The sequence below is a fragment of the Papaver somniferum genome, chromosome 5 (assembly GCF_003573695.1).
Source record: "Papaver somniferum cultivar HN1 chromosome 5, ASM357369v1, whole genome shotgun sequence".
NCBI classification, from domain to species: domain Eukaryota; kingdom Viridiplantae; phylum Streptophyta; class Magnoliopsida; order Ranunculales; family Papaveraceae; genus Papaver; species Papaver somniferum.
The window spans coordinates 66,536,388-66,608,476 of NC_039362.1; the positions used below are offsets into that span (position 1 = coordinate 66,536,388).

The 72,089-nt window shown below is 38.5% G+C and overlaps 5 protein-coding genes across 11 annotated transcripts in view; 1 reads left to right on the forward strand and 4 right to left on the reverse strand.

Annotated features, from left to right (window-relative positions):
• Nucleotides 1-47,689: 47,689 nt before the first annotated feature.
• Nucleotides 47,690-51,155, reverse strand: LOC113281780. The gene is made up of 4 exons (XM_026530624.1): nucleotides 50,743-51,155; nucleotides 49,855-50,010; nucleotides 48,878-49,697; nucleotides 47,690-48,763 (listed from the first exon to the last, which is right to left on the reverse strand). The coding sequence occupies exons 2-3, from the start codon at nucleotides 49,976-49,978 to the stop codon at nucleotides 49,222-49,224; spliced, it is 600 nt and encodes a 199-aa protein (XP_026386409.1). The 5' UTR covers nucleotides 49,979-50,010; nucleotides 50,743-51,155; the 3' UTR covers nucleotides 47,690-48,763; nucleotides 48,878-49,221.
• A 609-nt stretch (nucleotides 51,156-51,764) lies between these two features.
• On the reverse strand, nucleotides 51,765-55,275 carry LOC113277481 (plant intracellular Ras-group-related LRR protein 7-like). Its single transcript, XM_026526565.1, has 10 exons — nucleotides 54,915-55,275; nucleotides 54,162-54,231; nucleotides 54,018-54,064; nucleotides 53,598-53,706; nucleotides 53,352-53,437; nucleotides 53,091-53,181; nucleotides 52,885-52,970; nucleotides 52,651-52,737; nucleotides 52,415-52,553; nucleotides 51,765-52,051 (listed from the first exon to the last, which is right to left on the reverse strand). Exons 1-9 carry the CDS (start codon nucleotides 55,011-55,013, stop codon nucleotides 52,443-52,445), a joined length of 786 nt encoding a protein of 261 aa, XP_026382350.1. The 5' UTR covers nucleotides 55,014-55,275; the 3' UTR covers nucleotides 51,765-52,051; nucleotides 52,415-52,442.
• Nucleotides 55,276-57,340: 2,065 nt separating this feature from the next.
• LOC113281781 (UDP-glucose 6-dehydrogenase 4) lies at nucleotides 57,341-60,307 on the reverse strand. Its single transcript, XM_026530625.1, has 2 exons — nucleotides 60,154-60,307; nucleotides 57,341-59,064 (listed from the first exon to the last, which is right to left on the reverse strand). Exon 2 carries the CDS (start codon nucleotides 59,042-59,044, stop codon nucleotides 57,602-57,604), a length of 1,443 nt encoding a protein of 480 aa, XP_026386410.1. The 5' UTR covers nucleotides 59,045-59,064; nucleotides 60,154-60,307; the 3' UTR covers nucleotides 57,341-57,601.
• A 961-nt stretch (nucleotides 60,308-61,268) lies between these two features.
• On the reverse strand, nucleotides 61,269-67,159 carry LOC113281782 (protein FAR1-RELATED SEQUENCE 6-like). 7 transcript variants are annotated; one of them, XM_026530632.1, is made up of 9 exons: nucleotides 66,966-67,159; nucleotides 64,898-66,587; nucleotides 64,382-64,759; nucleotides 63,723-64,288; nucleotides 63,352-63,630; nucleotides 62,960-63,139; nucleotides 62,630-62,814; nucleotides 62,286-62,331; nucleotides 61,269-62,195 (listed from the first exon to the last, which is right to left on the reverse strand). In XM_026530632.1, exons 2-4 carry the CDS (start codon nucleotides 66,569-66,571, stop codon nucleotides 64,196-64,198), a joined length of 2,145 nt encoding a protein of 714 aa, XP_026386417.1. In that variant the 5' UTR covers nucleotides 66,572-66,587; nucleotides 66,966-67,159; the 3' UTR covers nucleotides 61,269-62,195; nucleotides 62,286-62,331; nucleotides 62,630-62,814; nucleotides 62,960-63,139; nucleotides 63,352-63,630; nucleotides 63,723-64,195. The 7 variants fall into 7 exon arrangements, with proteins under 7 accessions (XP_026386417.1, XP_026386412.1, XP_026386413.1 ...); XM_026530627.1 differs by having other exon boundaries at nucleotides 63,352-63,409; nucleotides 63,495-63,630; nucleotides 64,382-66,587; XM_026530628.1 differs by having other exon boundaries at nucleotides 61,269-61,920; nucleotides 62,019-62,195; nucleotides 64,382-66,587.
• A 2,875-nt stretch (nucleotides 67,160-70,034) lies between these two features.
• Nucleotides 70,035-72,089, forward strand: part of LOC113281784 (protein WVD2-like 4) — a 3,786-nt gene continuing 1,731 nt past the window's right edge. Inside the window, exons 1-3 of the mRNA XM_026530633.1 lie at nucleotides 70,035-71,165; nucleotides 71,406-71,501; nucleotides 71,618-71,737. Coding sequence (XP_026386418.1) covers nucleotides 70,194-71,165; nucleotides 71,406-71,501; nucleotides 71,618-71,737 — 1,188 coding nt within the window. The 5' untranslated portion in view covers nucleotides 70,035-70,193. The remainder of the gene's footprint in view (nucleotides 71,166-71,405; nucleotides 71,502-71,617; nucleotides 71,738-72,089) is intronic.

Sequence of the window (72,089 nt, forward strand, 5' to 3'; positions counted from 1 at the left end):
AAATCCTTTTTGTCATATAGGAGTGTATTAGGGGTGTAAGTTAGCTTTAGGATAGAATTGTCTATAAGGGTTTTTCCTCTTATCATTTCAGTAGGGTCTGTTTAGTAACTGACAACTAGAGAGTTAAGAGATAAAATGAGATAAAAACATATAAACCTAGTTTCAAGATTAAACCTTTAGGGAGAAGAAATTTGAGAAGAGGAACATACGTGCAAATTCGTGGAAGGAGCCAGGATTAACTTGGTTTTGATTTTATTTCTCGTTGGTTCAATTGATCTCCTCTCTGTTGAAAAGTCAAGTTTATTCTTGCTTTATCGGGTTAATTGTGTTTATCCAAGCCTTTTGATTATCATGATGTTTTCATAATTTTTTCTTAAGGTAGTCAATGAAACGTCAAATATTAGAAATGGTAATCTGTTGTGGTTAGTAATTACTGTTCTGCCTGTGTATAATTTTCCAACCGTTGGTCTCCTATGAATTTTGGTTATGTTTAAAATGAATATGGAAGGGACATTTATTTAGATTTTTAGTTTCATCGGACTTTGGTAAGCCCCTGAATCAGTCAATGGAATTAACGATTTTTCTGCATAACCCTAATCTGAGAAGGATAATTGTATCTCCTGGTATGATAAATGTAACCATTAGATTTTTCTCAATTTTTGTCAGGAAGTTATTTCTAACCTTAGAAGTATGTTATAGAAATTTCATTATGATCGGACATTGGTAGGTACCCCATTCTCCCTCGAAATGTCGACTGCCTCCACATATTTTTACCTTAAGACAGAATCATAGAACGCATGGTATCTCAGGATTCCACCGTTAGAATGACCTGAAATTTTGATATGTTTCTGTATGGAAAAATTATACGACGATCAGGTGGGTGGAACATCAGTTGGTGCTAGGTACAGTTAGGCAGTACAGGTTACTTCGCTTATGTTGCTTTGCTTGACTATTTTCATTTTTGATATGTGTTGGGTGCTTGGTTGGTTCGCTATGTGTTGGTTGCCGAGATCAAGGTTACATTCATAATGTAATTGAATGTGAGTCACGGTAGGCAGAGGGTTGAGATTGTTATTCGCCGAGATCAGGGCCACATTGGTAATGCTATCGAATGTGAGTCGCGGTGGGCAATGGTGGTATGTATGTCTATTGTTATTTGCCGAGATCAGGGTCATAACCATGTAATAAAGTGGGTTGTGTGCCATGGTGGTATGTAATGATAATATGTGTTACTTCATATTTATGGCTTAAGGAGAGTTATATGGTAGCGTAAGAATTATGAGTACTGAACTTCTTTTTGGAAAGTTGGGAACTAGTTATTTGAAATGTTAAGAGTTACTGAACCTCATTATTGTCTTATTTGACGTTGTTTCATAGAAAATTTAATTACTCGTATATGATATTCTTGATGCTTTCATACTCAACAGTTAGGCTGATGGAAAAAGAGTGAACTTGCTATTTTTCAAGGCTCTGACCTTGTGTTGATTTTCCACTTTCAGGTGACAGGAATAAGTAATTTAGTCGTGGATTTCTCGAGTTAGGTGCTGCAGCTAATTGAGGAAGTATGACTCTTCCATCGCAGCCGTTTATTAGTATTTTTTTTACCTTATTTATGAAATAAGGGGTGCACAGAGAAACACCGGTACTTTGTACCGACTTGAGTTTAATTTTCAGTTGTTTTGAGACGCTACTTTGTTTTCAAACTTTCTTTTGATATTTGATGAGATGTACCAGACTTCAATATACCTGTTCCGGTAAAATTAATGTTCGTTTGTTTTATTCCTATAATTTGGTATGTGCTAGTTGTGAATGCTATGCGGGCATAATTCAAAATAGTGAAACCTTGAATTGGCAATGTAAGGCCGACCAGACTATTATTGTAAATTTGGGGGATATCATAGTTGGTATCAGAGCCCTTGTTCCATTTGGACTTGTGGCGTTGTGAGGCACACTTAATTTAGGCACTTAGGATTTTGTTTACTCTTACGTATGACGTAAGTTTTTGCTTCCTTTCTCATAGTAGAATGAATGTTTATTGTGTCATTCTTTTTCCTAACATCCATGTCAGGAAGAGGAAAAGGAAAAAGAGGGGCGAGAAACGCGTCCAATGCTCGAGGTAATGGGAACGGGGAAGTTCCAAATTTTGCGGATATGATGAGGATGATGACTGAGACTATAACGACAGCGTTGACAAATCAGACCGCTGCCATTGCGGCTCTCATTCTAAAACAGAATGGGAATCACAATGCACCACCACCGCCAGGTGGAAATATGAATGATAATAACCATCAAGGTGGTGAGGACCAGGCAGAGTGGCTGAACTTATTAGAAAAGTTTATCAGGTTAAAACCACCTGTTTTTGGAGGTTCACCTGACCCCCTTTTTGTTGACAAGTGGAAGGAAGATCTTGATAAGATTTTTGTAGCTATGAGGTGTACCCTGGTACAAAGGAAACAACTGGCTCTTTTTCAATTATCTGGGGAAGCAAGAAAGTGGTGGAAAAATGCATCAGTGAGACTAGATTTAGATACTTTGACATACAGTCAATTTTGTGAACGTTTTGATATGAGGTACTTCCAAGCGTCTGTTAGAAATAAGAAGATTAAGGAGTTTGTTGAAGTAGCGCAACTTAAGGGCGAGTTGGTGGATGATTACCTTGATAATTACATTAGCTTATCCCGTTTCGCGTTATTCATGATACCGGATGAAGAAAAATCAGCTAGGAAGTTTGAGAAGGGTCTTGGAGAGCATATTCATAACAAGGTGATTAGTCATTGTTTTCCCACTTTCCAGCAAGTTGTTGAGAGTGCTAGAGCCACAGAAGCCGATTGGTTGATGCATTAGAAAACCAAAGAGGAGAGGCACAAGGCAACAAATAATGGTAAGCAAGGAAGTAACTACCAGCACCATGGATATAGAAATAACTCAAGCAGTTGGAAGAAACAAAGTACTGACAACTACAGGGATCTGGACAAGAAAATAACGGATGTAAAACCGTTTCCTTTTCACTGCTATAATTGTAAGGAAACTGGACACAAAATGGCTGATTTTCCTAAACCGATTCAACCGCAATTTAAGATGCAAAGTGACCACCAGGGACAAGTTCGGGATACCCGTTATCAGCACCAGAGATATCAAAACCAAGATAATGGGCAGAACAAGAACAATACTACTCAAGGAAGATTCCACGCATTAGTGCCTCGTCAGGAGCAAGTAGCCGATGGAGTTTTGGAAGGTATGTTTCTTATCCAAGGCAAGCATGGAAAGGTTTTGTTTGATTCGGGTGCAACTCATTCTTTCATTGCTGCTACGCTTGTGTCTGAATTGTTTGTTGAACTTGTGCTTTGCGAAACTTCCTTGTCTGTAATGTCACCTTTAGGTAAAACAACTTTGATAGATCGAGTAATTAAGGGATGTATTGTCCAGTTCGGAGGTCTAGATTTCCTACTGATCTTTTTATACTTGATATGGTTGGCTACGATGTCATTTTTGGGTTAGATTGGTTGTCAGCGTATCATGCATTTTTAGATTGCCAAAATAAATATATAGTGTTCTCGATATCTGGTGAACAAAATTTCTTTGTTCTCACGACTACCAAAGAGGCCCCTCCTAAAGCCTATTTTTGTGGTTTACAAGAACAAGATCCTATAGATGAGCATGACAGTCTAGAATCGATACCAGTAGTGGCAGAATTTGGGAACATTTTTGAAGAAGTTTCGGGGTTACCCCCATACAGAGAAATTGAGTTTTATATTGAATTGCTGCCGGGTTCCGCACCGATTGCCAGAGCGCCGTAACGTATGGCTCCTGTTGAAATGCAAGAACTTAAGGAGAAAATTCGACAAAGGCTAAATTCGTAAACTCATAATTATACGAAACTCTGATTCAGCAATCGGACGTGAGTATCGAGACACGAGTCTCTCATCGAATTCTCAACGGAGAGTACTTTCTCTCAGAGTACATGTAGATATGTAGTCTCACGAATGGACAACGGCATATCTCATGAATATTGAATACTTTCAGTGATTATTTCTATATAGCATCACGAGATGGACAACTCCTAGACAGCTTGCTCTACTAGTATAGAGCGATAACATCTTCAGGAACAAACAACGAGTTTACCCTAACTATATAAAGGATATGACTTACCGACAAGCTCATATCGGGATAATTAATGCTCCTAGACAGCTTGCTCTGCTAGTATAGAGACACAAAGTTAATTATTCCTAATTAAGATTGATTCTGCCGTGACATTCACTACTGAATTCCCAGAATAATCTATTATTGCTCCTATTCCATGGTCGAATCCACGACTGGTCCCATGGAATGGCAATAACAATTTCTCATATTCCATGGTCGAATCCACGACTGGTCCCCTGGAATGGCAATAAAAAAATTTCTCATTACTCCGATTTCATGATAGAATCCACAACTGGTCTCATAAATGGTAATAGATAAATCTTAATTACTCCGGTTCTATGGTCGAATCTACGATCCCATGGAATGGTAATGCTCACTTTATTATTCTGAATTCATAACCGAATCCTCAGCTGATCCTATGAATTAATAATAAATATTTTATTACTCAGTTTTGTGAATTATTCTCCACTGGATTCCGCAATTAGTAATAAATAATCAACAACCGGGCGTCTGAGCTACTTCTAAGTAAGCCCTGATTCAAATGGTGAAGGTGTATCCAACGACGATACACTAACAGTCACCGCACGAACGAGTATTTCAAAAATACAACGAAAGGATGAAACTATGCAAAATAGAGAAGAAAATAATAAATAATTAAAAATATTGACCAGGGTGCTAGGAGCACGGACACATGACCAACCGACCGTGCCGTGGTCAATCCCACGCCAGTCTTATATTTTTAATGCATTTTATTATTTTTCATGATTTGATGAAAATTCTCTCATTTTATCAAATTTCCTTCGTCTCGAGGAAACTCCTCGGTTTCATGGTACTTCCATAAATCCATAAAAAATAACATAAAATTAAGGAAAGGAGTGTGGGGCGTGACCATTGGCCAACCGGCCATGCCTTGGTCCTGACCGGCCCCCACACCCCACGGTTCCTTATTATTTTATTATTATTATTATTTCTCTAATTTCATGAAAAAACTCCTTGATTTCATGGTATTTTGCACAAATCATCAAATAATAATAAAATAAAATAAATTATGAAAACTTGTGGGACCGGGCCTTGGCCGGCCGGCCATGCCCTAGCCGGTCCCACATACCCCTTTGTTTTATTATTTTATTATTATTAGTTTTCCTTGATTTCGTGGTATTTCTCTCAAATTAGGAAAAATTCCCTCAAATCATCAAAATACTTAAAAATATTAAAAAAAATAGGGAAACTCGTGGGACCGGGCCCTAGCCGGCCGACCATGCCTTCCACGGTCCCACACGCCCTTGTTTTTATTATTTTAATATTTTTTGCTTCCTTGAACTCATGAAAACTCCTTCAATTCATGGAAACTCCCAAAATTCATCAAATTTCTCAAAATTCATGAATTTTTCATAAAATCATCAAAATATTATAAAATTAAGGAAAAGGCACCACGGGACCGCGGTCACGACCGGCCGACCATGACTTGACCACGGCGGTCCCACGCATCCTCATTCCTTATTTTATAATTATTTTTCATCATCTCATGGTGTTTTCCTCAGTTTCGTCGAAACCCTAATTTTGGCATATTTTCTCGAATGGATGCTCAATTGCACGCCAGAAAATATCAAAATTCTCAAGACTGAGACGCGGACGCCTTGGGGACACGAGCACGCTATCTTGACCGAACAATATTGTCTCTTTGGCTCACGGAAGCCGGTCCCATCAATTTTCACAGTTTTGACCTAATTTGCACAATTGCTCGTATTAGGTCCAAAACTCTCCCAAACACTTTGGATTTTCATGAAGTGATCGTCACGCGGTCACGGGACAACCCAGAGCCGGTTTCATGACTCCATGGTCGGTCCCTCGCCTCGTCATAATTAATTAGGTTTTCTCACCTCAGATGAGCATTTTCGAATAAATGATTAAACCAGCATTTAATCATTCTTTCACCAACAAATCGTCAACTCGTCAGGAGTTCTTCGTATTTGCTCACGTGAGCATATGGACACCACATGGTTGATCCACGGTCCATGTAGTCGCTCCCTCATTCGTCCCATGGTTAAACTTCTAACGAACCATGAATTGATCATTAATTGATCAAATTAGGGTTTCTGAATCCAAGGATCATCATTCCAGATTCCAACCTTAATAATTTTACGACGACCTCATGGTAATTAATTTTATTAATTATGCTCGGTTCAACGACCGGTATTCTAATTAATATTTTTGTTACGCTGCCTATAATCCATCATATGAGCAACACATGCTCAGACGATCAAATATTCAACAATTCATCACATGAGCAACACTTGCTCAGATGATAAATATTTTCTCGAACCAAGGAATATTGTTCGACAATCAATATTCAACGATCATCGAATGAGCAATACTTTCTCAATTCATCGTAAGAGTTATACCTCTGTCTCATGATATGTTCAATTCATGAGTTTCAGAACATCATGTTCGACACTCAGCAACTACATGGAATCATCGTCCCATTAAACCACAAAGTCATCAATTGACTAACAAACCACGAGACATCAATCGTGTCACTTGGTGGGATATCACTTAGGGTTTTGGTATGGCGGTCTACGGCACGTTTATTCAAACACACGATGGAATGTGGGCAAGTCATGCAATCAGTTGAAGGAATTCACGAGGTAGTGGGTGGAAAATCGACCAAGTCTCCATATGTTGAGAAACTGGTTTCAAACACGATCTCCACTTTCCCACTCCTTGATTCCATCAACTGTCACACTTCATGGGATCAAGGTGTCTAAAATTCCAACAATATAAATAAGTCTTTGAATCATGATTGAAGCATCAACAGTATCATCAATCTCACGTCTCATCGACAACACGAGATCATCAACTCATCAATTGAGCAATTTCAATCATTCAGAGCTTATCATATTCGGAATTCACACACCCACAATCTTTGATTACCATTGATTCCACACATTTCTCAGCTTCCCTCCTACAGATCAACCCATCCTCTCTTGTGACCGAATTTACTCTGGAACGGTCGTTGTCTTGATTTAGGACGGAGTACTACAGATTGATCTCTCGAATCTAAAGCATCTCCTTTGCAGCGGTGCATCTGTGTGAGGTTTAACATTTCGCTCGGTTCGAGGAGTCTCCTCCGTACGGTCGTCTCCTCAATTCCTTAAAAACCAGCAAATCGTTTTTCCCCATCTACACCCCGATACAGAGAAATTGAGTTATGTATTGAATTGCTTCCAGGTACCACACCGATTGCCAGAGCGCCGTATCGTATGGCTCCTGTTGAAATGCAAGAACTTAAGGAGCAAATTCAACAACTAATGAACCAAGGTTTTATTCGTCGAAGTACATCTCCGTAGGGATCACCAGTACTGTTTGTTAAGAAGAAGGATGGATCACTTCGGTTATGCATAGATTACCAGGAGTTGAATAAAGCCACCATTAGAAATAAGTATCCTTTAGCAAGAATCGATGATTTGTTCGATCAGTTACATGGATCTCGGTGGTTTAGCAAAATTGATTTGAGGTCAGGTTACTATCAGTTGAGGGTTAGGGAGGGTGATATCTCCAAGACTGCCTTTCTCTCCAGATATGGGTCGTATGAGTTTCTAGTAATGCCTTTCGATCTCACTAATGCACCGGTGGTATTTATGGATCTGATGAATCGGATTTTTAAAGACTTTTTAGATAAGTTTGTTATCTTATTTATTGATGACATACTAATATACTCTCAGACACAAGAAGACCATGCTAGACATCTGAGGTTGGTATTACAGACTCTCAGTGATCATCAGTTGTATGCTAAATTTAAGAAGTGTGAATTTTGGAAGCAAAAGGTTCAATTTCTTGGACACGTTGTATCAGGGGAAGGTGTAGCGGTGGACCCCCATAAGGTTACTGCAGTATTATATTGGAAGCAACCGACGTCAGTCACGGAAGTGTGTAGTTTTCTGGGTTTGGCGAGTTATTATCGTCATTTCATTAAGGGGTTTTCAAGCCTTGCAGGACCGCTGACTCGTCTGACCATGAAAGGAGTACCTTTTGATTGGAATGAAGAATGCGAACAAGCTTTCCATATTCTAAAGGTGAAATTAACTTCAGCACCGGTTTTGACACTTCCCCAAGCTGACGGTGGGGGTTAACTATTTATACAGACGCCTCACATCGCGGTTTAGGGCTGTCCTTATGAAAAATGGGAAGGTTGTGGCTTACGCATCTCGACCGTTGCAGAGGCATGAGAAAAATTATCCAACTTATGATTTGGAGCTGACATCAATCGTTTTCGCATTAAAGATTTAGAGGCACTATCTTTTGGAAGAACAGTTTGAAATATTTTCTGATCATAAGAGCCTTAAATATCTTTTTACCCAGAAAGAAATCAATATGAGGCAAAGAAGGTGGATGGAGTTGATGAAGGACTACCAATTTGCATTACAATACCACCCAGGCATGTCAAATGTGGTAGCTGATGCATTGAGTAGAAAACCACGTGGAGTGGTGTCTCTCTTGATGTCCCACGAATGGAAGTTACTACAAGATGTTGCACATACTAACTTTGTTTTGTGTTCAGACAGTAGTAAACTATCATTTGTAGGACGTATGTTAGTTCAACCGAATTTGATTGAGAGAATCATTGTTGCACAATCGAAAGATGCATGGTGCCAAGAAAAACTCAAAGAGATGGATGCTGACGTAACTACCAATATGGAAGTAGGTTCTGATGGTGGCTTATGGTTCATGGGAAGATTATGTGTACTGGAGGATAAGGAGTTACGACGATATATCTTAGGCGAGGCTCACCGTAGTAGATATATTGTGCATCCAGGTAGTTCCAAAATGTATCGTGACTTGAAACGTCATTTTTGGTGGTCAGGAATGAAGCTCGACATCGCTACTTATGTTTCGAAATGCTTAACTTGTCAGCAGGTGAAGATCGAACACCAAAGACCAGGTGGGATGTTGCAACCCCTACCAATTCCAACTTGGAAATGCGATGAAATATCTATGGATTTCATAGTTGGGTTACCAAGATCGAAGGCAGGCCATGATTCAATATGGGTGATAGTAGATCGCCTGACGAAGTCCGCTCATTTTATTCCTGTGAAGACTACGTACACTACAGACAAGTTAGCACACCTGTACATTGAAAACATTGTTGCACTGCATCGGTTACCGTCGTCCATTGTGTCAGATAGAGCTTCACACTTCACTTCGAAGTTTTGGAATAGTTTTCAAAAGGCTTTAGGTTCTGAGCTTAGACTAAGTACTGCTTTTCACCCGCAAACGTATGGTCAGATCGAAAGAGTGAACCAGTTCCTAGAGGATATGTTGAGGGCATGTTTGTTGGATTTGAAAGGAAGTTGGGAGGATAATCTCAAACTCATCGAGTTTTCCTATAACAACAGTTTCCACTCTAGTGTAGGCATGGCACCTTTCGAAGCATTATATGGTAGACCTTGTCGTTCACCGGTATGTTGGGCAGAAGTTGGATATAATAGTTTGTATAGACCTGAGATTTTTCAAGAAACCACAGATAAGGTTACCATAATTCGTGAACGACTTCGGACTTCCCAAAGTCGCCAAAAGAGTTACGCATACCAAAAGAGAAGGCACGTGGAGTTCAATATTTGGGATCATGTTTTGCTGAAAGTTTCACCGATGAAAGGAGTAATGCGCTTCGGTAAAAAGGGGAAGTTGGCTCCAAGGTATGTTAGACCATTTCCAGTTGTTGAACGTATTGTCAAAGTGGCTTATCGTTTAGCACTTCCAGAGCATTTGTCATCGGTTCATAATGTCTTCCATATATCGATATTGCGGAAGCATTTGAGAGATGAAGAGCGCACTCATGTAATAGACTTCAAGGAAATTGAAGTTCAACATGATGGTACTTTTGCTGAAAAGCTGCATCGAATCATTGATAGAAAGGTACATGAACTGAGAACAAAGGCTATACCCTTGGTGAAAGTGCAATGGAATCACCAAAATGAGAATGAGGTGACTTGGGAGCGAGAAATTGATGTGCGAGCTAAATACCCATTCTTATTCGACTCTGAGGTACGTTAAATTTCGAGGACGAAATCATTTTATTTACAAGGGGAGAATGTAATACCCCTTACTGAATATTTAGGAAGTACTAGTTAAATCCTTTTTGTCATATATGAGTGTATTAGGGGTGTAAGTTAGCTTTAGGATAGAATTGTCTAGAAGGGTTTTTCCCCTTACCATTTCAGTAGGGTCTGTTTAATAAATGACAACTAGAGATTTAAGAGATAAAATAAGATAAAAACGTATAAACCTAGTTTCAAGCTTAAACCTTTAGGGAGCAGAAATTTGAGAAGAGGAACATACGTGCAAATTCGTGGAAGGAGCCAGGATTAACTTGGTTTTGATTTTATTTCTCGTTGGTTCAATTGATCTCCTCTCTGTTGAAAAGGCAAGTTTATTCTTGCTTTATCGGGTTAATTGTGTTTATCTAAGCCTTTTTATTATCATGATGTTTTCATAATTATTTCTTAAGGTAATCAATGAAACGTCAAATATTAGAAATGGTAATCTATTGTGGTTAGTGATTACTGTTTTGCCTGTGTATAATTTTCCAACCGTTGGTTTCCTATGAATTTTGGTTATGTTTAAAATGAATATGGAAGGGACCTTTTTTTAGATTTTTAGGTTCATCGGACTTTGGTAAGCCCCTGAATCAGTCAATGGAATTAACGGTTTTTCTGCGGAACCCTAATCTGAGAAGGATAGTTGTAGCTCCTGGTATGATGAATGTAACCATTATATTTTGCTCAATTTTTGTCAGGCATTGATTTCTAACCTTATAAGTATGCTATAGAAATTTAATTAGGATCGTACATTGGTGGGTACCCCATTATGCCTCGAAATGTCGACTGCCTCCACAGATTTTTACCTTAGGACAGAATCATAGAACGCCTGGTATCTCAGGATTCCACCGTTAGAATGACCTGAAATTTTGATATGTTTCTGTATAGAAAAATTATACGACGATCAGGTGGGTGGAACATCAGTTGGTGCTAGGTACAGTTAGGCAGTACAGGTTATTTCACTTATGTTGCTTTGCTTGACTATTTTCATTTTTGATATGTGTTGGGTGCTTGGTTGATTCCGCTATGTGTTGGTTGTCGAGATCAGGGCTACATTCATAATGTAATTTAATGTGAGTCACGGTGGGCATAGGGTTGAGATTGTTATTCGCCGAGATCAGGGCCACATTCATAATGCTATCGAATGTGAGTCGCGGTGGGAATGGTGGTATGTATGTCTATTGTTATTTTCCGAGATTAGGGTCATAACCATGTAATAAAGTGGGTTGTGTGAGGAGAGTTATATGGTAGCGCAAGAATTATGAGTACTGAACTTCTTTTTGAAAAGTTGGGAATTACTTATTTGAAATGTTAATAGTTATTGAACCTCATTACTGTCTTATTTGACGTTGTTTCATAGCAAATTTAATTACTCGTATATGATATTCTTGATGCTTTGATACTCAACCGTTAGGCTGATGGAAAAAGAGTGAACTTGCTATTTTTCAAGGCTCTGACCTTGTGTTGATTTTCCACTTTCAGGTAACAGGAATAAGTAATTTAGTCATGGATTTCTCGAGTTAGGTGCTGCAGCTAATTGAGGAAGTATGACTCTTCCATTGCAGCAGTTTGTTAGTATTTATTTTTACCTTATTTATGAAATAAGGGGTGCACAGAGAAACACCGGTACTTTATACCGACTTGAGTTTAATTTTCAGTTGTTTTGAGACACTACTTTGTTTTCAAACTTTGTTCTGATATTTGATGGTATGTACCAGACTTCAATATACCTGTTCCAGTAAAAGTAATGTTCGTTTGTTTTATTCCTATAATTTGGTATGTGCTAGTTGTGAACGCTATGTGGGTATAATTCCAAATAGTGAAACCTTGAATCGACAATGTAGGGCCGGCCGGACTATTATTGTTAATTTGGGGGATATCACAAGTTCTTTGTTGGAAAATTCATAATTACTATGGTGAACCATCCATCAAACTTCTGTATAATGTTTGATATCATTAGTAATGAATGAAATCTTAGTTCGCTCTTGTTGATCCTAATCGGACCCCGGGAAACATTGATGCAATACACAGACAGGTGGCAAAAGACGTGCCAAGCAATCGGGAAAGTCAATCCTGAAATTAGCATTTATTGCTATACGTACGGACTTGAAAGAATCGTACGAAGGAGCAAATGATTCCGACGAAGATCAACCCACGTCAGATGAAGATAGCGGAAACGAAGCAAAATATGATTGGAGAATTCAAATCCACCAGTACCTTGACAGAGGTACACTACCAGCCGACACTAAAGAAGCTCAAAAAATTGAGTCGAAAGAAGCAATGTACAGCCTTCGTGACGGAATATTGTATACGAGGTCATTTCTTGGACCTCTAACGCGATGTCTCTCACGAATCGAGGACTTTCACATGAAAGTCAATCAGGAGAAGCGTACGTTCGGAGTAACCTCAGGAAAATTCCTAGGGTACTTGGTAACTAACCTAGGAATAGAAGTAGACCCCGAAAGGGTCAGAGCAAGAATGGAGATGCAATCTCCAAAAACACTGAAAGGCGTATAAAAATTAAATGGAATATTAGCTTTCATGGGAAGATTCATAGCAAATCTTTGGACAAATGCAAAACATTTTTCGACACACTAAGAAAAAGGAAGCAGGTTCATGTGGACCACAAAATGCGAACAAGCCTTCCAGAAGATCAAGGAGTACTTAGCCTCCGTACCAGTCTTGCAGAAGCCGGAGCCAGGAGAGGTGCTTACCGTCTACTTAGAAGCAACAAGCTACGTTGTAAGTGCAGTGTTGGTACGAGACCAAGGGCGAGGAGAAAAACCCATCCATTACATCAGCAAAACACTCAGTTCGACGGACCGCAACTACACCAAGGTGGAACAACTCATATATTCCTTAGTAGTGGCAACACAAAAACTAAGGATATATTTTGATGCACATATCATTCGAGTCTTGACAAAGTGCAGATAGGTCAAATTCTCGGCAGCACAGAGAGAATTTGAAGGGTGGCAAAATTGAATGCCATGATCAAACAATTCCAAATAATTTTCAAAACAAGGAAGGCTGAGAAATCACAAATCCTGACAGATTTTATGGCGGACTTACCTCTCAGCGACGAAGCAGAAATATATGACATCCCAGGAATGGAGGAAGATAAGCAGGACTCGGAGGATTTGCTGGAACCTCAGAACTCACGAAGGTGGGAAATTTTCGTAGATGACTCCTCTAACGGAGAAGGCGCGGGCATTGGGATCATAATAACGACCCTTGCAGGAGACCGACTCATCTATGCATTCGGGTTAGAATTCGAAAAATATACCAACAACATCACAGAATACGAGGCGGTCATACATGGTCTACGCTTGGCACGGGAGCTGGGCTTGTCAGATGTTCGATTGACTAGTGGCTCCCAGTTGGTCATTAGACAAATCGAGCTCAAGTACCAAACTTTGGATCCGATGCTATCTTCGTACTTGAGGTTATCCCAGGAGCACGCATCCAAAATCAACAACATAACATTCAGACATGTTTTTCGAAAGTACAATATACATACAGACGCCTTAGCATTCATATCCTCGATGTTAAGGGATAGAAACACCACCGTCGTGCAAATTGGAAGGATATACGAGCCTACGATAGAAGGACCAATCTCAGGCACTGAGGAGACCTTCGTTGTTCAAACTCGGTCCATGAGAGAGGCAGACAAAGAAAAAAAAATGAAGAGATGAAAGAATCGTACGAAGGAGCAAATGAGTCTGACGAAGATCAACCCATGTCATATGAAGATAGCGGAAACGAAGCAAAAGCTGATCGGAGAATTCAAATCCACCAGTACCTTGACAAAGGTACACTACCAGCCGACACTAAAGAAACTCAAAAAATCGAGTCGAAAGAAGCAATGTACAACCTTTGTGACGGAATATTGTATACGAGGTCATTTCTTGGACCTCTAATGCGATGTCTCTCATGATATACACAGCGGGGATGCTGGTAACCATAGAGAAAAACGGTCCCTGGCAGTCAAAGCCAAAATGCAAGGATACTATTGGCTAAGCATGGACGAAGATTCAAAGAACATGGCTAAGCGATGTGAAAGATGCCAACGCTTTGCCAGAAAAATCAAAGCACCAGCAACGGAGCTTAACTCGGTTATCATCCCATGGACATTCGTCAAATGGGGGGTTGATATAGTCGGACCTCTGATGGAGGGAACATTGAAAATAAGATATCTTATCGTATCCACATACTACTTCACTAAGTGGGTGGAAGCAAAACCTTTGGAAATAATTAGAGACACCGATGTCTTCGAATTCTTGTTCGAGCAAATCATATGCAGGTTTGGAATACCATCCGCCATAGTCTCGGACAATGGAAAACAACTACAAGGAAAAAACATCGATATGTTGTTTGATACATTCAACATTCAGAAGAACAAGTCAACTCCGATATATCCTAAGAGCAATGGGAAAGTGGAGGCAACCAACAAAACCATAGCAATGAACTTAAAGATTAAATTGTGTGTACACAAAAGGAGGTGGTGTGAACAGTTACACAACGTCCTATGGGCTTATCGAACTACAAGGAGGTCAGCTACGGGGGAAACTCCATTTATGTTGACCTACAGAGCTCAAGCAGTCATCCCAACGGAGGTCATACTTCCAACAACAAAAACAGAAGCTAGGGAGAAAAATCTAACAAAGGACTTGATGTTAGGAAAGCTCGGTGACCTTGAAGAAATAAGGGAAGTAGCGTTACAAAAGATGGTGAATTACCAACGAAGGTTAGCTCGAGAATACAACAAAAAGGTTATCCCTCGCAACTTTGTGGCTGAGGAATACTACTACGTCAGATGCCACCCTATCAAAAGAAGAAGGAGTGGGGCAAGATATCTTCGACGTGGGACGGGCCCTACATCATACATGATATCGCCGGAAAAGGGTCTTACTACCTAAGAACCAGAAAAGAAGAAGTGCTACAACACCCTTGGAATGCGATGTACCTAAAAAAGTACTACCCGTAAGAGAATGGTGATCACCCGGGATAAGAAAGGTATAGGCAGTAGCCCACCATGTTCTATCCCTGAAAAAGAAAAGGTATTATAAACCTTACTAATCATTGAAAGAAGCTTTTTGTTAAAAGAAATAGCTTCAATTGATATAATTGGGTTAGAATAGACATCCTCCGTCAGAAGTGACGATGAGGCAAGGCAAGGCATAATTGTGCATATGTCAATCTCGGATCCTCGGGGCGACGGCTCCTTCCATGAGGCATAAGAAAAAAAATAAGATATCCCCTATAGAGATACTTTGTCGAAGTAAAGCAGCCATAGCGCTGAACGCGTAGGGTTACAAGAAAATTATTTCCCACGTAGAGACCTTCGCCACCATGATACCTTCTGGCCAAAGGATATCCTGGTAGGACGTTGAATATTCCACCAAAGGTTAAACATGCCTTAGCACCTTGTGATGACTCGATTGCGCGACCAATTAGACACATTACATCTAAACAAAATATTCATGCAGTGATATAGGTGAAAATTTTACCAAAATATGTCTAGCATTCTTAAAAAGTTGCATGGCAGATAACAAAAGTTCAAACCACCATAAAAGCATTGTTTTAAAGAAGGGAGACATCTCAGCTAAAGAAGATACCTCATCTGAGGATATAAAACAACAAAGAAGGGTATACTTAAACAAGGTCTGAAACGATGGAATCAAGGATAAGGAAGACAAGAAAACACAACTCTGTCAGCTTGGAGCTCGGCTTCTGCAAAAACATTATTGATGTAATCAATAGCCGAATGCTCGAATTGCACCTTCATTTGGGCATATTGAACCTCCATGTCAGAAGCTGATTTTAGACGAAGCTCTATCATCTGAGCACTAAGCTGGTCATTGTCTTGCTGAAGCGACTCAGCTTTAAACTTTGCAGCTGTGAATACCAATATTCTTTGAAGCACGTGTCACTATCTTAGTGGCCTCACACATATTCAACCGTGTAGCCTTCGCTGAACAGAGAAGCCTAAGTAGCAAAGGATACCTCCGCAGATCTACTTCATCTCATCCCAAGAAAGAAGGCCTAAACGATCAAGATAATAATGGTAAAAGCCTAGTCTATAAAGAGGCAGTTGGCGAGGGGACAGAGGTAGATGACGCATCTAATCAACATTAAATGCTCAAATCTCTTATCTACACGCATGAATCAAGGCACGTGGAGAGAGAAGGCGTGGCAGAACCCGATTGACGGAAGATGGCGGTGAACTAAGGTACAACCTGTACTAATGTTGGGTAGTTCCCGAAGGAACATGGGCCAACTGAGGTGGCGAAATACAACTGGAGAAGATACACGGTGGACGAAGGTACCATTGGTACGAAAGGTATATCAGCATACGATGGACCCAGAGGCATCAAAGATATACCTGGAGAAAGAGAGGCTATAAATTTCAATCCTCGCCAACAAAATAAAGGCATTCAATATCTAGGAGAGAAGATCTAGTCTTAAGCTTATACCTCTTTAATGTTTAGAACTTAAGTATTTACTTCTACTTGAGTTCTCTATATTACTTTGGGAAGCATTTAAGATCTTTGTAACCACCTCAAACTTAATATAAAATAATCACTCATTATCCCGTGGACGTAGACAAATGTCGAACCACGTAATCTCTTATGTCTCATGATAACTTAGAAGCTTTTACATTATATTTGTGTTCTTCGTTATTATTGCGATCTTAGATATCATTTATCACTTAGGATTATCAGTTCAACAGAGGTATCAATACTGCTTAGTATTAGATCCTCAGAGCTGTATACATTACGTAGATTACGGGAAAACGAGTAGTCACAGTTTGGCGCCCACCGTGTTTTGCTCACGAACCTGAGTTTAGACACAATTTACATTTTACTTATACATCTTCTGAAATGAAAGGATCTATGTTCCAGCGATGAATCTCACTTTCTAGTGATTCGTTCATCCATTATTTGTGTATGTTTTTTGAGTTCATAGCCTCTAAAAACGTGCCTTGTTACAGATCCACAAAAATTTTCAAAAAAAAAAACAAACTCACAAAACACCAAAATGTTTGTTTTATACTAAAACAACCCTTCTTAAACAGAGCATATTTTAGATCTGAGAACCTTTGACTAACAGAGGAATCTCATTCGAATTTTAAGGAAAAAAAATCTTCTAACGCATTTAATAGCCTTGTTTTTCGCAAGATCTGACACCCTTTTTCGTTGGTTTTGAATGTTTTAAGGTTGTTTTTTCCAAGGGTGTCATAAGCATTTAATACCCGTCTGTCAAAAACATTATTTCAGTCATTTTTCTGAAAAAACTGTTTAGCCGTCTTCTGTGTCAGAGCATTAAACGAGGTACCTCAGATCCTGCAACCCATCTACGGTATTGCACTCGTGTCCTTTCCCATTGGGAAAGAAACGAGGTGGTACTTTGCAGGTACTTCCCAGCAAGCTTAACGGGATCAGCACTAGCCAGGTATGAAAACTTACCAGCGAACTCAATTGACTCCTTCGAGCAATTGTCTACGGTGTTTTTGGAGACATACATGTACAACAAATCAACAAAGGCAGGGTTAGATAGGCTATTTTCTATATCTATCGGACCACGGGAAACACTGATGTAGTACACAGACAGGTGGCAAAAGACATGCCAAGCAATTGGGAAAGTCAATCCAGAAATTAGCATAAACTGCTATAAGTATGGACTTGATAGAACCTCAGCCATCTTTGTGGAGATTCACAACAGAGCCCTCGATTCCTAAGGAGAGCTCAGGGTTGTCCAAGACCGTTACATCAGACTCAAAGAAATCCATAAGGATAACCCCAGGACACAAGCAAATACAACAACAGCTCCACAGTGAACTAACTCTCTGGAACCAATTCCGGAGGTACCTAAGCGACAAAACGAAGCCGGGGCAGGACCAGTTCTCGAGACAAGCGATCCAAACACGGAGATGTAAAAAGAGGCAAAGGAAGAGAAGAGTTTATGGATAAAGTCTACACAAAGTTGAATACAACTTTCTCTCACATCCTAAGCAAGGAGGGAGCAAAGTCAGGCTTTCCTTACCCTAATACTAAGGGAAAGCAACCAGAAAAGACGAAGGATTCCAAGGATAACTGTGCGTACCACCAATACTACAGACATACTATTGATAAATGCTACCACCTACGCAATGTGATCCAAAGATTCATCGATGAACGCAAGTTCATGGAGTACGTACAGCTACAGCCAGCGAAGACTGAGGAGATCCCAAAAAAAAGGGTAGAACTACCTCATGATGGAAAATACATCAACATGATCACCTTATCCAGTGGAAGCCAAGAAGAAATGCTCGAGGACATACTCGAGTTAGCTCGAAACAGAAAGAAGATCGAATCCCATGAAGTGTTCAAGCTAAGTGGACCACCCACTAACACTTGGGAGGAATGGATGGCCACGCCATTAACCTTTTCAACAAAGGACGTCAACCAGGAGGTTGAAATGCACAACGATACATTAGTGATCACTCTTCCAATACATGGATGGAATGTTACGAAGGTCCTCGTGGACGGGGGCAGTTCGTTAAATGTACTACTTTACGAACCCTACCTACGCATGGGTTTGACAGCAAAGCAAATGGATTCTTCCACTTGCAAAATATATGGTTTTAACGGATCAGTCTCTAGACCAAAGGGAGAAATCATCTTGCAGGTACATGCAGGACCCTTAGTAACCAATACACGCTTTTGTGTGGTAGAAGCACCTTCGCCCTACAATGTAATCATGGGCAGGCTATGGGTCCATAGATTGCGAGGAACAACTTCGACGTATCACCAATACTTACGCTTTCCTACACCTATGGGTGAAATGGAAATCAAAGGCGACCAGCAAGACGCAAGGCTATGCAATCTAGTGGAAATCAGACTCAACAAAGAACTGCTGCTCAACAACAAGAAAAAAAGAGACACAAGGAAAATACCAAGGAAGTGCAGGACACAGCATCCTTGGTACCCAAAGTCGTCTCAGCCCCGGAGGCAAGCACCTCCGCCACTCCAGGCGCAGATGTATCCGCCAAATGACAATTACAGAAAAGCACTCCTCAACGACCTCAGCAACAAATCTGCTCACCGGTGGAACCAACAAAGAAAATCAACATTGGGACGGAGGCAGAACCCAAGATTCTCAATATCGGAACTTTACTTGAAGAGGAAGAGGAGGTGCAACTACAAAGGTTACTAAAAGAGTACGTAGACGTATTTGCATGGTCGATGGAAGACATGTCAGGAATTGATCCGAATTTGGTCTCACACCATCTTCGGCTCAGACCGGAAATACCACCATTTAAGCAACGCATACGTAAAGTGGCGGACATCTACCACGAAGGGGTAGAAAAAGAGTTGCAAAATTTACTTGCAGATGGATTCATACGAGAAGTCAAATATCCCACGTATATATCCAACATGGTCATTATTCCTAAGAAGAACGGAGGCGTGCAAATTTGCATCGACTTTAGCAATCTCAACAAAGCATGCCCCAAGGATAGCTACTCACTGCCAAATATTGACCAGCTGGTCAATGCAACTGAAGGCCACCAAAGTCTATCTTTCATGGACGGATACTCAGGCTATAACCAAATAGCCCTTGCGGAAGAAGATCAGGAGCATACTGCGTTATTTACCCCACGAGGCATGTATTGCTATACAAGGATGCCTTTTGGACTAAAGAACGCGGGGGCAACATACCAACGATTAGTAGACAAAATCTTCAAGCCATGGATAGGCAAAATACTGGATGTCTACGTGAACGATATGCTCGTCAAAAGCAAATAAGCAAAAAACCATCTCTCAGACCTAAGGGAGATATTTGAAGCCATGAGGAACATCCACATGAAGGTGAACCCGGACAAACGCACATTCGGAGTTACCTCAGGAAAATTCTTGGGTTACTTGGTCACCAAATGAGGAATCGAAGTAGACCCTGAAAGGGTCAGAGCAGTACAAAAGATAAATGGAATTTTAGCTTCCATGGGAAGATTCATATCAAGGTCGTCAGATAAATGCAAAGCATTTTTTGACACACTAAGGAAAGGAAGCAGGTTTACATGGACCGAAGAGTGCGAACAAGATTTTCACAAGATCAAAGAGTACTTAGTATCAGTACCCATCCTGCAGAAACCGAAGCCAGGTGAAATACTCACCCTATACCTAGCTGCAACAAGCTACGCTGTGAGCGCAGTATTGGTACGAGACCAAGGACAATGAGAAAATCCCGTATACTATATCAGCAAGACACTCAGTTCAGCGGAGCGTAACTACACCAAGGTGGAACAACTCATATATGCCTTAGTAGTGGCAACGCAAAAGTTAAGGATATATTTCGATGCACACACCATTCGAGTTTTCACAAAGGCTCAAATAAGTCAAATCCTCGACAGCACTGAGAAGATTAGAAGAGTGCCAAAATGGAATGCCATGATCAAACAGTTTCACATAATTTTCGAAACCAGGAAAGCGGAGAAATCACAAATCTTAGCAGACTTCTTGGCGGACCTACTTCTGAACGACGAAGCGGAGATAAACGACATCCAGGAATGGAGGAAGAAAAGTCGGAACCAGAATACCTCTTGGAACCACAAAACTCACGAAGGTGGAAAATATTCGTAGATGGCTCCTCCAATGGAGAAGGTGCAGGTATAGGGATCGTAATAACAACCCCTACCGGAGACCGACTCATCTATGCATTCAGGTTAGAATTCGAACAATACACTAACAACATCACGGAATATGAGGCAGTCTTACACGGCTTACGCCTAGCACAGAAGCTAGGCTTAACAGAAGTTTGTTTGACTAGTGACTCACAATTGGTCATTAGACAAATAGAGCTTACGTACCAAACTTTGGATCCGATACTATCTTCGTACCTAAAGATAGCACGGGAGCATGCGTCAAAAATCAACAAGGTCACATTCAGACATGTCTGCCGAAAAAACAACAGACATGCAGATGCCTTAGCATTTATATCATCAATGCTGAGGGACAAAAACACTACCTTGGTCCAAATTGGGAGAATTTATGAACCTTCGATAGTAGGACTAACCTCCGCCACTGAGGAAACCTTAGCCGTCCAGACCAGGGCCATGAGGGAAGTAGAAAAAGAAAAAGAAGATGAAGAAATGGAAGAACCAGATAATGAAACCGATGAGTCTGACAAAGATCAACCCATGTCAGATGGAAGCAACGAGGACGGAGCTGAGGACCATTAGAGAATTCCAATTCACCAGTACCTTGACAAAGGTACCTTACCCGCAGATGTCAAAGAAGCTCGAAAACTCGAGTCAAAGGCAGCAATGTACAACCCACGAGACAGAATACTGTATAGAAGGTCATTTCTTGGACCTTTGATGCGGTGCCTCTCACAAACCGAAGGTAGAAGAATAATGCATGATATACACAGCGGAGAAGCTGGAAATCATAGCGGAAGAAGGTCCTTGGCAATCAAAGCCAAAATGCAAGGATACTATTGGCTAAGCATGGACGAAGATGCAAAGAACATAGCAAGGCGTTGTGAAAGATGCCAACGCTATGCCAGAAAGATTAAAGCACCAGCAACGGAGCTTAACTCGGTCATCAACCCATGCCCATTCGCCAAATGGGGAATTGACATTGTTGGACCCTTGATAGAGGGGACATCAAAAAGAAGATACCTTATTGTATCTACGGATTTTTTCACCAAATGGGTGGAAGCAAGGGCTTTGGCAAGAATTAGGGACACGAATGTCTTTAAATTTTTATTCGAGCAAATCATCTGCAGGTTCGGGATACCAACCGCCATAGCCTATGACAATGGAAAACAATTGGAAGGAAAGAACATAGACATGCTCTTTAACGCCTTCAACATTCAGAAAAACAAGTCTACTCCAATATATCCTAAGAGCAATGGACAAGCGGAGGCCACTAACAAGACGATAGCAATGAACTTAAAAAAGAAGCTGGGGGCATAAGAGAAAAGATGGTGCGAGCATCTACACAATGTCCTATGGGCCTACCGCACTACAAGAAGGGAAGCCACGGGAGAAACTCCGTTCTTGCTGACCTACGGAGCCGAAGCAGTCATCCCAACGGAGATAATACTGCCAACGACAAAGATAGAGGCATGGGAAAAGAACCTGACAGCAGATCTTATGCTGGAAAATCTTGATGACCTTGAAGAAAGGCGGGAAGTATCTTTACAAAGAATGGTGAATTACCAACGAAGGTTGGCTCGTGAATACAACAAACGGGTAATTCCTAGAAACTTTGTGATTGAACAATACGTACTACGTCAAATACCACCATATCAAAGGAAGAAAGAATGTGGAAAGCTATCTCCGACATGGGACGGACCCTACATCATACACGATATTGCTGGAAAGGGTTCATACTACCTAAGGAATCTCAAAGGAGAAGTATTGCAACACCCTTGGAATGCAATGTACCTAAAGAAGTACTACCCGTAAGAGAATGGTTATGACTCAGGAGAAGAAGGGAAGGGGCAGTGGCCCACCATGTTCTATCCCTGATCAAAGGTATTATAAACCTAACTAATCAATGAAAGAAACTTTTTGCTAAGAAAAAGTACATGTTGATTAAATACAAATTGGGTTAGAATAGACACCCTCCGTCAGAATTGACGATGAGGCAAGGCACGGCATAAATGCGCATATGTCAATCTCGGATCCTAAGGGAAAATGAATCTCACTAAAAGGAAATAATAAGCAATATATCCCATAAAGAGAGATACCTTGTCGAAGTAAAGCAGCCATCGCGCTGAATGCGTAGGGTTACATGAAAATTATTACCCACGTAGGAACCCTCGCCACCACGGTACCTTTTGGCCAAAGGATACTTGGGTAGGATGATGAATGTTCCACCAAAGGTTAAAAACACCTTAGCACCTTGTGATGACTCGAATGTGCAAATAATTAGACACAATACATCTATATATAATAACAAAGGTACCATAATAGTACTACCAAAATAAAACTAACACATCTCAAAAGTTGCAGATGACGAAGGTTCAGAAAGTAACGAAGCATTGTTTCAAGAAAAGGAGACAACAAAGGCCCCTCATCTGGGGGCATAATACAACAAAGGAGTTCAGTTGAAAACAAAGTCAGCATAACATAATCATGGGTAAGGAAGACGAGGAAAAACAACACCCTCATCTTGGAGCTCAGCCTCCGCGAAAGCATCGTTGATGTAATCAATGGCAGAATGCTCGAACTTCACCTTCATTTGAGAAGCTTGCGCCTCTGGGTCAGAAGCCAATTTCTGATGGAACTCCCTGATCTGAGCGCTAAGTTGGCCATTAGCTTATGCCTCAGCTTTAAGCTTAGCAACAGCATCAAACTGGCGATATATTTCCAACTGAGATATCTGACCCTCAAGACGGCTAATCTTAGCGTTTGCACCCACCAACTGCTCTTGGAGACCTGCGGATACGAAGGGTATCAACAACGAAAAAAGACAGCTAAAGATACAAAGGATGCTACGGAAAAAATAATCCTAAGCTACCTCCGGCATGGCTAAGGGACTCTTATAAACTATGTTGAGCCTCAGCAAGATCCACTTCAGTCACATCAAGGTCTTCCACAAGGGTATCCCTTTCCGCCCGAAGATCATCAACATCTATCCGGAGCGAAGCATTCTCAGAGGATAAAGCTTGGTACACATTCTCTAACTCTTTAAACCTTTTTACTAAGGATGCATGAGACATGGAAGAAGGCACGGAGCTGGCATCAACAAGTTTGTTCTTAAGAGAACATACCTCAGAAGTTAATACATTACGCTCCGCAGTAATCTTAGCTAAGGAAGCACAAACATCTTCAAAATCGGCATGATATTTTTTACGAATTATTTCTTGGGATGAGAGACGTTTCTCGACTAAGGCAATATCCTTCTTTTGCTTTAAAATGATACTCTCCTTCCATCTAAGGGATTCGTCACACTCCTTACGAAGCCAATCCATCTGCTTCACTAAGTCTGCATTATGGGAAGACTCAAGGGAAAGTTGGGTCTCATTATGAACAATTACGTTCATCAGCCTATCAGACTTCTTTTGATAATACCAAACGTCGGAGGTTAGCTTGGCCACTTGATCTTGGAGACATCTAAGTTCACTAGAGCTACCGGCTGGCAGACGAAGGTTGTCTTAGGACTAAGCAACCAGAAAGCAAAGAAAAAAGCTAAGTAGAAGAAGAAACAAACCTATGGCTTTAGAGGACTCAGCAGCCAAGGCAGTATCAGCGGATTTGCGACCCTCCTAGGAAACCTTAGAAGCATTATTAGATCTCTCAAGATACAATAAACAAGATTCCATAGACCTCTGGGTTTTCCTCAGATCATCCTCCAACGAAGATATCTTAGCAGTAGAAGTAGCATTACTCGACGAAGGCTGCTGAGCAACAGCAAGAGCATACTCTTGACGAGCACGTTCCAACAGGGCACTCAAATGAGTGCACTTAGCCCTATAAACCTTGAATAAGGTATAACCAACATTGATCTGCTTGCAAAGCTGCAAACAAAGGAGTATAAGGACAGACGAAGGATCAAATTAAGAAGAAAAACGATAAGGTAAGAATCACTTACTGAGAACGCTAAAAGACGAGGGAGGAAGTTAATGTAGGTATCCATGAAATCCTCCATCTCTTGGATGCTACCCCTACATATCTCACCAAATCTTTGACTGGAGCGGAGACAATCAGGGTCAAAGAACAAGTCTTTGGCAGCACGATACTGGGAAGATAACACGTCCAGCTGTGAAGCTATCTCGAAAGAACTACCAAGATGATGATGATCAACTCCAACAGAAAAGGGACCCTTGGAATCCCGCGGGATGGCCTCAAGAATAGCGTCATCAGAACTACCCAAGGTCAAGCTCTCCGGCAACCTACCTTGGATAGATTCAGCGGCAACTCCCTCGTTTGTTTGAACACGAACAAGGGGCATGACTGCTGAACCCTCACCACGACGAAGACATGGCAGGGTGGAAGAGATAAGAACAGAAAGAGGAGCTTGAGAGCCGCCCAAATCCATGTCACCGACAGAAGGAAGACTACCCAGTTCGGTCCAATCTGGTGACGAAGGTGGGGGTCCAACAGGTTTGCTAACGGGGGCAGTAGAGACAGACAGAGCACTCCCTAGTGAAGCAGGAGCAACATTGAAGGAGAAGCTGGCTAGTGACATCACAACCTTCTTCTTATGTTGACAAACTGAGCTACCAGCCCTCATCGTGAGGGTAACAACCTTAGCAAACGAACCACTTGATTGAAGGGAGGTAGCAGGAGACGAAGGGAGACTCTTAGAATCCACAACATCAGCTCCAGCAGCAGCAGGAATAGCGGGCAAAGCTTTGCTAGGAGCAGAAAACGAAGGAATCTTCAAGGACAGCGTAGGTGCAGGGGTTTGAATGCTAACAGGCTCTACCAGCTGAGCACTAGTACCAACAAGAATGTTCTCGCCCTCAACTGAAGCAGCTCGGACGGGACTAGGATTATCTTTGGAAAAATCCTCCTCAAATGAGGATTAAGGCCAGTATCCTCGATATCCTCCATATCTTCGTCACCGGGTCCCTCACCAGCAGCCTTAGGATCATCATCCAAAGCATCAAGATCAATCACGGTCTTCAACTTACCCTTCCTATGGGAATACTATGATGAAACACATGCGTCAGCTAAGAATCAGGGGAAAGGTACTAAGGAACTTACAAGCACAAAGGTACGATAATGATCCTTACCTCCGCAGGCGTTTCAACCAAAGCCTTTCTCTTCCTAGTCCTTGTGGCCACAGAATTACCAGCAGAGCCTGGAGCAGTCCCAGCAGAAGAAGAAGGGGCAGAATGCAAAAAAAACCATCAGAACGAAGATATCAAAGTAGACGAAGATATCAAAGTAGACAAAGATATCAAAGTTGACAAAGACATCAAAGCAGATAAAGATATCTAAGCAGACGAAGATATTAACAGCAAAGGTACCTCGTGAGAAGCAGCAGGATTACAAATCCAAGGCTGATACCCATCATACTTCTCATGCAAAGATCGAGTTGAACGAGGGACTGAGGGGTCCGCAGTGGTGAAACCATAAGCCCAAGGACCAACCACACGAAGAGGAGTACGAGTCCAGCGATCATCATGATCAAGACGAATGCGGTCAGACTTTGGCAAAGGCATCCTAGCAGAATAACGGATGGTAGTCAAACCAGTCTTATCAATCTCCTACAGCAAGCGAAGGCTATTACCCTCCCTAATATGCCTAGCAGTAACATGAATACGACGAGGACCAACACTCCAAGGAAGAATGTTGCTTTTTCTGAATAGCATCAGCATACGTAGCATTGAAGTGGGCAGGGGTATAGTCCTCCTGCTTAGATATCCCTTCAACAAAGGGGTCATAAGACTTCAAAGTAGTCTTTCCATTGTTGTGGTACCAGCTTTCGCGAAGGGCACGCCAGTAATTACCAATATACTGGTAAATTCCTCGGACCTGAGTCTTGTTTGTCGGGTCATCCCTGGTGGACAAGACGTCATAATAGAAAGGATCCTTTCTACTATACAAAGGAAGAAGCATACCTGCGGCTAATTGGCTAACGACTAATCAAAATATTATTCTCATCATAAGGGAAATCCCGAATGAGAGACTCAGTGAGAACATCAGGGTCATTGACGAAGGAAATCTCGAATTTTATGAAGGCGAAAAAACTTGGTAATCTCATTAATAGACAAATGAGCAAAGCTGTCCTTGTCACGTAGTTGGATCCTCTGAAGCTCACAGTGAGGAGGAGGAGGTGGAAGATCCTTGATAACAAATTCCTCCTCAGCGACCGTAGCCACCTCAGTACCAGCAGGCACCTCAAAGTCCTCAGAAGGAGGAGATGGTGTAGCATCAATATGATCCATTCGCGGAGGAGGATCAGTCGACGAAGATATCTTTGGACCCTTACGCGCAGGTTTCTTTGGAAGCATCATAATGCCTAACACCAGCAGGAAGAACATCTCCGTCAACAATGGCATAAGAAGATTGCAATTCATTCAAAAGTGAATTGGGGGCAAAAAACTGACGAACTTTGGGCATGGGTTTCACTTAACCAACCAAAGGGGACAATCTAAACATATCATGGGGGAAAATCAAGAACCATTGGTCACGAAAAACAAAATTGCATGCGAAGAACTATCATGGTGAAATCGCCATCAACGGTCAAATTGGAACAACACTCAAGTTCACATACGGTGCAAATAAGTAAAAAAGAACAAAAGTTCTCACATGCAAGTATAGCATTAACATCAGCAATTCCCTACTCAAAAAAGGAGACAACAGGGGAAAACATGGAGAAGATCAAAACCAAAAACGAGTATCACTTACTTGTATGATCGACTGTGGAGCCAAAACACGCGGATAATCGAAGGAAAGAAGGAGCAGTTAGCAGCAGAGAAGAATCTCAATGAAAGAGATAGAGAGCGAAAGTTCGAAGAAGAAGGAGAAAGGGAATAAATAAAAATTCCTTCTCTTTGTTCTCTTCTTATAGGCGGCTGGAGAATCCAAAAATTTGGGTGTCCCGAAATTAAAGGGGAGGTTATTGCATGAAAGGACATGTGGGACCACCCAATTGGTACGTGCAAAAATGGCGGCGTAACGGAAATTTTCTTCCACTTCTACCAAACTGTAGAATATGAAAGAAAATGAGCAAACTGTGAATACCAATATTCTGTGAAGCACGTGTCACGATCTTAGTGGCCGCACATATATTCAACTGTGTAGCCTTCGCTGAACAGAGAAGCCTAAGTAGCAAAGGATACCTCCGCAGATCTACTTTATCTCATCCCAAGAAAAAAGGCCTAAACGATCAAGATAATAATGGTAAAAGCCTAGTCTACAAAGAGGCAGCTGGCGAGGGGACAGAGGTAGATGATGCTTCTAATCAGCATTAAATGCTCAAATCTCTTATCTACACGCATGAATCAAGGCACGTGGAGAGAGAAGGCGCGACAGAACCCGATTGGCGGAAGATGGCGGTGAACGAAGGTACAACCTGTACTAAGGTTGGGTAGTTCCCGAAGGAACGTGGGCCAACTGAGGTGGTGAAATACAACTGGAGAAGATACGCGGTGGACGAAGGTACCATTTGTACGAAAGGTATATCAGCATAAGATGGACCCAGAGGCAGCAAAGATATACCTGGAGCAAGAGAGGCTATAAATACCAAGCCTCGCCAACAAACTAAAGGCATTCAATATCTAGGAGAGAAGATCCAGTCTTAAGCTTATACCTCTTTAATGTTTAGAACTTAAGTATTTACTTCTACTTGAGTTCTCTCTATTACTTTGGGAAGCATTTAAGATCTTTGTAACCACCTCAAACTTAATATAAAACAATCACTAATTATCCCGTGGACGTAGAAAAATGTCGAACCACGTAATCTCTTGTGTCTCGTGATAACTTAGAAGCTTTTACATTATATTTGTGTTCTTCGTTATTATTGCGATCTTAGATATCATTTATCACTTAGGATTATCAGTTCAACAGAGGTATCAATACTACTTAGTATTAGATCCTTAGAGATGTATACATTACGTAGACTACAGGAAAACGAGTAGTCACAGCAGCAACGTCAAACTGATGAGATATCTCCAACGAAGATACTTGGCTTTCAAGATGGATGATCTTAGCATTCAGGCCTACGAGCTGCTTTTGGAGACCCACGGATAAACAAGGGATAAGTAATAAACAAAGACAATCCTGCTCTTGGGGGCGAAGGAAGTTGCGTAAATAAGAAAATCCTAAGTTACCTACCGCATGGCTAAGAGAATCCTGTAAACTATACTGGACTTCAGTAAGATCTTCCTCATCAGCATTGAGATCCTCTACTAGAGTATCACGTTCGGCCCGGAGGTCTTCTACATCTATCCGGAGCGAAGCATTCTCGGAGGATAAAACCTGGTAAACAGTCTCTAACTCTTCCAATCTCTTGACCAAAGATGCATGAGGCATGGGAGAGAGCATTAAAGAAACCTCATTAAGCTTGTTCTTAAGAGAACGAACCTCAGAAGATAATACATTACGCTCGGCAGTAACCTTAGCCAAAGAAGCGCAACCATCTTAAAAATCAGCAACATGATACTTTTTGCGGATAATCTCTTGGGATGAGAGACGTTTCTCAACTAAGGCAATATCACCCTTTTGCTTTAAAATGAGATCCTCTTTCCACTTGAGGGTTTCATCACATTCTTTGCGAAGCAAAACCATCTTTTTCACGAGTTCTTAATTATGAGCAGACTCGAGGGAGATTTGGGCCTCATTATGAACATTCACGTTCATTAACCTATCAGACTTCTTCTGATAATACCAAACATTGGAGTTCAACTTGGATATTTTCTCCCGAAGATGTCTAAGCTCACCGGAGCTAACAGCTGGCAGGAGTAGGCCCTCTCAGGACTATGCTACCAGGTGAAAACAAAAACAAAGCTAAAAGGAAGAAGGAACGAACCTATAACTTTGGAGGATTCGATGGCCAAAGCAGAATCAACATCCTGGCGTCCCTCCTCCGCAACTTTCACCGCATTATTGGTTCTCTCAAGAGCCAACAAACAAGCTTCTAAGGACCTCTGAGTGTTCCTCGGCTCGTTCTCCAACAAAGGTACCTTGGCAGCAGTAGTGGCATTACCAGAAGAAGGTTGTTGTGCACTAACAAAGGCATAATCTTGACGAGCACGCTCCAAGAGAGCACTAAAGTGAGTACACTTAGCCCTATAAAACTTGAAAAGAGTGCACCAAACATCAATTTGTTTGCAAAGCTGCAAATAAAGGAGCATAAAAACATGCTAAGGTTTTAAACAATTCATAAAACGATGAGGAAGAAACCACTTACCGAGAACAAGGATAGACGAGGAAGGAAATCAGCGTAGGTATCCATGAAAGCTTCCATCTCCTGGATACTACCCCTACGGATTTCACCAAAGCTCTGACTGGAGCGAAGGCAATCTGGATCAAAAAATAGGTCATTGGCCACCTGATACTGAGCAGTCAAAACATCCAGTCTCGAAGCAATCTCCAAAGAATCAGTCAGCTGACGACGATCAACCTCAGCATAAAAAAGGCCCTTTGAATCCCTGAGCACAGCTTCAAGGATGGCATCATCAGATCTCCCGAGGCTCAAGTTCTCAGGTAACTTACCCTTCTCAAGATTAGTAAAAACCACACCAATCGCTTGAGAACGAGCATGTGGCGAAAATACTGGATCCTCATCACGAAGAAGAAATGGCATGGTGGACTAGTTGGGAACACAAGAGAATGCTTGACTAGGAATACCACCTAAGTCCATGTCACCAGCAGAAGGAAGATTACCCAATACGGTCCAATCTGGTGACAAAGGTGGAGATCTGACAGCCTTGCTAAAAGGGGCATTAGAAACAGACTGAGCATTTCCCAATGAGGTGGGCGTAGCATTGAAGGAGAAGCTGGCAAGTGAAATCACAACCTTATTCTTCGGCTGAGAGTCTGAGCTGCTGACCCTCACCGCTGGAGCAACACCCTTTGCAAAGGAACCGCTTGAATAGAGCGAACTAGCAGGAGAAGATGGAAGACTCTTGGAAGATACCACCACGATACTAGTGGTATCCAAAGCTACAGGTTGCAAATTACTAGGAACAGAAAACGCAAGTACCTTCGGCAACAAAGAAAGAATCGCAACTTGAGTACTAACTTGGCCCACCAATGGAGAGATGCCATCAACATGAAGGTTATCACCTTCCACAGAACCAGCACGAATGGGACTAGGTCTATCTTTCGAAAAATCTCATCAATATCATCCAAGTATGGACTAAGGGCGGTATCCTCGTCATCCTCCATGTCCTCGTCATCCGTCTCTTCCCTGAAAACCTTAGGATCCTCATCGGATTCTTCAACATCGATCACAATCTTCAATTTTCCTTTCTTCTTAGAAGACTGAAAAAGAACACATGCGCAAGCTAAGGATCAGGGGCAAAATAATAAGGAGCCTACGATCACTAAGGTAGGGTTATAATCCTTACCTCCGCAGGTGTTGACTTGGTTGCTTCAACCGAAGCCTTCCTTTTTCTTGTCCTAGTGGCCACGAAGTTACCAATAGATCCCGGAGCAGTCCCAGCAGAAGAAGTAAGGGCAGGATGCAAAGGAAGTATCAAAAAATACTCAGCAAAGGGCGCAGAACAAATATGAAAAACAAACAAACAAATCTCACCTCGTGAGAAACTGCAGGATTAAAGACCCAAGGCTGATATCCATAATACTTAGCAGACATAGATGAAGCTTTACGAGGGACAGTGGGATCTACAGTAGTAAATCCGCGGGCCCAAGGACCCACCACACAAAGAGGAGTACGCGCCCAACGGTCATCATGGTCCATACGAATGCGATCAGGCTTCGGCAAGAGAAGCTTAGCAGAATAAGGGTGACAGTCAACCCAGTCTTGTCAATTTCCTCCAGCAAACAAAAGCTATTGCCTTCCCCAATCTGTTTTGTAGTAACATGGATACAGCGTGGACCAAAACTCCAAGGAAGAAGATTGTTTTTCTGGATAGCATCAACATAAGTAGCATTGAAGTTGGCAGGGGTATAAGACTTCATAAGACTTAGACCTCCCAGCGGCAAAAGGGTCATAAGACTTCAGAGTAGTCTTACCCTTGATATGATACCAACACTCACGAAGGGCACACCAGTACTTACCAGTATATTGCATGACCCCTCAAACCTGAGTCTTGTTCACCGGGTCATCCCTAGTGGACAGAACATCATATTATAAGGGATCCTTCCTACTATACAAAGGCAGAAACATACTTGCGGCCAATTGGCCAACGCTAATCAAAAAATTGTTCTCATCATAAGGGAAGTTCTGGATCAGAGATTCAATAAGAACATCATGGCGACCAACAAATGAGATCTCGAACTTATGCAGACGAAAAGTCTTAGAGATCTCAGCCAAAGACAAATTAGCATAGTTATCCTTGTCACGCAGTTGCAACCTTTGGAGCTCATAATGAGGTGGAGGAGGAGGAAGATCATCAACAACAACCTCTTCTACCTCAGCATCCACATCCACCTCAGTTCCCACAGGTATCTCAGTATCCTAATGGAGTAGAGAGGGCGTAGCATCATGATGATCCATACGCGGAGGTGGATCGGTGGACGACCTAGGCCTTGGATCTTTTCGCGCGGGCTTCTTCGAAAGTCTCATAATTCCTAACACCAACAGGAAGAACAATCCTTCAACAATGGCGAACAAAAACTACAGTTGGCTCAAAAGCATATTTGGGGAAAAAATAAGCATACTTTGGGCATGGGTTTAACTAAACCAACCAAGGGAAGCAATTTAATCCCACCATAAGACAAAATGGAGGATTGTTAACCACTATGGTCAAAGTTGCGGACGAAGAACTGTTAGAGCATGGCTCGGTTGAACCCACCAAGCGTTGGTATGTCAAGTTTGGTTGTCATATTTTAGTGAATCAAAACTCATGTTAAGAGTCACTTGATTATGTACTAGAGTCAACTTTGTATAGGTTAGCTTGAAAGTATTAGGATATGAGACATTACAAGTATTGCGAAGTCTTGAAGATGTGAAGAAGCAAGGAGATACAACAACAACAATCATCCTTCCACTTGAGGTTAGTGATATTTGACTTGAAATTTTTCATTACCTAACGTATCTTTCAAGTCGTGCATATTGAAAACATAACTGCGAAGCATATTTGAACTCTAGATAGACATAGTATTAAGGAGTACAACACGAAGTGTATTTCTTAACCATTAAACTTTGTAGATAAGACATCGCCATAATCATTTGAATGCTATTGTGATTATGTATGGGTATGAGGTGAGGATTTCATCCTAGGGAACAATGTTTACATGTGTTCTAAGGAAGTAAGTTCATAAACTTGTTTGTGAACCGAAAAGGTGTTATTGGTTTTGTTATTCATTCCATATCTTATGAACAACCAATATGTGTGATTGAGTATAACCGCTCACAACTTGTTTGTGTTCTTGGTAGAACTATTCACAAAGGCCTGACTTATGTATTGGTATGACTTTTATTAGTGAAACCGATCTTAAGTAATAACCTGAGATGGTATGATCGGGTTTGTGTTTTGTCTGATCAAATATGGGAAAGGGGAACCGATCCTAGTAAGAGGTGCAGTACATCACAAAGGGGAACCGATCCTTTCATGGGGTGCATCAAGGTTTATAACAGAAAGGGGAATCGATCCTATGGACATGTGCAACACGTTTTTAGGCAAAGGGGAACCGATCCTATGAACACGTGCAACATATATGAGTTAGATGCCATATATATGTGGGGAACCGATCCTAGTACCTAGTCAACCGAATTTTGGAAAGCTAGCGTGACTATGCACAGTACTCACATGGAGGTAGAACCGAAACTTATTTTGGTAGAACCATTAAACCCATGATTGTGATTGAATGTTGATTTGATCAATCACATAGTTCTTGAAAGTCAGATGAACCAATTCTAAACTTGTTTGGAAGTGTGGCAAATCGGTTTCAAGGTTGTAAGTGTGAAAGAGAACTTACAAAGTAAAGATGTCGACATACTTTGACCACGTGCTATGAATGTTTATTTCTTTAATTGTTCAAAGATATTCCTTAACGGCTAAGGGAAGAGAATCCTAGGATCGAAACATAAGTAAGTTAAGAATCTTTTAATTAAGGTTATTAATTTGATTTTGTAGGGAAATATAAGAATTAGTAATGTGCATTTACTAATTAGATTTTCTGAAAGATTTCGATCATTATTTTTGGACAGAGCATTTCCAGGAATTATTGAAACCGAATTTGTGCTTTAATGAATATCTTGAGAATATTTTCGGTTTTGGAAATTTCTTTGTGTCCAAACTTCCTTGTCTATAAATACTTGAAGTTTGCCTTTCTAGCAAACTAATCCTTCGTAACAACAGACTTCCTCTTTTGTTGTTGTTACTGGTATAGCCGCCTATTCGGGGAGGAGAGTAACCTAATTAGGAGAAATCTCTTATGGTCGCTCAGTTTAAAGTCTTTGGGATTAAGAAGCTCTAACGTGTACCGTTGGTGGGAAACTAGATAATTGTGGTTTATCTTCTGTTTTCAATTGATTTGATTGACTAACGGTGGTTGAAATCTGATTGCACCTAGTTTGTTTATTCTTGAGAATCTTCTCTTCTGATATAAGATTCACTCAAACTAGTTCAGAGTTTCGACAGGGATCTTTAGACTGTTGTGAGTTCTAAAGACGATCTTGTGATAATCCATTGTTAACATACTACGTTCCGTGCGTGATTAATCACAAGAGATTCAAGTGATTGTGTGCAGGTTTTTATTGAATATTTAAGAAGATTTGAAGACAAAGAAGATATTGAACATATGACTTGGGTTTTATAATCTTTGGTGTGCACAATACTTTTTTTGGTAAAAGAGGATCCAATTAATAATCGGTTTATCCTTGTGGTAGATTGGATTGATTAATTGAGTAGATCGGCATCAACACAATTCTTTGGATTAAGAGTGTTGTTAGCTTAATCTTAAACGATTACTTCGGTAATTGAACATAAGATAGATCTAAGGACCTGATGAAGGAGTTTATGTTAAGATAAACGGAAGAGCCTTTGTCCAACTCATATCACTTGGTTGAATAGAGTTGATACCAAACAGATTTGTTGTTCCTTTAATGTTTGGAATACGAACCAAAGGAATTGTTCCAAATACGTGACTTATTTATAAGTTGGAGGCGTGGGATTACGGATGGAACTAGGTGAACTATAGGTTTAGTTACTTGGTCTCAATTTTACGAAGTTAGGTGTAATTTTGTGTAGCGGCTTAATTCTGAGAGTATTCAATTCTGGACAAGGTACCGAGATTTTTCTGCATTTGCGGTTTCGTCGTTAACAAAATCTTGTTGTGTCATTTACTTCTATTTTCCGCATTATAATTGTTTTATTATAATTAAAGTAAATTACACAAACATTAATTCCTATTTACTTGATAAGCAATCCTATTGTGTTTGGTTAAGTCCGAACCCTTGTATCAAGTAAACATACTTTGTTGTCGTATTGTATCGATCTCGTATCCATAGACGATCACAGGAAGTGTGAACCGATTAGTTGTATTGTCTCGACTCAGTCCATAGACAATCACTTTCGGAGAAAGGACTTATAGGTAGGAAAAGTTTTAGCTTGAGGTATATTTGGGTACCCTTGCCTTTTCAAGAACAATCATGGCATAATCATGGTAAAATCGAGAAATGGTAAGTAACCCACGTTATCAAATGACATGAGTTAGCAAGAAAAGATGGAAATCAAAGCATGCAAAGATGGCAACGGAATCAACAAGTAAAGGAAAATAAAGTCGGGCCAAGCATGAAGAACACGAGAAGCTACAGTAAAAACAAAGATCAAGATAAACTAACCTGCTGATGAAGAACAAGCACGAGCCTTTGGAAACCGAAGAGAAAACCAACAGTTTGAAGAAAATGAGAAGAAAAATAAAATCTATGAGAAAGAGACAGAAAGCGACAGTTTGTGGAGAAAAAGGAAAGTTAATGAATATCCCTCTCCCATTCTCTTCTTATAGGCGGCTGGAGAATCCAAAAATTTGGGTGTCCCGAAATTCAAGGGGAAGTTATTGCATGAAAGGTAACATGGGGACCACCCAACCTGTACGTGCAAAAATGGCGGCGCTATGGAAGTTTTTTCTTCCCATCCTACCAAGCGATAGAATATGAAAGAAAAGGGGCAAACTGTGAATATCAATATTCCGCGGAATACGTGTCACGTTTTAGTGGTCGCACGTAAGATAATTGTATAGCCCCCGTTATACACAGGAGACCGAGGAGGAGCATATCCCATCTCAAGAACTACTTTATCCCATCTCGAGGAAGGATACCTCTACGACTAAGATGCTAAAGTAAAACCTAGCCTAGAGAGAGGCAGCGGGCGAAGGGACATAGGTAGCTGGCATATCCAATCAGCATTTAATGCGTTAAATCCTTATCTATACACTTAAGAAAGGCACGTGGAGAGAGATGAGATGGCAGAGTCTGACTGGCGAAGGCTAGCGGTGAACGAAGATACAATCTGTACTAAGGTTGGGTAGTTCCCAAAGGAGCGTGTGTCAGCTGAGGTGGCAGAGTTCGACTTGAGAAAGCATGCGGTGAATGAAGGTACCATTTGTACATGAGATATATCAGGAAACGATGGAACCAAATATAGCAAAAGATATATCTGGAGCAGAAGGGGTTATAAATACCGAGCTTCACCAACAAACAAAGGCATTCAATATTTAGGAGAAGATCTAGTCTTAAGCTGATACCTCTTTAATGTTTAGAACTTAAGTATTTACTTCAACTTGAGTTCTCTCTATTACTTTGGGAAACATTTAAGATCTTTGTAACCACCACAAATTAATACAAAAAATCTCTCATTACCCCGTGGACGTAGACAAAAGTCGAACCACGTAATCTCTTGTGTCTCATGATAACTTAGTAGCATTTACCTTATATTTGTGTTCTTCGTTATTATTTAGACCTTGAGTATCTTTTATCACTTAGCATAATCAGTTCAATAGAGGTACCAATACTATATAGTATCAGATTCTATGAACTGTATACATTACGTAGACTATGGGAAAATTATTAGTCACACTGTTTGTAGATCTGAAGACGTCTTGTGATAATCCATTGTTAACAGACTTTGTTTTTTGCGTGATTGATCACAAGAGATTCAAGTTATGGTGTGCAAGTATTTATTTAAGACCTAAGAAGATTTGAAGACAAAGAAGAATTCTTATTGGTTTCATAATCTTTGGTGTGCACAAAACTTGATCGGATGGGATCCAACTATAATCAATTTATCTTTGATAGATTTGATTGATTAGTTGCGTAGATAAGCATCATTATATAGTATCTTGGTGGATTCTATATTGGTTGATTGCAAAGTGTAAACTCTGCTGCTTCGGTAGTTGTTGGATAGATAGATCTGAAACCCGACAAAAGAGTTTATTGGATTAAACGGAAGAGCCTTTGTCAAACTCATATCACTGAGATTGAATAGAGTTGTTACCGAACAGATTTGTTGTTCCTTTACTGTTTGGAATATGAACCGAAGGAATTATTCTAGTGCGTGCACTTATCGACTGTCAGAAGCGCAAGGATACTGAAGAAACTAGGTGAACTATAAATTTAGTTGCTTGGTCTCAACTATACGAAGTTTGTCAGATTTTGTATAGCTGCTTAAATCTGAGAATATTCAATTCTAGACTAGGTCTCGGGGTTTTTCTGCATTTGCAGTTTCCTCATTAACAAAATCTTGATGTGTCTTTTACTTTTCTATTTCCGCAATTATAATTGTTTTTATTATAATTAGAAGTAAAATACACAAACGTTAATTCTGTATTACTTGATAGTGATCCTGTAAAGTTTGGTTAAGTTCGAACCTATTTTCAAGTAATCACACTTTGATTGTTGTATTGTCTCTATCTCGTATCCATAGACGATCACACAAAGTGTGAATATCGATTCGTTGTATTGTATCGACTCAGTCCATAGACAATCACTTTCGGTAAGAGGACCTATAGGTGGAAAAGTTTTACATTGAGGTATATTTGGGTACCCTCATCTTTTCACATGTAATTTGTTAATGTCCAAAGAAATCCTCCTTCTCTTGCAAAAGTAAGGTCGCTCTTGTTGTTCTTTCGGGAATGATATTTTATGGAGGAGAGTTCTTATTTGAACTAGTGCCTAATTTCCAAATCTTTGTGGGGAGTGCGCCTGTTGAATATTATAGGGGTTATCTTGTATCTTTATAAACTCCTTGATGAATACACTAAGTTTCGATTATGTGAAATCATCGAAACAAAGTTGATATGTTTTCTTTTAGTCACGAAGTATCTCAATGAGAATTTCATTATGATCTCACTAATTTTCATACCTTTGCCAATTTTTATTGACAAAAAGGGGAGAATTAATGTGTAGTTCACACTACAAATACATATCATTTATCGATCATTATGTAAGGGGGAGTGGTTTTCATGTGAGATGAAGTATTGACTAAGGGGGAGTGATACATATCACCATAGTGTTGTTGTCAAAGTTGTGATACAATTGGACCTTGATGATGTGTAATAATACTATGACACTGTATAAAAATACAAAAACATCTTGTTTTTATATATTGTTATAGCTACGGATCTTCAACAACTATGATGCTGAGTTAAACACGTTCAGAATCACTGGAGTACTTGGAAGTGACGAAGATTTTGAGTAATGTTGAAGAACCAAGGAAATCAAGCATTTGGATGAGAAGCTGTAAAGTTTATTTGCTTTTTAATCCATATGTATTGATAGTTTTGTCAATAAAATTGAAAAAGGGGGAGATTGTTAGAGCACTGCTTGGTCGAACTCGCAAGCGTTGCTATCTCAAGCTCGTTGTCAAGTTTAGTTGTCAAAACTATAAGTTCTAATTTCTAGTCTGCTTATAGCTAAGGCTCGGATTAGGATAGAAAGTGTAGTTGAGCATTAGACTTCACGGCGTTCATCGATTAAAGACGAAGAACTACTAAGGGAGCTTGTGGAACTTCATCAACAAAAGGTATATGGAGAATGAACTCATCTATCACTCAAAAGTCTATCTACTCTATCTCCTATTTGAGACAAAAGTCGTATAGCTATATAGACTTCGATTATACACATTTGATATTTCGAGTTGAGTTTAACTCGCTTACATATTTCTCGAAATATGTGTTGATAAGATTTCACTTTAACCAAGTTCATCTTATATTTTTGACGAAAGTCAAAAGATTATCATGTAAAAATCGCCTTGTAACATCTTACATGATTTATGTAATACAAACATTTGATGTAGATTCAAAATGTTTCATATTGATCACTTGATCACTTGAAAATTGCTTCGAAGCTAATAGCTTGTGTGGGACAGCTATTGTCTTCTGTTAGAGCATAGCTCGGTTGAACCCACCAAGCGTTGGTATGTCAATTTTGGTTGTCATATTTTAGTGAATCAAAACTCAATTTAAGAGTCGTTTGATTATGTACTAGAGTCAACTTCGTATAGGTTATCTTGAAAGTATTAGGATAATGAGACTTTACAAGTATTGCGAAGACTTGAAGATGTGAAGAAGCAAGGAGCTACAACGACAACATCATCCTTCCACTTGAGGTTAGCGATATTTGACTTGAAATGTCTCATTCCCTAGCTATCTTTCAAGTCGTGCATATTGAAAACATAACTGCGAAGCATGTTTGAACTCTAGATAGACATAGTATTAAGGAATACAATACGAGATTTATTACTTAATCATTAAACTTTGTAGATAAGACATCACCATAATCATTTGAATGTTATTGTGATTATGCATGGGTATGAGGTGAGGATTTCATCCTAGGGAACAATGTTTCATGTGTTCTAAGGAAGTAAGTTCATAAACTTGTTTGTGAATCGAAAAGGAAATCGCCAGGCGTTATTGGTTTTGTTATTCATTGCATATCTTATGAACAACCAATATGTGTGATTGAGTATAAACGTTCACGACTTGTTTGTGTTCTTGGTAAAACTATTCACAACGGCATGACTTATGTATTGATATAACTTTTATTAGCAAAACCAATCTTCAGTAATCACCTGAGATGGTATGATCGAGTTTGTGTTTTTATCTGGCCAAATCTGGGTAAAGGGGAACCGATCCTAGTAAAAGGTGCAGTACATCAGAAAGGGGAATCGATCCTTATATGAGGTGCAAAAGGTTTATAGCAGAAGGGGAACCGATCCTATGAACATGTGCAACACGTTTTTAGGCAAAGGGGAACCGATCTTACGGACATGTGCAACACATATAAGTTATATACCATATATATATGGGGAACCGATCCTAGTACCTAGTCAACCGAATTTTGGAAAGCTAGTGTGACTATGCACAGTACTTACATGGAGGTAGAACTGAAACTTGTTTTGGTAGAACTGTTAAACCCATGATTTGTGATTGAATGTTATTTGATCAATCGCATAGTTCTTGAAAGTCAGATGAACCAATTCTAAACTTGTTTTGAAGTGTGGAAAATCGGTTTCAAGGTTGTAAGTATGAAAGAGGACTTACAAAGTAAGGATGTCGACATACTTTGAACACGTAGAGTAATGTTTATCTTTTATTGTTCAAAGTTATTCTTTAATAGCTACAGGAAGAGAATCCCAGGATCGAAACACAAATAAGTTAAGAATCTTTTAATTAAGGTTATTAACTTCATTTTTAGGAAAATAAGAATTAGTAATGTGCATTTACTTATTATAGATTTTCTGAGAGATTTCGATCATTATATTTGGACAGAGCATTTTCAGGAATTATGTAAATCGAATTTGTGCCTTATTGAATATCTTTGAGAATATTTTTTGTTTTGGAAATTCCTTGGTGTCCAAACTTCCTTGTCTATAAATACTTGAAGTTTGCCTTTCTAGCAAACTAATCCTTCGTGACAACAAACTACCTATTGTTGTATTGTTACTGGTGTAGCCACCTATTCGGAGAGGAGAGTAACCTAATTAGGTGAAATCTCTTACGACCACTCAATTTAAAGTCTTCTTTGGGATTGAGAAGCTCTATTAGTACAGTTGGTGGGAAACTAGATAATTGCGGTTTATTTTTTGTTTTAGATTGATTTGACTGACTAACGGTGGTTGAACTTTGATTGCACCTAGTTTATTTATGCTTGAGAATCTTCTCTTCTGATATAAGATTCACTCAAACTAGTTCTGAGTTTCGACAGGGATCTTTAGACTGTTTGTAGATCTAAAGACGATCTTGTGATAATCCATTGTTAACATACTCCGTTTTGTGCGTGATTGATCACAAGAGAATCAAGTGATTCTGTGCAGGTGTTTATTGAAGATCTAAGAAGATTTGAAGACGAAGAAGATATTGAAGACTTCTGATTTGTGGGTTTATAATCTTTGGTGTGCACAGTACTTGTTTCGGTAAAAGAGGATCCAATTAATAATCGGTTTATCCTTGTGATAGATTGGATTGATTAATTGAGTAGATCGGCATCAACACAATTCTTTGGATTAAGAGTGTTGATCGCAAAATCTTAACGATTACTTCGGTAATTGAACATAAGATAGATCTAAAGACCTGACGAAGGAGTTTATGTTAAGATAAACAGAAAAGCCTTTTTCCGACCCATATCACTTGGTTGAAGAGAGTTGATGCCTAACAGATTTGTTGTTCCTTTACTGTTCCGAATACGAACCAAAGGAATTGTTCCAAGTACGTGACTTATCCATACGTCGGAGGCGTGGGAATACAGACGGAACTAGGTGAACTATAGGTTTAGTTGCTTGGTCTCAACTATACGAAGTTAGGTGTAATTTTGTGTAGAGGCTTAATCCTGGGAGTATTCAATTTGGGACAAAGTCCCGAGGTTTTTCTGCATTTGCGGTTTCCTCGTTAACAAAATCTGGTTGTGTCATTTACTTTATATTTCCGCATTATAAGTGTTTTATTAAAATTAAAGTAAATCGCACAAACGTTAATTCCTATTTACTTGATAAGTGAATCCTATTGTGCTTGGTTAAGGCCGAACCTTTTTATCAAGTAAACATACTTCGTTGTTGTATTATCTCGATCTAGTATCCATAGACGATCACACGAAGTGTGAACCGATTAGTTGCATTTTCTCGACTCAGTCCATAGACAATCACTTTCGGAGAAACGACTTATAGGTAGGAAAATTTTTAGCTTGAGGTATATTTGGGTACCCTCTCCTTTTCATCTTCTTCTAAGAATGTTTCAATGATTGAAATGGGAGTTTAGAACAAATGACCATGATTGGATATAGCACAGTATGCGTACTTGTATGCTAATTGTTGCAAGTTATTCCAAGTCTGGGAATCATGGTATGCATACCCGTATTCGTACTGGTTGGTTTAGTGAAAGTTCGGGAACTTAGTATGCATACCGGTATGCGTACTGGCGTGAGATTCAAGTTCCTAGATTTAACTGAGCTTGCAGGTATGCATACCCGTTCGTATACTGGCGAACCCAAACTTAGTCCGGTCACTTAGGTATGCGTACCCGTTTGCATACTTGAGTAGGTTATGTTCTAAAATCGGTTTGTTCATGAACTAATACATTTATGTAATAAGGAATGCAATCTTTTGCAAACCGTGGATATAATGTTCATGAATTGATTCAAGTGAATCAAAATCGATTTTGCTTCAATTGTGTCTTATATACTTCTATGACAAAATTACAATTGAACAACTCTAGAACTAGTTTCATTTGGGTCATTTGAACTAATTATGGTTAAGATGAATAAGGTTGATATGAAAGTGTTCATATGGATAACTTCGGTTAACTATTATTGATCCAAAAAAGGTGTACATGTTTAGGTACAGTTACTCATATCTAAGTGAAGTCACTTTTCATTTGTGTGTAACAAGCTAAGTTCGATCTAACGGTAGAAAGATATTAGCTTGAGTCTAATCAGGTTTCCATCTAACGGTGAATTGAATGTTTTGTTACCAAGGTAGTATTGATTGCAAAGCCTGATTTGAAGACTATATAAGGGAGAACTCTAGTAACTGGGAAACCTAATCTCCACACCTCATGTGTGGTACTAGTTGGGACTAGAGTTGATTCTCCTCTAACCTTAGGTTTTTCCAAAACCTTGTAGGTTAACGACTTGAAGACTTCATTGGGATTGTGAAGCCATACCCAACTATTTTCTCAGTAGTTGCATGTTCTGATCTTGTTGTTTTCTATCGTGATTGCGTATTATCTTCTCTAAGATTTTCTCGAGATTTAATCTCCGATAGGCAAGATAAAAAGTAGTCACAAACATCTTTGTCTCATCGTTTGTGATTCCAGAATATCTTGTTCACTACCACACAATTAAGATTATTATGAGGTGATTAATATTACTAGGGTATTCTTCGGGAATATAAGACCGGTGTATCAATTGGTTCATGTTCACCTTGATTTATCAAAAGATTGAACTAAAACTCTTAGGTATTTCTGTGGGAAACAGATTTATTTATTCAATAGTCTTTTCTGTGTGAGACAGATTGGATTATCAAGTATTCGACTTTGGGTCGTAGCAACTCTTAGTTGTAGGTGAGATCAACTAAGGGAATCAAGTGCGCGGAGTCCTGCTGAGATTCAGAGGCGTAAGGAACGCGACTGTACCTTGATCAGTGTCAGATTGGTTAGGTCTCAATTACATTCCAGTCTGAAGTTAACTTGGAGTAGGCTAGTGTTTGTAGCGGCTTAATACAGTGTGATGTTCAAATCTGGACTAGGTACCGGGGGTTTTCTGCATTTGCGGTTTCCTCGTTAACAAAACTTCTGGTGTTAGTGTTATTTCTTTTCCGCATTATTTTTGTTTATATAATTTGAAATATCACAGGTTGTGCGTAAGTTCAATCAATTGTGAATCCAACCTTTGGTTGTTGATTAAATTTATTGATACTTGGATTTTGGTTTTTGATACCGTCCAAGTTATTTCTTATATTCAATTGGGCTCGCAAATTCCTATTTGTTTGATTGCAGATTGAATTGAGAAATAGAGATATAACTCTTGGATATACTTTTCTCAAGATTGAGTCTCACTGTCTAGTTGATTCTCTTGAAAGTATATTGGAGTTAGTCCATACAGATTTTTAAGCGAAATATTAGGTGTGGTTGTTATACCCCCGCTTTTTCATAGACAAATATAGGTGAGCCATTTATAAAAGCTAATGTTCCTCAGCAGATCTCATGAGAGAGGTTTACATTGAAGATGTCTATCCAAGGAACAAAATATTTAAATGGCGTGGTAGTGTGGAACCTTTATTCCAATTGATGTGGTTATTTAGGAGTATAAGAAACGTGGTCAAGAATCAAAGGTGGCATCTGGCATATGAGTAATGTTATTAGAAGGAAAGTTATTGAATCGCTCATTATTCGCAAAAAATCTATATAATCTTAGTTTTTCTCATTAATTCTAATATTCCTAGTGAAATAGTAACCTTTAAATTCAAGGTCATGCAGTCCTAAGGAATATAGCATGCCAATCAAGATTTCATCTTAAGTTTGATTATTATTTTTTTATTAAAAAAATAGCTATGTTTTTCGTTCTCACGTTGCACTATATTAAGATCTGCGATCAGTTTTCATGATCTACCATGGAAATATAAAATGATTCAGTGAAAGTTTATTGTGTGGCCATACACTGATACACCCTGATATTTGTATGATTGTATTTGCTACCCATAATTGTGAGGTTCAATTTCTATTTTAACACGGAAGAAGAAAATAATTATTCTGTCTGGATCTATTGGAAGATCGGGTTAAAACTTGCGATTGAAAAAAAAAACAAGGAATGATGTACCCTTGACTTCAAGGAGCTTACGATTCTTTTAGAAATTTGGCATTTCCCAAATAATTGGCAAGTACAACAAGTAAGCAAATTATGCCTTTTTGATCCGATGAATCTCTTATACCATAAATGGATTCAAGAATTGTACTTCCTTGACTCGCCAAAAATATTATATTTGGAGATTATGATGATGCTATTAGAAAAGAAGAAAACAATGAGATTTTGGGGATATTTTCAAGAGAAACAATCACCATTATTTATCAGGGACTCCATGTCCATTTGATATGTCTCATCATCTCTAACAGACATCTTCAAGAGGCATAAATGAAGACTACTGGCAAAGACGCGCATATTCAAATTCCAATGAAATTTGAATTTGAATTAGGTTTTAAATTAAAACCAGTAAAAAAATATGCAAGACGTGGTCTCGCTCTGTGACCCCCACGATCTGACCTACTTTACCATCATAATCATACACTTTGAAAATATCCAACAAAGGGATGCTTACTCTACTACCATTACTGCTGGCCTGTTACTATCTACTCAAAAAAAAATCAAACTGAAGATTAAATTTATAAAGAAGTAGTGTTTACATAGATTTTATCCTCCTGCAGTTGATCTACGATACAACTGGGAGGTATTAATAACCAGACACCACTAGTTCTCTCAATCCTTGCATACTTTGACAGAATGTCTGCAATCTTATTCTTTTCTTTAAGCACATAAGAACATTGCCAAAAGATAAATCTACTAAATAAAGATTTAATGTCTAAAAACATATTTCTGATTTTCCAATCTGTTTTAACAAGATCTCTAATCACACCATCAACCACCAGTCTTGAGTCTAATTCAAATTCTTCTTTATCCAATTTTAGTTCTTCAGTCCACTTAGTTACCTCCCAAAGTCCCCTACACTCTGCCTGCTCTGGACCCAAAGAAGATGTTAAGTAGATACATTTTGAGCCTCGGTGGATACCTGCAAAATCACATATAGTTAGTCTTATACCTCCATATTTATTGGCCAAAAGAAAAGAACCATCAGTATTAATTTTATATGATCCTCTTAGAGGAGGACACCAATGGAGATTAATTCTAGATTGTAAAGAAGGAAAAACATGAGTAGAAGAAAGCTTGGTTTCAAATTCAAATAACTCTTTCCTGCAACGGTGAATGATTTTCTCCGGTGTTGAGTTACTTCATTTGAAGACTTTTTTAACATCTTTCAGTCCATAATCACCAGGCAACTGTATTTATCTTGCACACCTCCTCCTCTTTAACTTGATTGGATAGTAATTTATCCATCCATATACAAAACCATTCTTGCAAGTTATTGCTTTAGTGTGTGTGAATACTCAAAGTAGCGAACCAAACTTTCTTAGCTAGCTGACATCCCAAAATGCTATGAACTTCAGTATCAAGAACTTGGGAACAAAAAGGAAAGCTCATATCTCCATTATGGATAACATAATAGAGTTTATCTCTTGTAAGCAGTAAATCTTTGACACACTTCTATAGTAACTGGTTGATTCTAGGAAGTATTGGCAACTTCCATAGTTTTTTGAATATTCCTTGCATCCTAGTTCCCACAGAAAGGTTTAGATTCTTCTCCTCAAACATCTTTCTATATGTTGATTTTACAGAGAAAATACCATTTCGTTCAAGGGTCTAGACTAGAGTGTCTTCATAATTATGGTGAATTGAGATATTCAGAATTAATCTTGTTGTAGTAGTTTTAAACAAAGAGAAAATGAAATGATAATCCCAGCTGCCAGTTTCTTGAGAAAAAAGTTGATACACAAACTTGTAGTTGAGATGAACTGAAACTCCATTTTTGGGAAGAGGTGGCCCTTCTAGATCTTCAATCCATCTGTGTTTCCAGATCAATATTTTTTGTCCATTACCAACACTCCAGCAACTGTACCTTTTTATGAACTTCAATTCACTATTAATACTTCTCCAAAACCATGTTGAGTTATTGTTTTCTTTGATATTAAAGACCTCCCCATCTGGATAATATTTAGCTTGTAAAGGTTTTGCACAAATAAGAGTATTATCAGTGCACACCTTCCATGCAGATTTAACTAAGAGAGCTCTATTGAACAATTTGAGCTCTATTGTTTGGGTTTATTAACACTCCTCCATGTGATAATTTTATTACTCTTGTTAAGCTTTTTATTCCTCCAAAAACTTTGTTGGATTGAATTCATTTATGAAATAGTTGTGCCAGGGAACTTGAAACTGCCCATATGGTGCACATGAAAAGCATTAGTAACATTCCTTATCATTACTGATCTACGAGCCTCAGACATATTGATAGTTCTCCATATTGATAATCTAGTCTTCATCTTCTCAGTTAGAGTAGAAAAATTAATTGTTTATTTCTTCCAACATAGAAAGGAAGACCCAAATATTTTTCTTTTTTCATATTAAGTTCTCTAACTTGCATAATACCGCTGATATTCTGACAAGTTCAAGGAAACATATTCCTGCTAAAGAAGACTGCAGATTTATGGAAAAATCATAAGTTGACCTGAAAATGCAATGAACTCCTTAAGCACTTGAAGAAGTTTGTTTACTTGGGTTAGATTTTCCTTATAGAATATCAGGCAGTCATCTGCAAAAAGTAAGTGATTTATCTTGGAGCAGATCTGTGAGTTCATTAGTCGGTTCATGGTGGATCAGTTGCCTTGAAAAAGCTTTCATTACTAAGATAAAAAAAATAAGGGAAAAGAGGGTCCCATTATCTAATGCCTCTTGTAGGCTTGAAAGATTTAGAAGGGCGACCATTCACCATAATTTCCACTTGAGTTGTGCTTATACACTGATAAAAAAGATGACATAATTTCTCATTGAAACCAAATTTCCTCAGAACTTCAAGAAGGAAATCTCATTCTAATATGTCAAAAGCTTTTGTCAGGGTGAACTGGGTCGACCGGTGGTTCAACCAGTGGTTTACTGGGTCATACAAATAATAGTTAAATGAAAAATAGTTTAATTGTGAATACATGAAAATAAGAAGTTCACGGATTCTATACGGACAAATACAATACGTCCAGTCCCACTAGTACTTGCCCTTCTCGTCAATAAAAATCCCTTATTATTGTTATGTGTAATTAATTCTTTATATATATATATATATTTTATACTATTATTATTATTATTATATAAATAATTTTATTATTGGATAAAGAGTATTACATTAACTAGTTGGAAGCCTAACAAGCTAAGCTCCAAAGACATATTACTACATTAATTGAACAAGTTGCCGTGCTAACCTACCAACGAGCCTCATGGGTAACCTAGCCAAGGGAACCGAAGCGGATGGGGAGGCTGAGATTGTGTCACAAGGGGGGCAAGCTAACACTACCTTTCATGTTAATTCTTGCAATATTACGTCACTGTTATCATTCAACCAGTATGATCTGTTCTGCTCAGCTCGTTTACGAAGCATAAAAACATTGAAATAATAGCTAACAAGCTCCATTTTGCTTCGAGAAGGAAAGGCTTCACGCAATTGTGTCCAAAAGTTTTTACCATATGAAACAGGGTTTAGATAGACAATATTCTGGAAAATTTGTTGTTCTTCTTCTGTCCATTTCCTAGCCACAATCTCCCCCATTTCGTAGAACCCTAACTTGGCATAATTTTCACGGCCAATAGACTCTCGAAGCTTGTCTCTTGCTACAAAGATGTGATACTGAACACACCTAATGGCACCCCTATCAGAGCATGTGCAATCATCAGGTCTACCTTTCCCAACATCAGAATAGTTGGCGACTGCTTCTTCTGAATCAGGCATCGGAAGGAGACAGGTTCCTATTAGCTTTTCCAAATCGACACTGTCAATCACTAAATTTGAAGCCACATATTCTGGAATGACAGCTTGATGGTCTGATCCAACGGGAACTAATTTTCGAGGAGGGGAATTAAGAAGAAATGAGTATATCTCATCATGTTGAACTGATGGCCCTGGCAAACACCCAGTTTCGAAATCATCAGCGGGGAATATTAGCTTGACTGGTGTCTCTGACTTCGACTCCTTTTCAATTGTACTGCAGCTGGCCGCCTGCAAAGGGACATGTGTCTCCCACTCCTTGTCAGTAACATTGCATACCCTCTCCAAGAGTTGGGATCCACTGCATGCTCCATCTTCACCAACTGCACAGTCAAGAAATCAAATTTAGTAATTATTTTAGGCGAAATTAAGTTGAAGTCAGAAATTAAGTTGTTCAGTAGTATATCATTTAACAGAAAAATATAACTATTCCTCACCCGAAGAATTAGTGTTCTGAAACGAACTAATACAGTGCTCAATCTGTGTATTGTCCAACCTGTCTGCTCAGCTCGTCTACGAAGCATGAACACATTAAAATAATAGCTCACAAGATCCATCATGCTTCGAGAAGGAAACGCCTCAGGGAGTGGTGTCCAATAATTTTTACCAGCTGAGGAAGGATTTGCAAAGACAATTTTTTGAAAAAGTTGTTGTTCATCTTCCGTCCATTTCCTTGCCACAATCTCTCCCATCTCGTAAAATCCTAATTTATCAAACTTTTCCAGCCCAGTCGACTCTTTAAGCTTACATCTAGCTTCATAAATGTGATGTTGGACACATCTCACGCCACCCTTATCTGAGCAAAAACAATTATCTGATCTACCCTTTCCAATATATCACTGAAAAGTGCTTCTGAATCAGACAATGGAAGGAGACAAGTTCCCACTAAGTTCTCCAAATTGCTGTTATCAGCCATTACGTTTGAACCAGTGCATTGCGGAATAATGGCTTGATGATCTGACCCAACAGGAACTAGTTTTGGAGGAGGAGAATTAAGAAGGGCTGTATACAACTCATCATGCTGAACTAAATCCCTTTTTGAGCACCCAGCTTCCGAAACCTCGGGAAAAAACGATAATTTGCCGGCTTCCTCCAACGTTGAGGCCTCTATACTCGCACTACTGCTTACCCACGTAGATCTAGGAATAACCGCAGGAATATGTGTCTCAATCACCTTATGAGCCTCATCTGGAAGTTCCGTAACATTAATAATGCTCTTCCCACCTTGTGATTTGCAGAAGGATTCATCTCCACCAACTGAATATGAGAATTAAGTCAATATAGTGACTTAACTCCATAAATATGCAAGGAAAAAGCATCTGCATGTCTAACCCAGTTGAAATTAGACATGCAAAAATTGCTTTGTAGTCTTAGCAGTTAGCATAACTATTAACAAGCACAAAACTAAACTTACCCGAAAAACAAAGAATCCTGATGGACATCACTGCAGGCTGAAATCTCAGGAATCGGAGGTAATTGATCACTGTAGTCTTCTGATTGTCTATGGTGCTTACATGGAAACTCATAATTCTCTTCATCACCAAAAGACCTTTTGTACACCATGTTTTACCTGCAAAAGGAAGCAGTTATGAAATACTCTAGTTAAGTCGAGCACGAAAATCCAGAAAAGTTAGTCATCACATGGCTAATACATGATCAAGCATTGACACCACAAACAAGAAATGAAAGATACTACAACATAAATGAAACTAAAACACCCTAAATTAACATGAAATTAGACCCACGGAATACAATAACTACCCATTGTTTACAAAAATTTATCACAGCCTTCAATATCATTTCATTAGTGCATCGATGGGGACAGCTAAGAATGACTATTTGGTGCAGTTGCTGAGCATAGCAATTTCTAAATACAACCACAAAATATTAAAACTCCTCACCATGCCATTCCATTCTTTATTATATATAACACAATGTACACTACCAAGTTTCATACTCCATTTCAACCATTTCGAGACCCATGTCATGCTCAGCATTTTTATGCTCTATGATATAAATCTCCTCGAGATTGACCAAGAATTCTTTAAGCTCAGTTCACTTTGGCTGAATTTCAAAGATAGTAACTCTTGTCTCCATAATGAATTCCTCACATTGCAGTAGTCATAAACAAACTTAAAGTAATTAACACTTGCATTTCAAAGAGCAAGATGTAATAGAACAAGCTACAAAGGAGATTTTTCTACAGTGAACCCATTTTATGATTATACAGATATTACAACTTCCTCAAGAAATAAATTGCAAGAACTATGAATAAATAGCTAATTACTAAATTAAAGTTTACCTCCACGAAAATTCTTCCGATGAGTACAAATTGAGGAATTGAATCCCTAAATCAAGATATCCTTGGGTTTTCTAATTACAGGTGGAAATTGAGGAATCTTCCCGATAAAATTGAGGGATTATACAGATCGAAGATTAAAAAGGGGGGAATCCGGAAACCCTAACCCTTAGATTAAGATTTCCAGAACGGTTAGTCCCAAAACAAGGACCGATCGATAAAGAAAAGTGAGAATTGATACGAAAGAAAGTCGATTGAAGGATGAAAGATTGATTAAATAGAGAAATTAAGCCTTGATCAAGAAAAATATTGAAAAGGGGGAAGAAATTACGAGAAACGAGTAGATTTCTAGGGTTTGATATTTCTGGAACCGGCAGGTTCGAGGTTAGAAAACCCGGTTATTAACCGGAAACCTCTTTCACACTGAACCAAATACAGGCTCAGAAATGGTTCATTATTACCAATTTACCCTTATTTTTAGGTGGCCAAACCTTTTTATGGCTAGATAGAAATATTTATTTAGTCCTCCCTCCAAATCTTTTAATTTTGTATTCCAATTTGAAAACATGATTACCTGGGAATTCCGAGAGCAAGCGATGCTAAGACATTCACAATTTAGATCAAGTCATATCACATAAGAGCTTCATGGGGCATTTTGGAGTTTCCTCTTGGCAGGTGTTGAATCGACCGATTTGGAAACTGTGAGATCCTGCATTCCTCTCGTCTTTTTGTTCCACAGCAACAACTAGAACACCTGAAATATGCACAAATGTGCAATTAATGGTCAAAAAAAGGGCACAGTAGTGCGGGTTTAATACCGCAGAATATTCATTAATGCACCAGAGATACTAATAATACAAGGTGAACATTAATGACGGAAACTATTAGGTGATGCTTTAAAGAATTTCAGCCAAACACGCATGACAATGACAGAGATTTAACCATATATGAGTAGGTATAGAATGAGGCCATTCCACAACATTGAACCTTTTACACTCTGAATGCTGAAGCAATACTAATAATCACTGTAAGAGGATTGCTGAAATACTATGTAATAAATGTTTCATATACAACACCTATAATGACAGACAAAATTCTTCTATCAATAATACCAATATATATATCAACCATTTACAGAATGGTGAATTCGTTTAAATAGATGTACAATATGAAACTTGAAAAAAGTAAAAAAAAATGTATTGGTGACCGGATGCTGCTCCTCTTGCTTCAGGATATTACCAAGATTATTGCAGCCAAATTCAATATTATGCTCTCTGCAAATGAATATATTTCATCCATTATCTCTCACGCCCTACACAAAACGGAAATTAGATGTGTTAGTTTAAGACTCTTGCGATGTGAGCAAAGAAAAACAAAAAAAAGGCCAATAATGCAAACGTATCACTAATCACTGTTCTGCCTCGAGTTGGGTTTAACTTCGTTTATGATCAATGGTTTAGGAAACAATCAACAAATGAATTCACAAAAAAGAACGATATTACGTCACTGGTCAAGAGTGAACATTCAGGAAAATAAAAAACTAAATTTTCAGTATATCCAGTGATATTGTTCATAGTCTAGTTCGAAAACAACTTAACTCAGCCTTAGTGTTGAAAATTCAGTATCAGGAGGCACTGTTAAAAACTTCTAAAAGATGTTAAGGTGTAGAACTTACTTCTTTACAAGGAATGCTATCAGAAATTTTAAGAGTCAACACCAACATCAAGGCCCTTAGAATTCATCATCACATTTGAGTCAATCTGCTTGTCAAACTTCTTTTTCCGCCTTGTTTCGAACTCTTGGTACCCTTCCAACTGCAATGGTTGGAAATATAAAGCTGCTAATGTGCAATATTTAAAGAATAAAGATAGAGTTTCACAATTTTTTAGTTCATGGAAAAATGGAACATACCCGTTGGAATTGATCCATTGAAATTGGATTATCATGAAGAGAAATGTTCTGCAAGGCTTTGCATTCTTTCAATAGATTTAGAGGTATCTGTTCAAAAATTTGACATGATTAACGTTGATCAACAAACCTCAGCGCTTGATTGATATATTTCTCACTATCATCCTTTACTATGGGTACAGGTAAGTCGCAGAAAAACAACACAGTAATTGGAGGTTCGTCATAATGACTTTGTACCTGTTTGACAGCATTATTATCTAAGCATAGAGACTTCAGGTGAACGAGATTGCAAACTGATGAAGGTAGCTCATCAATGTAATTGTCTGCGTACAGAGTTCAAGTTTTTAGAACAAGAAAGAAAAACAGAAGAAACACGGAGTCAAATAGACTAGAGCACGCAAAGCGAAAACAGAAAACAAGGCCATAAAGAAAGATGGCAGTACCATTTGCTTGTAATTCTTCCATAGAGAAGCAACTCCCTATTGATTCCGGAAGCGACTGTAATTTGTTATTTGATACATTTAACAGCGACAACTGAATCATCAAATAAGATAAATGAAGTTACATACTATAATACCAGAGATTACCAAAACTCAGAATTATACAAAAGATGACATGACAATGATACTTTATCAATGCCTTCACAGCTCAAATGGCTAAAAACCATAGGATTAAATGTAGATAACTAGATAACGAACACTCACACTGCGCAAGCTTCCGATAGTTTCAGGCAAACCTGTCAATAAATTTCTTGAAACGGATAGTCGCTCAAGCCTGACCAGCATGCCCACTACGTACAGATGATTAAGTCTGGTTAGAATCACTATATTGTAATGTAGATTTGTGACTAACTTGTAAATCATATATGTTTGTGATAAAGGTCAAAATGAACATAACGATAGTACAACTTTGTGACAGCCACCTAATGACATTTAAAATATATAACTTACATTCATCAGGCAAAGTAGTAAGCTGATTCCCGTCAAGTGTGAGAACTTTTAGAGACTGCAGTTTCCCCAGGTTCACTGGGAGGCGCTCGATAAGGTTATCAGCTAAGACCTGAAGGAAAGTTTTAGTGAGATGTTTAGTCAACTCTTATTTTGAACTTCATGAAAGAAAAAACTACCTCACTACTCACTAGGAGGACTAGAATTTGTTAAATGCAAATGAATGGCTAAGCTAATGTGATTTCTATAAAACCATTGTGCGATATTACTCAAAAGCTTGGAGGTAGTGTCCTTTCTTCACCCTCACTTATGGGTTTCACCCCAAATGATGATGAGCATGCCTCTATGCCCTAATGCTACCGTTCCAAGTACGAGACAGCGGTGTGCAACTAAATCTCAGAAAAGCACAGTATCTATTCTTACCAGGCGCTGCATGTTGATTAACCGGCTTATACCCATAGGAATATCAACTGCAAAAGCAAAGAATCAACAACAGATGTAAGAATAGCTGAACATACCTTCGGCTATACAGAGACGGAAAAATACATCAGAGAGATGGAATCATACTTATTTTATTGTTTGTTAAATCAATAGTGCGAACAACTCTGTCCATATCAAGAACTTCGTTTGGAAAAATCTGATTCCAAGTAGGTTTAGTTAGTATATCAATGAAATGACGAACCAACGCCGACAGAAAAAGGAACACCAAACAAACAACCACCATTTCAAACTGCAACCATATAACTCCAATACATAATGTAATCAGCAATATAGTTTAAATCTTCATTGGACTTGTAATTCTCAAGTCCCAATAATACTAATGTGAAACGCATCAAGTGAAAGATCAAAACGACGCGCATGTATTCTAATTCATGCATTTTTCTTCTCCAACAAAATCAATTTGTACTCATGTTTTTAATCAACTTTCACTCATAATGTATTTCCACCAAAACGCGTAGGTAGAACAGTTCTACATATTTTAACTACAACTCAATTTCCTGGGCACCACCAATCCTTTTACCTTATGAACACAGTGTCCACTTGAAAAACGAAAATTGCTATCTTCCATCAACATTAAAAATCGGAAAAAGAACAATCCAAAATCTCAACTTCAAACTTCATTAGCAACTCAAAAACACCACCCTTAGATACAAAATTCAATAAAACAAGCCAAACCCAGTGAAAAAGAAACAATCTAAACTGATTATTCAGATTCAATTAGAACTAACATTAACAGTCGTATACACAATCAAACAAACTATAATTATCACAAACCCAGAAAGAGAATCAAATCATTAAAAATAAAATAAAATATAGAACCTTTAATTTAGAATCTCTAAGAGCAACAATGCCAGTTGATCGCCACCTAGCGATCCGACTCGCTTTTGAATCTCCTTCTTTACTACTAAAACACCCCATCCTCTTTACTCACTGTCTCTATAGTTTATACACACAAAAGAAAAGAAAAAAAAAAATTTTAAAAATTGAATGTGAAAAGGGGTTTCAGAGATTCCTGGAAAATTGAGGAATACAAAGACGAAGATCTTTTGGAGTCGAAGAAGAAGATGAAGATGATGATTATGAGATGATAGGAGTAGACATTGAAATGGTCGCCATTTTCAAAAGACTCAAAATCAAGGAAGACTTGTTTTTAATTTTAATTTAATTTTTTTTGTATTCGTGATAATAATAATTAGGAATATTAAATTCTTTAATTATTTTTATAATCATTATTAGCTTTTGGTTGGTAACCTAGCAACAAGCTGGGCTCCAACACCTTTTTGAATAGCAACGCCTAATTTATGAAAAATAAAGCTACCAAAACCACTACTAGCGTCGTTACTAACTAAATAATTTTTCAGACGCTCGAAAAAACACAAAGTATCCTCACCCAACTCTCCTAGAGTAGAGAAAACCAAAACACTCAATCCATGGCCATGTGAAATACACTTGTCCAAGTATTTAGAGTGTTTACGTGAAACCGCATTAGATATAGCTTTCCCTGGGACGAAAGAGCGAATTCCGTCACCTGTGAAGGGCGAAACACCAGTGACATCCATACAAACTCCTTTCCGTCTTCCCAGTTAAGCACAAGAATATCAGCAGGTTTCAGCTCTTTGTCATCATTCGTCAGAAATCCCAAAGAAACTTCCTTACGAGCAGGCACACTAGCTTTGAAGCAAATGTCGACTACATCACGAACAATATCATGTCGAAACTTGGGGCCTATATCCTTAGCACAATGAAGTGCATGATCACCAAAGATGTCCATGGTTTTATTACAACTTGGGCACAAGCCATTCTCAACGAACAATGGGATACCAAGACGATAGACAAAAAAAAAAAAAATTAATTTAAGAAAAAATAATAATACTGTGCTTACCAAAATGAGAAAAATCTAACCGTTAATTTATTTTATTTTATTTTATTTCTGATCTGGAGATATGTTTGCAGCTTGACAATGTTTACTAATTTGGTGGCTCAACAACCACTGTGACAGAGGGTTCTATTCTATGTATGGATTCGACAAGTAATATGGCTGTCCATTCCGATAGAAGGAGAATCCTGCTCCTAATCATAAATTTTCAAATGATTCTGATAAATCAAAAATGATTAAATAGTAATATGTTATTAACTGGTTTGTTGACGCGTAGCTAATGAATCCCTTTACTAATTTTGGGAGTTATTTTATATATGCTGTATCCGACTGAGGTACACACACTAAAATTGGTGTGCTACTGGCTAGTGTAAGCTTTTGGCCTGTAGAGCATTCTCTTTGTCGTTGAAAATCGGTCCCATTTCCATTTGCAAAAAGTTAACTTTTTTGAGTTTAAAATAGCCTTGCTAGACATTTATCGACATGATTAGTGGTGGTGAAAAGTCAGCTGCACTACGAGTGTTCCATGTGACAAGATTATTCATGTAGAGAGCCTAGGAGAGGTTCCTCCTAGCTAAAGATCAATGGACACCAATTACAGGTCACATGCCGATTACCGTATGTGATACTCTTAACATTTGGTGACACGTCCGGACACGTTCCTGCAAATCTAGCATGCCTAGCCATTTTATCAGCTGGCGTATTGCATTGTCCTCTAATAAATTTGCATTTCCAAAATGGATAATCGAGCAACTGTGTTTGTAGAACCTCAATAGCCATTTCAAGTACCGCTTGAAAAAACTCACCGGTCGCATTCATTGCTGATCTGGAGAGAGTGAGAGACTACTGCATTAAAACTGGTTAGTTTAGTTGTGCCAAGGATACTGTGTCGTCATGTACAACTGTCGGAGAGGTTGCACCATCACATTACGGAAAGCAGTGGTCAATCATTGGTCAAGCAGTAGCAGTTGATAGTTGTTCCAAGAAAAAGTATAGTCAATCACACATGCTCACATGTGTGCGCGATTCTCAGTCATGAGGATGTCTGCTAGACATTCAGGGTGATTGCGGCCATGAGGTTGTCTGCTAGGTAGAAACTTCATGGCCACTGAAGTTATCTCAGAAAGAGCTGCATTTAAGTTGCAGGGATATTGTCTGCAATTCTTTATAGCAGTACTATAAACATTGCCAGATCTACAAAACGTTTGCCCTTTTATTTCCAAGGAAAAAATTTAAAAAAATATGAGTTCTGTAATAGTCAGCAATCTGGTTTTTAGATTTGTCTATCAGATGTTTAGAAGAGAGGGCGATCAGACAAGTAGATACTAAATGAATATAAAGATATACTGATCAAAGTAAAACAACAGAATCAGGTCAAAAGAACATAATCTGGGACAGTAAAGAAGTGATGGAATACATTGTAAAGACAAAAAAAGAAGACAGCCTCCTACTGCATCAATATTGTAGGGATTACAGATAGAAACTACTAACTAAAGCAATAATATAAGAGGCACATGTCTTCAGAAAAGAACAGCAGTAAAGAGAGAATAAATTTTTTTAAAGAATAAATGTCTCACAAATTTAAGCTAGTTGGCCACACCAAGCTTTACTCACATTTTGTTTTACTTATTTATGCCACGGCAGGCATGTCCTTGAGCCATGAATCCAGAGGCTTACCGATGGAGTACACAATGAATCCAATCTGCCTTAGCTTCTCTGCGTCAACGATGTTCCTTCCATCGAAAACAAAAGCGGGTTTCTGCATGTTATCAAAGATCTTCTGGAAATCAAGGTTCCTGAATTCGTCCCATTCAGTCAGAATGCAAATACCGTGAGCATCTTTTGTAGCGCTGTAAGCATCCCAAACAACAGATGCTTGCTTTACAGTGGTTGGGCTCATTGGCTGGAGATGCACTGGGTGGTCCCATTCAAACTTGTTCAGTGACAAATCCCTCTGGATTTGATCTTCAGTAACCTGTGGGTCGTAAATGCTAATTCTTGCCTTGTCTCCCAACAGACCCTTGCAGACGTCAATCGCTGGGGTTTCTCTTGTGTCACCTGTGTCTTTCTTGAAAGCAAATCCAAGAATAGCAATCTTCTTTCCAGAAACTGTGTTGAACATGGAGGATACCACGCGGTTAACAAACCTGTTCTTCTGGTAATCGTTGATCTTGATTACCTGTTTCCAGTAGTTTGCAACCTCAGGAAGGCCATTGCACTCACAAATGTAAACAAGATTGAGAATATCTTTCTGGAAACACGACCCACCAAACCCAACACTGGCGTTCAAAAATTTGGGCCCAATTCTAGTGTCCTTCCCTACTGCATGAGCTACCTCGGCAACATCAGCACCAGTTGCCTCACAAAGAGCAGACATGGCATTCACAGATGAGATCCTTTGAGCCAAAAAGGCATTTGCAGCAAGCTTTGACAACTCGGCAGACCATAGATTGGTGGCTATGATTCTGTCCTGGGGAACCCAGTGAGCATAAACATCTGACAAGGCTTGGATAGCCTTCTGTCCTGCTGGGGTTTCCCTTCCTCCAATAAGAACACGGTCGGGATTGAAGAGATCTTTAATTGCAGTCCCCTCAGCGAGAAATTCTGGGTTTGAGAGGATTTGGAAGTTGATGCCTTTGCTGTTGTGCATCAGGATCTTTTCAATGGCCTCGGCAGTTTTCACAGGCACAGTTGATTTCTCAACAACAATTTTGTCGGATTTTGATACATCAGCGATCATACGAGCAGCACTTTCCCAGTAGGTAAGATCAGCAGCCTTTCCTGCTCCCAGACCACGAGTTTTAGTGGGGGTGTTGACGGAAACAAAGATAATGTCGGCTTCTGACACGTGCTTCTCTAGGTCAGTGCTGAAAAAGAGATTCCTTCCTCTACATTCCTTAACAACTTCGTCAAGACCTGGTTCATAAATGGGTAGTGTATCACTGTTCCATGCTGCAATTCTTGGTTGAGAGATATCAACCACAACCACCTCAATTGATGGGCATTTCAATGCAATGACGGCCATAGTGGGGCCACCGACATAACCAGCCCCAAGACAACAAATCTTCACCATTTTCACTTGATCAATATGTCCTGCAAAAAATTAAGGCTCTGCTTAGTAACATTCAAATAAAGAGTCCGAAAAAATGACTTTTTATAATGCTGAATACAAATGTAAAATAAAATGCTAAATCTTAAAATGTCATCTTCTCAAGAGACCCAAATAATTTGACTCGGGAACATTTATACACGCTGAAACTTAAGTCTCACTAACTACCACAATAGTCAGGATTAAAACCAATCAAGAGATCGCATATTTCTGGATCAGCATAAAAAATGTACAAACATAAAGATAGCCAAGCTAACAGATCTGGTCATACACTGACAACAAATCATAATTAAAAAATATTGAGAATCTCCTAACCGAAACCAACATTGTTAAGAACCAAACTGTGAGTCAGTCAGTGAATGAACAACTCATTTGAGATCTACAGACCATCTCATTTATAATCACAGAGCTGAAAATGATATTCATTCAGACAAAAGAAACACATTTATGTTAAGATTTGTTGAATTGTACTCCTAACGGTATCTACCAACTAAGTAATGTAGGTAGATACCAACCAAAAAAAAAAATAAGTCACCTTTTTTAGAGTAAAACAAATGAAGGGTAAAACACTAAACAGATCAATGACAAAAAAAAACTGTTTTAAGTTTAAACCTAGAAATGCTAACAGGAGATGATGTTTTAAATGGTAAAGATATAAAATTGGATAGATCTACATATTGCAAAAAAATGCTTGCAATTACAAATCCTATTGGATCTGTGTTTATGTAGGAAACAAAAAAATGTCGGTGGTGAATACTAATGAGCGAATCAAACTTGAATCATCAACCAGATCCACATCTATACATCACAAATAGATGATACAATTCATCAAAATTTAAGAATTATAAAACAAACCCACGAAAGCAAATTCAATAATGACCTAAAAAAACACGAAATTCAGAGAAATCTATACAACTAATCATAAAACAAAACTGAATGTTTAATCATAAGAAGACTATTACTATCAGATCAGAGCTACGTATATGTGAATCCAGTAATGGTGACAGCAATCATGAAATGAAGAAGACAACCAAACCTAGAATTGATACGAAGAAGAAGAAGAAGAAGAATACCTTTGTTGTTGTTGTTGTTTAAGATTCTGGCTCTCTGCCTCTCTGTTTGAGAAGAAAGAAGAAGAAAGAATTGAGGAGAGTGTTTTAATTTGTTGTTCCGGGGGTACAGGGGAAAACTTAGACTTGGTCTCGTGTTTATATACCCGAAAAACCAACAACAACAGCAACAAAAAAAACAACCAGATTCATTTAACGCCCGAACCGGTATAGTAGATTCATTTACAATGCATAGTATATTCCTACGTTTTCTCATTATTAGAGTATTATTTTCTGTATTAATTATTAATTAATTAATAATTACTATCCCATTAACTATTTCACTCCCACCAAACAAAATTGTACAGTAAAATGCAACTCTTGCCGGAGACTGTTTAGTGGCCAGTACAATGTCGAAAGTGTAATTATACGTAGCCAATTATAGAAAAAGAGTATGCATTTTATTGTATGGGATTCCAATATTTAATGGTCACGAATATAATAACTCAGCATTTAATAGTGAATTTTTATTTATTTTTGCTCACTTATGAATTTTCTGAATGCGGCTGAGATTCTGAATATGTTTTGATGCTAGTCCAGCGGTTCATTTTCATGTTGCATTTCCAGGGATTCGCATTTGAGAAACAATGTTCTTCAGTTCGCATATGATAGGTTGTTTCCTTGTACTTGCCTCTTTGAGTATTGACTACGGTTAGACCGCTGTATCTGATGCCAGGAAACATGTGGAATACAGTAAAGTTTTAACTGTCATACGGCAATTTCTTTGCGCGTTTTGCATTTTCAAATTTGTCTCATCATTCTTTTATCTTTCACTCGCTGCAACCGACACATTTCCTATAACAGGACAATTTTGACTGACATAAATACAGTTTCCATTCATGTCGACGATGACACACCAGAGATGAACAAATTTTTAATCGCGTACTAATAATATATGAGAATGCACTTTCCAACTGTTTTGTTGTGTCAAAGAATCTATGTGGTTGTTTTAACTTGGAATGCCCCAAAAGAATTGGAACTAAAGAGGCCGAAATTGCTTAAGAATCCAGGAACATACTGGACTGGTAGGTCCTAAAGGCAATTCTCGAGTAAGATCAAAGCCACTAACTTGAAACAAATAATTTAGAATACGAGAACAATTTAGTATAAGGGCAGCGTGTTAATGCTTTAAAATCCAGCAAAATTATAAAAATAAAATGAAAATGATCATGATTGTCGATGATGCGAACTTTAGTTGGTAGAGTAGTTTCGACGAGTCATTTGCTTGCTTGCTCCTGATAGAACATCAAATCGAAATCTTTCAAGAACACCCCAAGGTTTCCACAGATCTTCATGAACTAGTACTTCAGAGCCACCGACGAAAATCCCTTTTCCATGGACATTGAATAATCACATGCCTTGTTTCGGTTGTTAGGTGCATTCCCACGAATGTCAGTTGGTACAGGGTACATACGGACAAAGATATATGGGCCACCCCTGTCTCAGTGTCCTAGTATATACAACTAGTACAATTCAGTCTTACACTCCATTTCTTCACGACTCAACTGACAAACAAAGAAGCTTGAGAGATTTTTAATACAACACATGCCTCCATGTGTTAAGAGACGTAGAATACCAAGTTATTTCTTGTTCTTTACATAGAAAATTATCAACTCAGTTGCGTTACTTGCTAAAAAAGGTTTCATGAATACAAAGAGGTATGTGCTGAATCCTATTTATCTGTGATGCTGCTTCGACGGATCAAATCCACCATGGAAAAGACTTCGATTCCTAGAATTCAGAGATTCAACATGAGTATTTCAACAGGAGAAACAACTAGTCATGACTCCAACATCTTACTATCTAAATTTTCAAGCCAAGAGTACTACCCCAATTTTGAAACCAAGTCCTTCGAATGGAGGAAGTACGCCTTACGACTCGTATGAACTCAAAGCCGTGACGCAGCAACTGAATCAAATTATGAGACGTTCACAAGCATCTTCGTCAACTTGTCCGAGCCAATTGAAATCTCCTTTCTTTTCTTTTGATCATCGTTTAGATCAAATCTACAAAGAAAATGCAAAGACACCGAAGAGAGTTAGTTCTTTGAGAAAATCCAACAGGGTAATGAACCGTAAGGGAAGTTCAGGAAATACCAAGAGTTTTGTGCCACGGTTATGGAAGAAGGTAAAGCTAATGTTCCTGAGAAGTAACAAGCAGATAGTCAATAAAAGTTGATTGGCTAGTTTGTATCAAATAATTTGTGTAAAATGAACAATATAAGTGTGTATGTTATATGTTTGATAGTAATGAGATGTAAAGCATAAAAGATAAATTTGGTAATCGAAATTAAGCAACTAGTTTCAGTCATGTAGAGTATCATTTTGATTCTGGTGTCTATGTACAAATCCTATGCTTGTATTGAAAAACTTCAAATAGTTTTGAGTTCACATACTTATAGCAGGAGTATTTGGAGGCAATGAAGGGAGAGAGGGAGAACCTGTAGATTGTGAAGCTGTTAGTTGACAAAGTTGCTGAAGCGAAGGCCATTTAGTACTTGATCTGGGAAGAGAGGAAGTCAGCAGTATGAATCTTGATCGACCTACCCTGAGCTCTTAGGGTCGGATGGAAGACAAACCTGTTCCTACCATAACACAAGTCTCACACTCTAAGCAAGCACAAATCCTGAATTTGCAGAACAGCAGAAACGTTATAATCTACTACACAAACTTAAGAGGTTAATGAAGTTAAGCAATCATCAGGGTCTAGCAATTAAACTTGGAAACATGATACATAACTTGAAAATATTACTGAATTTTCCTTTACTGACCGTGTTACAGGATGAATGGGAAAATACTATATGGCGGTTTCTTAATCTCATCAAATGTCTTCTGCATTCTATGACCTATCACGTCTATTTGCTTCAAGAGTGGTATCCAATCAACGCTGACTTTAACCTTCGTGCGGGTTCTCTTCTCATCCTTCCTCCATCTTCTCATGATGTACTAGTCTGAAAGAGAATGGATCTACCGGAATCATAATGACATATTTACACCCTAAATATATACTATAAGTCTCCAAAAACAACAACTGCACTTAATCTGCTTGTTAGTTTCATGGAATGGAAGCCCGATATTTACACTCTCAATCATAAAGTCTTCAGATATATATATATATATATATATATATATATATGTGATAATATTAAGTTGCATTATTCACCTTAACCAAGTCACAGTACATTTACTTCAAGGTTTGACGTAGTGTAAACTTCTTCATCCTGTTTTAAATGTTTTAATGTGTCAAACAATCTACCAGTGAAGAGAAACACCAAATGCCTTCAAGCTTTTTCTTTTGTACATTACATTATGATGCAGTTTCGTAATTTTCACCAATTCCTTCAGGTTTGTTTAGACTGCACATGATCATCAAAGTATAAATGCAGAATCTTGCTTCTTTGTATATGAGATATTCCAGCCCGAAAGCCTTCCTACACAACAGCTGGCAACAAACAACACTTCTCATTAATAACCCAATTAACCAATCATTGCTTACACTAAAAGGTTCCTTATCGAATAAGTAGAAAACAGTACCTGCTTATTGAACTATAAAAGTTTTGCAGGTGAGAAGCAAGTGTTGTATAACTTGTATCATATCATTACCCATTCAATGAACTTCCCCATCTACCATGATGAATTCAATGGGGAGTGGACAATGTGCAATAAGTAACAGAGATCTACAGATATATGTGATCCAGTGGAATTTATCCATTGAATCCAACAATGAAAAGAAAAGGAGGAGGTAGGTCATTACAATTAACAAAGGGACCCATGGGTCCATGAAGAAAGACATCTTTTCAACACATGTAGGTAACGACTTAGAAAAACTAATCAAGCATGATGTTAACATGAATGCTGAATATTTGCATTCCTACATACTTAGCGAAAGTACAGCATCAGTTCAAATTTGTTATATGATGTGTATTAACATAAGTTGGTATATTCTTACAGTGGTCCTAAGTACACACAAAAGAAAATGAGAGTCCACTAACCACTGATCCAGTGTCTCAATCAGGCTTTTGGTTACCAAGTCCTTGCAAATTAGAACTAGGCAAACTGAACATACTATAAACCCCATTCCAAGCTTGATGGTGATGGCCCTAGGGAAACGAAAAATTACGAAAATCAATACATAAGCCATTAATGTGTAAAAATCATAAGAAAGATTTCAAATCAAGCAATTCATGTATTACCTGAAAACGATTGTCGTATATAATAGGGATCGGGAGAGCTACATTTCCAGTCCCATTCGATCCATACAAGTAGTTTGGGGAGAGCATACTCTGACCCTCTTTTGGGATGCTCTTAACATTATTGCCTAAGATCCTTGGAATGGGCAGTTTTGGAGTTACCCGAATACTTTTATAGTCATGGTTTATTAGTTCTTCCTTTAGCTTATTCATCCAAGACATCACAATCACACACTTATCTTCAGAATCATTTGCCATTTCCTTTATCTCATTAAAGCTCTTTTCCATCTTATCACATCGTTGAGCTTCAGGAGTCGTATCCCAATCACTGTATTTTAGTTTTACCTTTGTGTGACATCTCTTCACATCTTTCCTCCATCTCTGCATGATGTATTTATTGGGAAATAAGTGGACCTTGTGACGAATAAAGACATAAATCGCATGTCTGCATAATATTCCCGTGAACTCAAACTTAGAACAACTGCACACAATTTCATTGTCATGTTCCTGGAATCTTACCTTGAAAGTTACACTTTTTTTCTTCTCGCCAATCATTATATCCTCAGATATTCGATACTCTAAACTCGTACCATCGACTTCAAAAGTTGCCAAGTCGCAGTACATTTTACCCGTTAATTCATTCTGGAACTCCTTAAATTTTGAAATTGTATAAACTGCTTGAGCTTGTTTCTCCATGTCATAGTGTGTTACACAGTTGACACTTGAAGAAAAACACTTAAAATCCTCATGAATTTCCTTTTCGACATTACTTCTCAATGCATCTTCATACCTTTTCACGAACTGTTTAAAGGAAGTCTTAGATTTGACGTGATCATCGAAGAATGAACGCATACTCTCGTTTCGATAAATAGGAGAAATTCCACCCCAAAAGTTCTCTTTCACAAAAACTGGCACCCAACGGCATCTCTCATTATATAACCCAGTTAAAAAATCATCATTATGTAACTTGTAATTCTCAATCATTATATTCCACTGTTCTTCAAACTCGGACTGAGACACTGAATCATACACAACACATTTCAGGGCTAACATAATGGATTCAGAATCACTGTATTCTTTCAGCTTTACAGGCAGAATTTTCATTATATGCAACAAGCACCAACGATGTTGAATATTAGGAAAGACATTTTCAATAGCTGTTTCCATAGCTCTGTCCAGAATAGTTATTATCCCACTTGGAGCACGCCCAGACATACATGCAAGCCAAGTTTGAAACAGCCATATAAATGTTTCGGTATCTTCACTTGAAACCAATGCACATCCAAACAAAATAGGTTGCCCGTGATGATTGACCCCCACAAATGGAGTAAAAGGGATGACATATCTATTCGCCAAATAGGTAGTGTCAAACTTGATAACATCACCAAATTCCTCATATGATGATCTACTCCTGGCATCTGCCCAAAACACATTCCGAAGCCTACCCTGCTTATCCAAATCAATTGCATAAAAAAAATTTGCATCCTGAGATTTCATTTTCATCAAATAATCTAGAATTAAGGTAGCATCCCCTTCCTCTAGTTGTAACTGGCTCGCTTTCTCGGAATAATTTCTACCATCTTTACCCAATAATATTGAGGTATTCTCACTTCCTCCAACTTCAACCAGTGAACTACTATTCTTATCTTTTTTGACACCAACTTTATCATTTAAATCAAGCTTCCTTTTTCCATGGGAGTTTAATACCCGCTTACATCGGAAAAAACAAACTTTATCTGGACTCAACTCATGGTTGTGTACAAGCCTGACACTACTAACTCTCCACCTTCCATCAAGACTAATACATGCACTAAGAAGAGCCTTGCAGTTCGTTTTAATACTTTGAGGCGGTCTCAAACCCTTACTTGCTGAATTACTTCTTGATGTTCCTGATCGAGCACATGCAAGAGTTACATATCTCAAAACCCCATCATCATCCTTTGTAGACGATCTCTTTTTCACAGGGAATCCTAATTGCTTAGCATAGTTTTTATAATACTCGAGCACTTCATCAGCAGTACCAAAAAGCATCCCAACTTTCGGTTCCTCCAGTTCTTTATTCCCCACATTGTCTATTTCAGCCTCTTTATTCTTCTTCGTTGAGTCATTCTCATCAATTATAGCTTCATTTCCATCATTTTCTTGACTAACAACAATCTCCAAACTTGGATTGCCACTCGAAGTCTCTTCCATTTCCTATCAAGCGCGCCTGCACAATTAGCAACTTTAACAATTAGGATTAGTTAATGGAAATGTAGTTCTAGCAGGAAAATAATTTGTTAAATGTATAATGCAGAATGGGAACCGCCGTGAAGCCCCAATGTAACTGTGTCCTGACACTCAAAACTTATGAACTTAAAATCTTATAACCTAAATATGGTCAGTTCCATACTTAACTGCCAAGACCAACAGAATCACACCACAACTGGAACTGATATGGGTGAATAGTGATACATAAGAGAAACTACACAAGACCTTACTACCATATTACTTTCGATTTCAACAATTTTAAGTAAATTTCAGAAGTTTGAAGAACTTTCAGATCCTAAAGTTAGAAATTAGGTTTTAAGAGAAAGAGATTACTTACTGAGGAGGGGAGGAGCGAGCTTGTTGAAATTGAAATCGGTCCGACTCGGATTCCTTATGTGGAAAATTCTTCTTCTTCTACGTTGAGATTTTGAGTGAGAAACCTAGGGAGGGAGGGAGAGGGAAGAAGAACGACGACCTAATGCTAGGGTGACCTTTGTTCCGGACAAGGTCTGTAGACCACACTAGATTTTGTGTCCGTGCGAACTTGGTTCACCAATTCAATCTACGATTACAAATACAATACATAAATGCCTCTTTCTTTGAACTATATTTGGTAAAGCTCGGTTTCGCCTCGCCCCAATTCTCATTTGATTTGGTAAAGCTCGACTTCGCCTCGCCCCAGTCCCGATATAATTTGGTAAAGCTCGTAAACATGAGACCCATGATTGCAAGGAAATATTTTTTCTACGATACCTGGGCAAGGAAATCTTCAAGAGCAGGACCAACTATCACTATCAAGGAAACCTATAGTTTTTTCCATATGAAATACATTACGAATATGCATCACCTAAAATTCATGGGAAAAACTACATAAATCAATTTTCATGAAAATTAGAGAAATTTTACAAATGAATTGCCTATAACTTGATATTAATTTTGACAATATTTGAATTCATTCCAAAGTCTTCACCAGTCTCCACTGCAACTTCTTGGCAGCCAAAATAATAGCTTCTTTCATTTTCACGGATTTAATAAACTGTGCAGTAGAAGTCGTTTGTCATAGAAATTTACCCATTTTTCTTTTCCAACACAACTATTCGCCCTTCTGCCTAATTATCCCCTGGGTAAATCATTAGCTCATATTCAAACACCATAACACTTTATTAGGTTCACAAAAATAAAGAATTAGATTCACGAACTTAATGAAAAAAAAGGCTGCATAAGTTTTTATATCCTCTTATGTTGGCGAATTAAACTCTTTAGGTTCGTGAACCTAATGAACAAAGCTTTTCAGGAGAAATAAACTTCTTCAATAGGCGCGAACTCAAGTTCTTCTCTAACATTTAAAACTTTTTTCATTAGTTTGTAGTTTCGAATTATGCCAAGTAAGAGCTTCAAATCAAAATTTCACTCAACTTAGCCAATGATTGCTAGTCTGTGACGAGTTCTTCCTTTGCAAATCATTCATTACTAAAGTCATTGACTTTGTTACGATAGATAAATAGATAGATAAAAGGGAAAATAGTCTAAATTCTAAAAAATAAATCAATCTTTGTTACTAACCTTTAATGAAGTTAGTCAAATGATTTTTATGTATGATCTTCAATTTTCAAGGGTAACTTGATAAATCCTAAAACTCTAGTACCTAACCTAATCTCATTTGAAGCTGGCGTTTTTTTTTTTTTTTTGCGAGAAAAAGATTATGATTTTGTTAAAAGAAAAAATGAAATAAAAATACAACAAATATATAAAAGTACCCCCCATACAGTTAAAAATCAGTTACATCTTCCTGTCAATTATAGTTTCTAGTGGGTTATGAGTTGACTGAACTGAATAAATCTGAACCAGTTTGAGGTGGATGTCCGTAAGAATATGGTGCTCTTGACTTAATCAATGGCTAATGTTGCTTCTCTTCCTTTTTTCCTTGCCATTACCCTTTGATTCCTTTCATTCCAAATTACCCAAATGATGAAAAAGATTATCAGAGGCCATATCTTCCTCCCTCTGTTTCTCCCCCTTCTTAGTTTCCATGCTAGCATTTGTTGTTCCATATCTTTGGTTTGTACCCATTTTTGATTGAAATCGTTAAGGAAATATTTCCAGATCTCTGTAGCATATGAGCAGTGCAAGAATAGGTGATCAATTGTTTCCTCCTTTGTTAAGCAGAAGCTGCATCCTGGGTTTGAGATTTCACACCCCCTTTTGATTAGGTTGTCTGTTGTTGCAATTTCCTTTTGTAACACCATCCACATAAATAGCTGAACTTTGGGAGGCACATGCTTAATCTAGATGCTTTTGTAAGAAACTTGTGATACCTGAATCGTCTGTGATGCTGGATCTTGAGAACTTAGGGCTTCATAGCAATCTTTGGCAGAGAATTTGTCTCCAAACTTGTAGGTAAGATCATCTGGGTTGTTGCTCAAAGATGGAGGGGACCCAATGTGCACTATCAAGTTCACAATATCCTGCATTTCCTCCATATTTGCATTTCTATTGAATTGCACATTCCATCTTCCATTTTGTATCATTTTTTGTATGTAGCCATCCTTATGTGTAGCCTTTTTGTAAGCAGCATGAATATATCAACTAAAATATGATATAAGACTTGACATATCAATACCTGTGAGTTTAGTCGAGCATTCACTCTAACACTATTAATTTAGGGGAAGGATCCGTAAAAATTATTATTCTTACGTACATTTTCGTGATTTTTGGCACCAATTTTTTTATAACACACAAATGGCAATGACTTTGAAGCTAACCTTTTGGTGATGTTTTGCTCTTACAAAGCTCTACATTCTACTAAAAATAACATAATCCAAAACGTATAATTTCACCCTCCATCTCTCTGAAAATCAGTCTTTGAAAATTAATGTCCGAAATTAAAATTAGTAAGTAGTGAGATTTGGTATCTCAAAAATGCACTAATTTTTTATAGCAATGTAGAGCTTTGTAAGACGAACACATCACCGAAAAATTAACTTCAAATTCATTATTATTTAGGTTTAATAAAATAAATAGTGCCGAAATTAAATGAATAACCACGTTAACGATCTTCCAACATTAAATCATTGAAAATTTCTTGAATTTTTACTCAACCTGGTGTTTTTGGAATAACTTTTAATGTTATTTTGACCCGATATGGGACGTCATTAGTGATTTTATTTAAATATTTCAAGTAATTATAGATTCTCCATACATGCACTCATAGGATCTTAAAAAGATTGAAACTAGTAATTTTTGTTTTGGAAATATTTAAACTCCATAAAGTAAGGATTAGCATGACAATGCACATCTTTATCATTTCAAAATCTGTTTCCACGTAAGCAAAATCCTAGGAAAACTAGCCGTTACAAGAAGAGCCGTTAGAGCGTCATTAAGCCATAACGTTCGCCTTCTTCCCGTTCATTGCGTCCCTTCTTTCTCCCCCTCGCTATTCTGTAGAGAACTCAAAATCCCCCCAAAATATTCTCTCGCTCACTCAGAAAACCCTAAATTTGATTTTTAATACTTCAATTAATCCCCGTTTTGAATCAATTTCCGGGATCAAAAAATCTGGAAAAAGATGTCGACTCCTGTGAAATCCCTAAAACCATCACGATCTGAGAATTCAAATCCGAATCAGTGTGCTCTAACTAGTCCGTTGCAGAAGAAATCTCCATCGATCTGTAATAAGTCTGAGAAACCGAAGAAATTTGGTTCGAAGAGTTTATTGAATGTTTCTCCACGAAACAAGATCCAGGAAAGAAAATTTGTAGTTGCAAAGAAAAACCCTAAAAAGACATCAGCGTCAACCTCAGAAGTTACCTGTAAATGTAAAAATAAGAAGAAGATGGATGATAATCTGAAGAAATGTCCTTGTATTGCTTATCAAACACTTAGGGCTTCTCAAGAGGATTTTTTCAGGAATCGGAGTCTTTCGGTACAGGAATCGGTTGATGTACATGAATCCGAAGAATCAAAGAGAGTTGCTGAGATCGAAGAAGAGCAGGAGAAGAAATTGAATGAGTTTCTTAGCGGAGAAGATGAAATTGAAGAAGAAGTTAAAACCCTAGAAACCCTTGAAAGTAATGAGGATTCATTAAATTCACCAATTATTCAACAATCTGAAGATTTGGAAGGAGAGAATGAAATGGGAAGTTCAAAAACAAAGAGAAGAAGAGCAAGAGTACTTGAAGAAGCACGAAGCAGTGTACCGGATTTGGGGTCTGGAAAGGTACAGCACTTGGTTAAGGCTTTTGAGAGTCTACGGTTTATCCCCAAGAGATCAACGCAGAAGGAAGGAGGAGAAGAAGGAGAAGGTAAAGAGAAGGAAGAAGAAGAGGATGTTAAGAAGGGAATGAAATGGGCATTACCTGGTATTCACCAACCAAAAATACTTTCAGAGAAGAAATTTTCTGCAGAATCTTTCTGCCCAGCTGAGAAGTTCTCCTTCAAATTGGGCACGTTTGATATTGGATCGGGTGTGTCTTCTTCTTATGATAGCAGTCAAGGAAGCAAAAATTCAACTGGAGGTGGCAGAAGGAGTCGGAGAAATGTAAGTGTTCTTACTGTCAATTGTGATTTATATTGGGACTTATGCTGAGTGTGATATTATTATTCAACTGTAATTGGTTTTATGCCGAGTGATATTAGTACTTCAAATGGGATTCATATTTGGTTTTATGCTGAATGATATTGATACTTCAATTGTGATTCATAATGGGTTTTATGCTGAATGTGATATTAGCATTTGAGTGTTTAACTATAGCTGTGATTTGTTTCCGCCTACTTGCAGAGTTCTGACTCTTCTGGAGCATCTGGTGTAAGGAGATGGAAGAAAAAACAACAACTTAAAGTCACTAGTCAAAAGCCATTCAAGCTTAGAACTGAGGTATAAATCAATATAATGATCTTTGATTGTTAACTACTAGGGATTAATTTTTTGTTTTGATGCCCAGTCTTTGTTTCAAAGGAATACAGGTTACTAATGGGTAATTGTCCTTTCAGCAACGAGGGAAACATAAAGAAGAGGTATTCGTAAAGAAAGTACAGGAAATGTTTACGGAAGAGGAGAAGCAACGTATACCCATTGCGCAAGGCCTTCCATGGACAACAGATGAACCAGAGGTATGCCAAAGCGAGTTCGTAGGCCTCTTAGTGATCTTAAATACAATGATATAAAAGTAGATTTTGTATGGAAAATCGTTCACTACATGGTATCTTTAGTTTGCACAGTTGGGTATGGTATGAATGTTAGAGATGGGAATAGAAAATTCGCCACAGTAAATGGGAAATTTGAATTTCACAATAGCCTAGTACCTCATTCATCCGATTGTTATTGTTATTGTTATTTGTCTCAGAAGATGGATATATAAAACTGACTTTAGTAAATACTATGTTCAATTAGAGATGTCTAAAGTTTGCATTAGTGAACGGGTATTTCGCTGAGCGCTTACTGTAGCCTGGAACTTCCATTATC

Bases quoted from the DNA above. Each gene is read 5' to 3' on its own strand.
- LOC113281780 (XM_026530624.1), bottom strand. From the start codon at position 49,978: ATGAAGAGAATTATGAGTTTCCATGTAAGCACCATAGACAATCAGAAG. The intron at 49,698-49,854 runs GTAAGTTTAGTT...TCTCATATTCAG, and splicing joins CAGGATTCTTTGTTTTTCGG to TTGGTGGAGATGAATCCTTC.
- LOC113277481 (XM_026526565.1), bottom strand. From the start codon at position 55,013: ATGGGGTGTTTTAGTAGTAAAGAAGGAGATTCAAAAGCGAGTCGGATC. The intron at 54,232-54,914 runs GTTCTATATTTT...ACTTGGAATCAG, and splicing joins TTAGAGATTCTAAATTAAAG to ATTTTTCCAAACGAAGTTCT. The intron at 53,438-53,597 runs GTAAGTTATATA...ATCTGTACGTAG, and splicing joins TACTACTTTGCCTGATGAAT to TGGGCATGCTGGTCAGGCTT.
- LOC113281781 (XM_026530625.1), bottom strand. From the start codon at position 59,044: ATGGTGAAGATTTGTTGTCTTGGGGCTGGTTATGTCGGTGGCCCCACT.
- LOC113281782 (XM_026530629.1), bottom strand. From the start codon at position 66,571: ATGGAAGAGACTTCGAGTGGCAATCCAAGTTTGGAGATTGTTGTTAGT. The intron at 64,289-64,381 runs GTAATACATGAA...TCGTTTCCCTAG, and splicing joins TATACGACAATCGTTTTCAG to GGCCATCACCATCAAGCTTG.